Below are 60,948 nucleotides of genomic sequence, written 5' to 3' on the forward strand. Positions count from 1 at the left end.
ATACTGAGAAAAGTACTGCAAACCATTTTGGATACCACAGGGGGATAAAATGGAAAGAAATTACTTAAACTGCTGTGCGCACAAAATGCACTTTTCTAAATCAGGGTATGAAAAATATTATACATGAATATGATTTTCTACTTACTTTGAGTTTTTTTTTAACCAAGGTCAGTCACAATCATGAATATCAAATATATTTTCAGAATTTTAACCCCCTGCCAGATTAATATCTATGATAATTGTTTAATACTTTAGTTATGTTGAAACCGGAGTTTTTCTAACCTCTCTAAATTCCTCATAAAGACCTGGTGTCAGCTGGTGAGACAGCCGAGCTGAGTGTGTGGAAGACAGCTAACATATTCAGCTCATAGTGAGGGGAGGGCTGTGAGACTGCCTGTCTGCAGGTGTGCTGTGTGTGTAGCTGTGTGTCAATGAGGAGGACAGAAAGGCACTGTTTTTATCAATACTGTTGCAAATGAGTATCCTATTCAATACTTATTTGTATAAGTCCCTATAAGGGACTGTGCTTTATTTACACAGGGGTGGCTGAGGTGTAACTTCTTTAATGTTTAATCTTATCCAAACTTTCTTTATTGGATTTTGCATAGAACAAGCAGTAGTTTAGTACTTACAGTGAACAGTAGTTCTATAACAAGTTAATAGAGCCAGTTCTCTTTTAACCTATCCCAGCCCAGAACAACCCGTCAGCCCACCTACCCGCCCACCCTGAACTATGCGCATTCAATCCATTCACTCTCACAACAGACATAGGACAAGACACAAATTATAGACAGGGGAACAAAAAGTGATTAGACATAATACTAAGGCAAAATATAAATATGTATTAAGTGCATAGTGGTACGTAATTATCAAGTGGTAGTTATATTAAATATGTACATATATATACAACTATATTAATAGTAATGAAGAAGAAACAAAACAAAACAAAAAAAAATATATATAGAAAATAAAAAAAAAAAAAAATTTAAAAAAAAGGGGGGGGGGGGGGTGGCTCAGTTGATTTCTGCTGTTATAGACAGAGAGTCTATTTATGTGAGGAATGGTTGCCATATCTTATAGAAACTGCTTGAGGAGCCTTTCAGGGAGAACCTAATCTTCTCCAATGTAATACACCGCAGTATGTCCTGTATCCATTTATTATGAGTTGGGGGAGAGGCGTGAGACCACTTTAGAAGAATGAGTCTTCGAGCAAGTAATGTGGTGAACGCTATGATTTTTCGCGTGGACACACTGTGTGAGGAGTACGATCCAAAGAGGGCAGTAAGGAGTTCAAGGGGTATGGTTCGGCCTGTTGCTTTACTAAGTGTTTCGAATATTGCTGTCCAAAATTCAGATAATTTTGGGAAGATAAAAACATATGAACAAAGTCCGCAGGAGCCTGCCCACATCTGTTGCATGTGTCTGCTCTGTCAGGGTAGATTTTGGCCAGCCTGGCATTAGTGAGATAGGCTCTATGCAGGATTTTACACTGGAAAAGGCCATGCCTCGCACAAATAGAGGAGGAGTGAACATTATTTAATATCACCTCCCATTGCTCATCGGTTAAGGGAACTCCGAGGTCCTGACCCCAAGTAGCTCTTAGAGAAACCAGATGATTCGGGGACAATATATGAATTTGTTTGTATGTGATCCCTATGAGTCCTTTCTTTCTGGGATTGAGGGTTAAAAATTGGTCAATAAGAGAGTTTGGAGGACTGCTAGGAAACTGAGGGAAGCAAGATTTCACAAATTGTCTTATTTGGAAGAACTGAAAGAGGTGAGTGTTTGGTAGGTCAAACTTTGCAGCCAAGTCAGTAAATGTGGAAAAAACACCATTGATAAAAAGGTCGTTAAGCGTTGCCAGACCCTTCTCAGACCAGGTACGGAAGGCTGGATCAGAACATGAAGGCGCAAACAGATGATTGCGAGAAATTGGGGACTGACAAGACTGAGTGTGGAGGCCAAAAGCTTTTCTGAACTGATTCCAAATCATCAGTGTGTTTGTTACAATTGGGTTAGGGCTAACCTGTTTAATTTATATTGGTAGTTGAGAGCACACCACAGACCAGAGAGAGAGATGTGAGGAGGAAACTTCAAGCAAAGCCCACTGCGGGCGTTCGGATACAGCTTTACCAGTGTTCCAGAGGAGAAGCTTGTTGATATTACAGGCCCAATAATAGTAGCGAAAGTCTGGGAGGGCCAGTCCTCCTAAGGATTTAGGAAGTCGGAGAGCTGTTCGACCAATTCGTGCTCGCTTATTACCCCAAAGAAAGGAACTAATCAGCTGATCAAGATTTGAAAAGAAAGATTTCCTTATGAAGATGGGTATATGCTGAAAGAGGTAAAGGAATTGAGGAAGTAGCGACATTTTTATCAGGTTGACCTGCCCAGCCAAAGAGAGTGGGAGAGAGGACCATCTAGCCAAATCTGATTTACACCGTTCGAGTAATGGGTTGAAGTTTTTGGCAAATAATTGGGAAAATGATTCTGTCACCAGGATTCCCAGGTACTTAAGGCCGTCTGCAGCCTTCCTAAAGGGGGGGAGACCATGGGGGAGAAGGTCAGCGGCAGAGTTAATTGGGATGTAGTCACTTTTTCCCAAATTCAATTTGTAACCAGAGTACTTCCCAAAAATATCTCAATTTCTCAAAAATATCTAAAATTTTAGGGAGACTGGAGGTAGGGTTGGATATGTATAAAAGAAGATCATCAGCGTAAAAGTAAATTTTGTGAAGCTGTCCATGGCGTGTGACACCCTCAAACCCGCTCTCACTCCGCAACCAAATGGCCAGGGGCTCGACTGCCAGAGCAAATAGCAACGGGGAAAGGGGACAGCCCTGTCGGGTGCCTCTATGTAAAGAGAAAAGGCGTGATTTAATACCGTTTGTGTTGACAGAGGCTACGGGGGAGGCGTAGAGGAGTTTTATCCAATCCACAAAGTCAGGGCTGAGGCCAAATTTATTAAGAATGTAAAAAAGATATCTCCACTCTACGCGGTCAAAAGCTTTTTCAGCGTCTAGGGACAAAACAAGTTCAGGAGAATCAGTAGAGGGCGAATAGAGAATATTAAGTAACCTGCGTGTGTTTGAAGATGAATGTCTCCCTGAAATGAAACCAGTTTGATCAGGATTGACTAGGGATGGTATGACTCTCTGGAGGCGGCCAGCTAAAACTTTTGCTAGAATTTTAAAATCTACATTCAGGAGAGAAATCGGTCTATAGCTACTACAAAGAAGCGGATCCTTATCCTTTTTTAACAACAGTGTAATTGAAGCCTCTGACATTGTGGATGGCAACTGACCCTTTAACCAAGCATCATTGAAAACCTTAATTAATATCGGGGCAAGGGTTGTAGAATAGGTCTATATAAAATTCTGAGGTATAACCATAATGTTTAATCTTGACCCTCCCTGAAACTTTAAATCAATCTCCCTCCCACCACCATAAATAACATTTTTTTGTATTCACACCAAATGTATATAGTATTGGAGCCAATGCAACTAGCAAACAGCCAAGGCGTTAGTTATCACACAAAAAAAATCCTCCTTAAAAAGTATCTGTTAAAGGACAGTCAGAAACTTTGTTCTAATGTTTTTACATTTCATGGCTATGATAAATGCTGGGATTTTGCAGATTTGTACAGAAAACATGCCTTTGAAGTTCAGAGGTTATATAAAATAAATATAAAATACAACAATTTAAAGTTGTATTTCCCTCACCTAAGCCAAAATAAAACACAAGTCCCTCCCAAGTGTTTAATTTAATTTTTTGATTAAAAGCCTTGCCCATTTTGCAACATCCCTTTCTCCCTCATAATTATTGTATAGGCCCTAACCCAAACCACTGAGGGAGGCGTTTGCATTAACAAGTGGGAAACACTATTTAATGGGGAAACATGTGTCAACACGAAACTGGCTTGATAACATTTCAGATCTATGAATTTATATCCATTAAGCATCCCATGTAGGTTTTACTGCTACTGCAGGAAGAGAGTGACTTCCAGCACATCAGACTTGGCTTTCCACCTGAACAACCCCAACGTCTGCAGATGTCTGCGCAGTTTTTACATGCTAATATTTATGCCTTCCTCATTTCTAAGATACATTAATGTCTCCCAGTGTCTCATACTGAGAAGGAAGTCAAGGCAGATTAATTACGATAGGGGCATCATTCACTGTCTGATCTTGTGTTTAAAATGAATAAGAGATCCTTTTCTCATAATTACTGGTCTTTTCTTATTATTAGGATATCTGGATCTCATTATGAGAAAAAATGTTATAGTTATGGGATAAAGTTTCATTTTCTTTAATTCAGTGAATGCAATGTACTTCTGTAGTAGTCTGACTTGTTTAGAAGAAACAAAAGTAATGCACGATATTGGATTTTTTGCCAATATCCAAAATGCTGATATATAACAACTCATTTGGCTGATAGCTGATACAGATATTGATATATCCACTTTTTTGCCACTTAATTTTAGTTATCATCAAGTCTCTTCTGAAGGAGAAAAAGATCATATTCTGCGTATTTTTATCATGATGTAGACAGAAAACACAGTACTTTTCAGTATTTGTCATATTCAGTCATTGTGCAGAATAAGAAAAATACTTCAACTTAGGGTTTATGTTCTACACATGCTCACTTTGTTGATAAAAAAAACAGCTTGTTTAGTGATATCAGCAGAAATAAGTATGTTGGCCGATTCCAAGATTTTTGCATTCCCGAACATGTAAGTTAGTGTTTCATGCTGCTTCTTTGCAGGAAGTTCTTGTGTAATTGTGCAGTCCTGCAGTAATTATCACGTTTTCTGGTTCATGTCTTACACAAGAATGTTTTTGTGTATGTGTCCCTGCCACAGGTGAGGAGCCAGGCTTCTGTATGATGTGCACCATGGAAAAACACATCATTCAGGTTTTTGCAAACCCTGGGGATGTCATTCAACCAGTGGGTGTTCTCTGTGAGCTCCAAAGTAAGTAGTCGTGGTTCCAAAATCTTCACTTGAAATGAATGACGGGAGGCACTGTGTGGCTGTTTACCTTTTTCATTTTGTAGAGAAATGTTCTGGTGGGAGTTTGTGGTGTGTTGTTAAATCAATTTTAACTCTATATCTATGCGTATATACGATATCATCAATCAGTTTCTTACATATGTACTGTTTTTTGTTTTAACCCTGACAGATATTGCTGAGCACTTCAACCACGGAAGCCAGGAGGACGCCCATGAGTTCCTGCGCTACACAGTGGATGCTATGCAACAGTCCTGTCTACTTGGAAACATGTATGTTTTAAAACCATTCACAGCTTAGCATAATCAGTTATTTAACAACAATATAGTATTAGAAATATCACTGGATTCTATGTTTTCTGTATTGTGCTGATCCACTGAGCCTTCTGCAAAGCCTTCCAGTTTAAATCCTGCAGAAAATTGTTAATGCAATGAAGAATCATTTTTTTCTGCTGAAATATATGAAATCAGCACAGAGCCTTTGCAAAGGAGGTTATGTCCAACATGCATGTTTCAAAGATACACTGGACTGGTCATTGTGGCTCTCAAGTGGCTTTTAAAAACTGATTTAGACCTTCAAATTTAGGCCTAAAATCTAGAAATGTGTTGGCATTTCAGCACCTCTGGAGTCAGTGTTTTTTTTTTTTTATGTTTTTTTGGTGAAATGCCTGAAATTAGGTCTGTGGTTTGCACAAGCTGACGAGACTTTAACTATTTGTTCTACAATATAAAATACATCAGTTAATACCCCACTGTGAAATTTAGAGTTTTTTTGTTTCTTAAAAAAGGCAGTTGCCAACAAGAGGCTGAAAGAGACTACATACATGCAGAACATGCTCATAGAGCCTTTACAACCTCGAAGTCTTGGTGGTGCGACCGTTGTGTAGTTTGTTTTTAGTGGAACGCTAACGCTAATCTGGCAATTCCTTTTAAGCTCTTTGTGAAGATTATCTTGCTGAACAAAACATCTGAATTTCATTAGCCTTTGTTTATCAGAGTTTATTTTCTGCGATGTTGTACAATCTAATGGAAAAATCCCACTGTCTTTTTGACGAGTAAACCAGCGTGATGCTAACTTCCTGTCAGCTTACAGAAAAACTTCATCCCAGGGGGGCTCTGTTCAGTCGATTGTTATGCTGTAGTAACATCACCCGTCTACCCTTGCTCTGATAAAGAACCCGAATAATAAGTCCGAAAACTCAGTTAGCATTTCAGCACCTCCACTTTCGTCGTCTCAGGCTTTTTGAGGAGGGAACCAGAGCGAAGCTAACTTCCTGTTGGCCTACAGAAAAACGTCATCCCTGGGGCGCTCTGGTCCTCCCTCTCTCACTCCTGCTCTTTCGGCTGCAATATGTTGTGACTTGTCACTGCAAAATACTGTAAAGAAATATTTTTATTTGTTTCAGTTCAGCCAGAAAACATTAATTTGTTTGTTATATTAATAACTCAACAGTCAGTTATGTAATTACCATTATTGGTTGTTCTTCATCCTCATATTTATGTTTGTGACAGATTTGACAGGCAAACGCAGGCAACCACATTCATCCATCAAGTATTTGGAGGGCACCCAAGGTCCAGAAGTACGTCAGAAGTGTTGATTTTGTTTTCGTCTCTTTCTAGTTTTTATTCTTTTACATGAAGTCATGTTTTTTTGTAGTTGTTTTACATTTTGTACTAAACATTGAGTCTTCCTTTTCAGTTGAATGTTTAAACTGCAAAGAGGTTTCTGATACATTTGCCCCTTTTCTGGATATTACGCTGGAAATTAAGGTAATTAGAGAAGATTCTCTATCATGTGTCATGTGATATAAAAAAGAACACGGCAAGATGGCATCCGCTCTGTTTGTCCGCTGTTTATGTGCATATGTAGGTGTATGAATATGCATATGTTACATTAATGTTGCTCTTTTTATGTATTTTCGTCACCCTGGAAAGCACTTTGTGCCTTTGGCTTGAAAAGTGCTTTACAAATAAAATTGATATTAATATTGTTGTTGTTATTATTCTTGGTACTTGTGGGTTATGATATGTCAATGCGATTTTTGGAAGGATCTTAAGAACAGCACCAAAGTCCACTGTTCTCTCTTTGCAGACAACTTCCAGTGTCTCCAACGCTCTGAAACAGTTTGTCAGGCCGGAACAGCTGGACGGAGAAAACTCCTACAAATGTGCCAAGTAAGTTATTTACAAACGAAAAGAATTTAGAAAAGATGAGGAGCGAGAGAGAGAGAGAGTTTCGTTTGTTTAAATAGCCTCTTTCACACATTTCGCACTGTTGTGCTGTCTCACCAGTTCTGTATATAAGGTACAATCAGGGAAGGGGGACAGAGTTGTCTCACCTCTGAGACTGGAACAGCACTGAAACGATGTCTATAAAAATGGGACAGCCGGCAGGATGGGATCATGGGCAGCATGATTTTAATGGCGTGTTATATGTGTGACGCACCACAGAAGATTTAAAAAGTAGCTGATAGCAGCTAGCGGCTAACTCAGAGGAGAAGAGCAGTAAATTTTTGCAATTTGGGTAAAGAATGAGATTCAGGAGCTCCTTCCTCTCTGAGCAGAGGAGGAGGTCGGCTGCTATAACAGGGGTGGAAATGATTGTTATTGTTAGGCCACTGTTATTGTTAATAAAGAGCTGCCCATATCTATGTTATATGTCACACTAAGCTGATTCTGGTGTGTTACATTTAACGCCCATCACGCCTCTTTTGATTCTGCGATTGCTGGCAGTCTGTCTAAAACCACACTTTGGAGCGCCATGATGCCGCTGTCATTTGGCTCCATGTAAACATGCAAAGTCAGCAAGAAAAAGGAACTTTGCAGTGGCTCTATAGCGCCATCTCTGTGTAAAAGGGTCTCATGTGCCAGCTAGCTAACTAAACGTTTATGTCCCTCAGCTGCAACAAAATGGTCACAGCCTCAAAAAGACTAACTGTCCACCGCAGCTCCAACGTCCTCACCCTCTCACTCAAACGCTTCGACATCTTCAGTGGGGGAAAAATCACAAAGGTATGATGACATGTGCGGGCTATAATGTCCAGAACCATCACAGAGCTGCAGGACAGCACCTGACATTTACTGCTTTTCTTTGAGTGAACATTTGATATTAACCAGCTGTCGTTGTTCTTTGGTCATCAGGATGTGAAATATCCGGAGTACCTGGACCTGCGGCCTTTCATGTCTCAGTCCCAAGGGGAGCCCCAGATCTACGAGCTCTATGCTGTGCTGGTCCACTCTGGATCCAGCTGTCATGCTGGACACTACTTTTGCTACGTTAAGGTACTGACTCTGCTCTGGATCGCTGCTCTTATCTGATTGCTGTTGCAGAGTGCACATACACACACTTGTCTCTGCAGCAGTGTATCAACAACTCACTTTAACAGCTTAATGCAGAGTTTCACAACAGCTCCTGCTCTTAAATATAATAAAGGTTAAGAACTTCTGTCTGTTTAGTACAAATAAAAGATAATCATATTATCATACATATTTTAACAGAATAATAAAACTGCTCCTGCTCTTAAATATAATGAAGTTTAACAACTTTTGTCTGTTTAGTACAAATAAAAGATAATCATATTATTATACATATTTTAACAGAATAATAAAACAGGTCCTGCTCTTAAATATAATGAAGGTTGAGAACAGAATAATTTAACAGAATAATTTTGTCTTTATATACTTGTATGATAGACTTGAGGATGTGGAGAAACATTTTTCTCTGTTAACACTTGAAAGCCAATTTAAAAGTTGAAATTGAGGAGCGCCTGGTGGCTAAGTGGATAGAGCGGCGTCCCATATACAGAGGTTGTATCCTCACCGCAGCGGCCACGGGTTTGATTCCGGCCTCAACCCTTTGCTGCATGTCACCACCCCATTCTCTTCCCCTTTCACGCTTAAACTGTCCTGTCCATTAAAGGCAATAAAAGCCCCAAAAAATAATCTTAAAAAAAAAGTTGAAATTGAAAAGTGAAATATTAAAATGTGTAAAAGTGATGATTCTGTTGAGCAAACATGCTGAAAGCTGCCTTTTATTCGGTTGTGTTTCCCAGGCGAGCAGTGGTCAGTGGTATAAGATGAACGATTCCTCTGTGACTGTCAGTGACATCAAGTCTGTCCTCAGTCAGCACGCCTATGTCCTTTTCTACATCAAGTAAGTAAACCATCATTTTTAAAAACCAACATTAACCCTTCAATGGTCGGTCAGTGTTTACATGATCCTTTTTGAATATATTTAAAATAAGAACCATAATAGTTGGAGATTTCATTCTTTTGCTGTAGAAAGTTTCCATCTTCTGTTGCATCACGTTGTACACATGTAATGACATCATGACGCCACAGTATCTGCAGTGTAACAACACACAGTGGTGCCAGAGGAATGAATGATGAATTCATTACTCCTTTTTTTAATGACAACATTTCAATACTTTTATTGACTTACATTACCATTTAACTTAGGTCGTACAAATTTTAGGGATATGAAGCATTCGAAGATACACCACGAAATGACATCACAATAAGCAAAAACACCAATGTAGGCACTGGAGTGTTTCTGTTGCAGAGTTGAAAGGGTTAAAAAGTCTCAAAATCTTTGATTTGAGTCCTCTCACTAAATGAACACAAAATATTTAAAAGTTTCTTTTTTTTCTATATTCCCTTTGCTTTGTGTCACTAGGTCCACTGATGTAAAGGAAGCCAGCGACCACAGTCACATGAGCCAGTATCCACCACAGACCAGTGATCCTTCAGCGGGGGCTGAGAGACAACACCAGGTCAAGCCCAGTTCTAGAGTCAATGCAGGACAACCTTCCCGATACAGGAAGGGAGACAGACAGTACTCTGACTGGAGCAAAGACAAGGAGAGACACTACCGGGACAGGAGTCACGAGCGAGAAACTGACAGTGATCGTTACCGGTACAGAATGGACCACCATCGCTCCTACAGGGGTCACTTGCCTCCTCACGATCGCCCCTACAGAGACTGGGAGCCTGAGCGCCGCTGGGAGCACGTCCCACACCACCCCAGAGGGCTCGATCGTGAAAAGTGCTCTAACTATTACCACCATCAGCGCTCAAGAGAGGACTCTGGACATGAGCAGAGGAGATATGCTTATCCCCACTGCATGGAGTCTCCTAGTCGCGGGAGGTGGCAGCAGGAGAGCCGAGGATCTCTGCCCATGAAGGACAAGAGCAACGGCAGAGAGAAGGATTTTTATTTATCCAAAGTGAAGACTTCCTCGCCTGCTACAAAGCCAGACACCTGCACAAAGTCAAAGGCCTCGCCGCCTCGACCTCGTTCTTCCATGTTTGGATCTGCTCCAAACAGGATGGATCAAAATCGCAAGAGGTCTGCCGTTCATCTGAGCAAAGAGAGGGATGGCAGCTCTGAGGCCCACTGCTCAAAAAAACACAGAGTCATAGGATAATGACAGACGCCAGATGATTGAATTGGTAGAGCCTGACCATTTAGAGCTTTGTAAGTAAGGAGGAGGATTTTAAATGCAATCCTGGATTTCACAGGGACCCAGTGCAACAAAGCTAAAACAGGAGAAATTTGATCCCTTTTCTTGCTTCCCATTAGAACACGTGCAGCAGCATTCTGCACCAGTTGGAGAGACCTAAGAGATTTGTTGGGGAAACCAAATAATGAAGCAGGTTATCAACACGCTCAGTCAACTCTGGGTTTTCCTCTCCAGCCACAAGTAAGTTCACGTGAAAGAGGATCAGGTGGGTATTATGAGCAGCATCATCAGAACCATAAATGAAGTATGTATTCATGGAGGGGGGGCTGTGTGCAGGTGATGTGGCTCCACTTAAAGTAGTCATAGTGTTCATGTGGTTCTTTTAATGACAGCTTAATAATTATATTATTAATATTATTGATATATATCATTAATATATATTATATAATTATATTACTAATATAATGGTAGGGGAATGTTGTTCTTAAGGGACAGCAAAAAGTCCTTTTATTGCCTTCAGTAAGGAGCGCTCCAGAGGCCTAGAGGAATCCTTGAGCATCATGGACTATTGTGAGGAGGAGGCACACATCACCAAGCGGTTTCTTCTGACCCCTGCAAGAACCCCCTCATAAAGTCCACTCTGTCGTCCAAAAGAGTATTGGACAGCCCTCTATCAATTAAAACACTGCAAAAAGGAAGGAATAGAGCCATTTGCAGGTGACAGGGGATCTTGCCTCTCTTCCTCACACAGGCGATGGAACTCCAACCACTTAACCGTGTAACAGGCAGTGGACGACCCCACTCTCGCCGCCTGGATGGTCGACACAACCTGCACAGACAGTCCAGCCCTCCTCAGCCTGTCCCTCTGAGGAGCCAAGCCTGCAAAGGTTAATGCAGAGCTGGCAAAGCACCTATTGTTTGTACCTGCAGGACCCCAAGAATCAGAGGACGGTCCAAGGTCATACAGGATGATTTGTATTTTTTTATCAAAATGATAAAGCCAAGCATGGCGTTCATAAATGCCACAGGTTAAGACTGGTGACATTAGGGTGGGCTCTTCACCCACTTGAGACGTCATGGGAAACCAGTGAGGGCATGAAAAGAGGGAATAAACCCTTGATGAGCATAATTTGTTCATTGTAATATTAACACCAACGTTGACATTTCAACCAAAGCCTGCGTTCAACAGCACAATATGACAAAACAATACCCGGAGACAGCAACAAAACTTAGATTCCCATGCTCATGAAATATAATCATATCAGTGGTTCTGTGTTTTATATTAAAAATAAGCTTAAAATTAACACTGAAACACAGACAAAAAGTCACTTTTAAATGCTTCCTACAACAAAAGTATTTCCTGGTCCAATTTTAACACTGCACAAAAAAAACCAACTTGTTATTGTCATCTATCTCACTCATTACATTTATTTATGACATTTTGGTTTATTTTTAATGACAAAGTAGGTTAATAGATGTGTCACCCAGCAGAGCAAACAAGTGATACATAATGATATATAATGATAGATAAAGATAGATAATGACAGTAGTTACAGTACAGTTTATATTTTTAAAGTGTCATCAAAATTTTTATATTGTTGAAAAATATCTTTGATCCCATTTCATATTCAAAATTCTGCCTGCTACATTTCATAGTTCCATAAGTTTTTCTTCTTCATGCACATAAAATATACTGCAGAAACTGATCAGGTAACAAATCAAATCCTTTTCTGAATGTAACCACATTTCCAGTGTTTACATATGGCATGTTGCAGTTCAGAGAAACATTTATTTAACATATTTATACTTCGATAAATCAATGGATGGAATCACACATTAAAGAAGATGATAGTGTGTGATTGTTTCATATGTAATCTGGAACTGAAACAGCTCTGGTCTGTACTGGGAATAGAGTGTGAGCGGGACCACATTATCTTCATCAACACAATGTGACAAAACAAAAATAACAAGTTAAAGCAACTTAAAGGCTTTCATGCATATGAACAATAATCACGTCAAAATGATAACACTCACTTGTTACATTGAATGTAAGCTCATGTTAACAGTGAAACTCAGTTCTTACTGGTGATTGCAAATTGCCCTGATCCTCCAGCGGGCTTCTCTCAGTGGCAAAGTTGCACCACTAGATGGCAGCACGACCATGTTCACACCAAATCTGCTTTGACATCAAACTTACTGCATATCTTTGCAGGTGTATTGCTGGGGGCTCAAGGATGTGCAGTGTTTGTGTTCATGATACATTCAATATTAATTAACTGTGAATAACCCAAACAGAAGGAAAAAGCAAACAGGCTCTGTGATCCTGTTCAGAGGAGGAGCTTAACCTGACATTCTTCCATAACCATAACTAATCTCAGTCCTTTTGTCTAAACCTAATCAATCAGACCTCAGAAGGCATCAAGTACTAGCCAATCATAGGGAGAGTAGGGCAGAGTAAAGTGTGCCAATTCTTTACCATCCTAGGATTCACTGTGAACGCAGCCTGCATGTCTCACAGTGTGTATCTTACTGCGGTCCTGACTGCGAGTCATGGGGATCTTCGGTGTATTTCTTTACGATTTACTACTTTATAACCAGGGGTAAAAGGAGGCTGTTATGTGATTCAGTGCCAGTGTGCAGTGCTGGGAAGAGGCTAGCCTGGGTCATCACATTACGGGCATTAATGTATTAGTGAAAGTCTGGATACAGTCGTGGAGGCGGGGCCTCGTTCATTCTTAGGAGAGCTGCTTATTGGCGCATGAAGCAAATAAAATACACAAATCGAAGTAGAGTCTTCCTTTTCAGTTGAATGTTTAAACTGCAAAGAGGTTTCTGATACATTTGCCCCTTTTCTGGATATTACGCTGGAAATTAAGGTAATTAGAGAAGATTCTCTATCATGTGTCATGTGAGCTCGGCAAGATGGCATCCGCTCTGTTTGTCCACTGTTCATGTGTATATGTAGGTGTATGAATATGCATATGTTACATTAATGTTGCTCTTTTTATGTATTTTCGTCACCCTGGAAAGCACTTTGTGCCTTTGGCTTGAAAAGTGCTTTACAAATAAAATTGCTATTAATATTGTTGTTGTTATTATTCTTGTTACTTGTGGGTTATGATATGTCAATACGATTTTTGGAAGAATCTTAAGAACAGCACCAAAGTCCACTGTTCTCTCTTTTGCAGACAGCTTCCAGTGTCTCCAAGGAGAGCCCCAGATCTACGAGCTCTATGCTGTGCTGGTCCACTCTGGATCCAGCTGTCATGCTGGACACTACTTTTGCTACGTTAAGGTACTGACTCTGCTCTGGATCGCTGCTCTTATCTGATTGCTGTTGCAGAGTGCACATACACACACTTGTCTCTGCAGCAGCGTATCACAAACTCACTTTAACCGCTTAATGCAGAGTTTCACAACAGCTCCTGCTCTTAAATATAATGAAGGTTAAGAACTTCTGTCTGTTTAGTACAAATAAAAGATAATCATATTATCATACATATTTTAAAAAAATTAAAAAAACAGGCCCTGCTCTTAAATATAATGAAGGCTGAGAACTTAACTTACTGTTAAGTAAAAATAAAAGATAATCATGTTATCAAACATATTTTAACAGAATAATATTGTCTTTATATACTTGTATGATAGACTTGAGGATGTAGAGAAACATTTTTCTCTGTTAACACTTTAAAGCCAATTTAGAAGTTGAAATTGAAAAGTGAAATATTAAAATGGAAGATGCGTAAAAGCGATGATTCTGTTGAGCAAACATGCTGAAAGCTGCCATTTATTCTGTTGTGTTTCCCAGGCGAGCAGTGGTCAGTGGTATAAGATGAACGACTCCTCTGTGACTGTCAGTGACATCAAGTCTGTCCTCAGTCAGCACGCCTATGTCCTTTTCTACATCAAGTAAGTAAACCATCATTTTTAAAAACCAACATTAACCCTTCAATGGTCGGTCAGTGTTTACATGATCCTTTTTGAATATATTTTAAAAAAGAACCATAATAGTTGGAGATTTCATTATTTTGCTGTAGAAAGCTTAAGTTTCCATCTTCTGTTGCATCACGTTGTACACATGTAATGACATCATGACGCCACAGTATCTGCAGTGTAACAACACACAGTGGTGCCAGAGGAATGAATGATGAATTCATTACTCCTTTTTTTAATGACAACATTTCAATATTTCAATCAGTTATCTATCTGTCAATTATTTTGATTTATTGACTTGTATCACCTTTTAATTTAGGTCGTACAAATTTTAGGGATATGAAGCATTTGAAGATACACAAGATATGACATCACAGTAAGCAAAAACACCAATGTAGGCACTGGAGTGTTTCTCTTGCAGAGTTGAATGTGTTAAAAAGTCTCAAAATCTTTGATTTGAGTCCTCTCACTAAATGAACACTAGATATTTATAAGTTTCCTTTTTCTATATTCCCTTTGCTTTGGGCTGAGAGACGCACAGATGCTAAAGAGCAACACTAGGTCACTGGCACTACCCTGAGTTGCGGAATGGACCACCATCGCTCCTATAGGGGTCATATGACTCCTCGCGATCACCCTTACAGAGACTGGGAGCCTGAGCGCAGCTGGGCGCACATCCCATACCACCCCAGGGGGCTCGATCATGAAAAGTGCTCTAACTATTACCACCATTCGCGCTCAAGAGAGGACTCTGGACATGAGCAGAGGAGATATTCTTATCCCTACTGCATGGAGTCTCCGAGTCGCGGTAGGTGGCAGCAGGAGAGCCGAGGATCTCTGCCGATGAAGGACAAGAGCAACGGCAGAGAGAAGGATTTTTATTTATCCAAAGAGAAGACTTCCTCGTCTGCTACAAAGCCAGACACCTGCACAAAGTCAAAGGCCTCGCCCCCTCGACCTCGTTCCTCCTGTTTGGATCAACGGCTAACGCTACCCAGCAGCTTCCTCACGGCTGCGGATCATCAACCACAATCACTGCTAACCTGGAATGTATCATGGTGAGATGTAGACCATTCTACTTGCCCAGGGAATTTACAGCCACTATTATCACTGCAGCATATATACCAACGGACGCTAATGCTAAGCTAGCAATGAAAGAACTGCATGCTGCCATTAGCAAACAACAGAACCCTCACCAGGCAGCTGTTATAGTAGGTTGAGATTTCAACCACTCCAACTTAAAGACTGTGCTCCCGAAAATTCCAACAACATCTCTCCTGTCCCACACGAGGAGATAAGGTTTTGGACCATGTTTATACCAACATGGCTGGAGCATATAATGCTGTTTCCCTCCCCAATCTCGGACAATCAGATCATCTTTCTTTGTTCCTTCTACCCAAGTACACCACACTCATCAAACGTGCGAAACCATCAGTAGGGACAGTCAAAGTCTGGCCTGAGTCTGGGCAGACTCTGAGGTACAACACCCGTTCCAACACACAGACCGGAGCAGGTTTGCCTTCCACTCCACCCTGGATTCCCACACAGACATTGACCTACACCTCCTCTGTTCTGGACTACATCAAAATCAGCATTGACAGTGTCACCACCCTCAAACAGATCACAACATTCTCCAATCAGAAGCCACAGATGAACAGAGAGGTTTGTCTCCTGCTTAAGGCATGTGACACTGCTTTTAGATCAGGTGACACATGGGCCTACAGTTCAGCCAGGGCTGACCTGACAAGAGGATTCAAGCAGGCCAAGCTCAGTCACAAGCACAGGGTTTAGGAGCACTTCAACAACGCCGACCCCCTACGCATATGGTAGGGCATACAGGCCATTACGTATTACAAACCGACCAATAGCTCTCCCCCAGCCACTGACACCCCCCTCCCGGATGAGCTCAGAAACATCTATGCTCCCTTCGACAGAGACAACCGGGAGGAGTCTACCCGGGCTGCTCTCCCTGCTCACAACCACCCCCTCATCCTCTCCTCAACTGATGTGTTCACCGCACTGAGTAGGACTATCACACGTAAAGCTGCTGGCCCCGATGGCATCCCCAGTTGTGTACTCAGGACCTGAGCAGAGCAGCTGACTGGGGTGCTAACTGACATTTTCAACCTGTCATTAGTCCAGGCAGTTGTCCCTACATGCTTTTAAACCACCTCCATCGTGCCAGTGCCAAAACACTCCTCCGCTACAAGCCTCAATGACTTCCACCCTGTTGCACTCACTTCCTCCATTATGAAGTGCTTTGAGAGGCTGGTCCTGGCTCATCTCAAATCCAGCCTTTCACCCTCACTGGACCACCTAACACATGAATATGAGCATGGACAACTTCATCTCCATGGTGCTACTCTGTGCCCTTACCCACCTGGACGACAGCAACAGTCACGTGAGAAAGCTGTTATAGACTTCAGCTCAGCATTCAACACCATCATCCCCTCCAAACTCATCTCCAAACGTGAGGACCTTGTGGAAACCAAGGCCCTTGACATCAACCCTTCTGTATCCAACTGGATACTGGACTTTCCAACCAACAGACCTCAGTATGTTAGGTTGCACAGCCTCACCTCCTCCACCGTCACCCTGAACACTGGTGTCCCACAAGGCTGCGTACTGAGCCCTCTCCTCTACTCTCTCTTCACCCACGACTGCACTCCTGTGCATGGCTCCAATGCCATCATCAAGTTTGCAAATGACACAACTGTGGTGGGCCTCATCAAAAACAATGATAACCGGCCTACAGGGAGGAGATCCAGTACTTTTGACTGCCTGGTGCACCAACCACAACTTGATCCTCAACACCAAGAAAAACCAAGGAACTCATTGTGGACTTCAGAACACCAGTGATGGGACACACTCCCCCATCCTTATCAACGGGGCAGAGGTTGAGCGTGTCTCCAGCTTCAAACTCCTGGGTGTTCACATCTCCGAGGATCTCACTTGGTCCCTCAACACCTCGACGCTAATCAAGAAGGCTCATCAGCGTCTCTTCTTCCTAAGGAGACTGAGGAAAGCCCACCTGTCTCCTCAAATCCTGGGGAACTTCTACCGGTGTGCCATAGAAGGCATTCTCACCAACTCGGACCAGTAAGCACTGCAGAGGGTGGAGGAACGTTTGTTCCAACACAAGCAGGTACAGGAACAGCTTCTTCTCATTAGCTGTCATTTTACTGAACTCTGTACACCGGTGACAGCCTCCAACAGCCCCATATATATATATATATATATATATATATATATATATATATATATATATATATATATATATATATATATATATATATATTCATTTATATATTATTTCCTTTCTTGATGTAAGAGGAGCATCACACAAATTAAACAATGGGAAAACAGATTTCCTGTCCTCTTTGCTTCGAACTATCATGACATTATTGCCATACTGTGAACATTACCTTCAGTTATTGCTGAAACCCAGCACTATATGGACTAAACATTACCAGGTCATTCGCATACATGAGATTGATTGATGACAGGGTTTCCAACAAGGCAGCCTGTGTAAACACCAGGTCAGTTTGTAAGTCAGTGCAACTTCCACAAACTGTTAATTCAGTTTATGGAGTTGCGTCCACTGGCTGCGTAAAGCTAACATTGTCTATGGTTTGTCCTCCTCTAGAGGCTCCAAGGTGGATTCACATAGAGAAAAGAAAGACAATGAAGAGACAGTGGGACAGCAAGGCCAAGCAGCACAGCCTATGAACTGCTCTGAACCTCATAAACAGAGGAAGTGAGGAGAGGGAGAGCCGCAAGCGCCATTACCAGGACGCCAAACATGACAGTGGTTGTTCCCCCAAAAAACAGCAGCGTACGGACTTCAATGATGGAAGCAATGACCATCAACTCCCCTCCAGTCACACCTCACCCGCAAATGCTTCAACTCACCGCACCCTCAACGGATACTCAGGTATGACAGTTTTTTTGACTCATTCAAAGTCTGACACTGACTCAGTGAGTAGGCGCCCGTTTAGTGATTCTCACAGTTGACTCTACCGCAGGGATGGGCAACTTTGATGACAGCCCACAAAAAATGTATCCTCACTAGCAGAGGGCCAAACTGTGACAGTGCACTTCTACCACTAAGATACTGTAATCCCATCAATTAATTAGCCAATAATATAATGAAAAAAACAAAACATTATTCATTTATTATACCACAATTTATTTTTGTTGTATTCAGTTGCATTTAGTGATGCATCTATTCATTTACTGAATGTAGATAGACACAAAATGTCTTCATTTTTGAGTGATATACCCTTTTTTCAGTGCAAAGAGGTCTCAAAAATATTCAATAATGGTACAAAAGTTAACACTGACACATTGGCATCAGCTATTACATTTGTAGAAACAATTTTAATGAAAAAAAACCAACAAAATACAGCCTGGTATTTAAAGTGTATTATAGCATTATATAACATTAACATTATAGTTCTATTCCTTTTATTCAAAAGCATTAATACTTCTGTTCATTTTATGAATTTAGTCAGTGCAGGTCTGAAAAGCCATTCAATAATGGTAAAAACAACAAAATCAATACTGTGCAAACAACAAACATGAGCTGGAACAAAGTGTCATCTGTCAGCCTGTTTCTCTCTTTTGACTTGATGTGCTTCATTGTTGAGAAGCTGCTCTCTCAGATAGAAGAATTCCCAAACATGCTGACCATTGACAGTGAAATCTCTGATAGAAAAGCTGGAGTCTTGACCTTTCCCTGAAACTGACCAGAAGGCCATGTTGCAGAGAAAATCAGTATCCCTGAGTTTACTGCAATATGCACTTGCATCAGATCGAATGCTGTGAGATTTCATTCCACAGCGCAAAAATCCCTCCAAACATTTCTCAAGACTTATCCATCTGATGTCAGTGTGCATCTTTAAATTTCCATACACGGCATCCACTTCATCCAAAGAGACCACACATTTCCTGTGATTGAGAGCCCTGTTGCTGCCTGAAAAGAGTAACTTTAACTTAATCCATGACATGACTGAGCGTCAATGACTTGGCTCTGAGCACCCTCTGTAAAATCAAAATAAAAAAAAAACAACAACAACAACAACAAAAACTATTTAGGGGCCTATGATAAAAATCCTTCCTGTGTACCCGTTCCCACAACCATATTTTAACGAATAGTTAGGTAGCGATTAAGTTTCTCAACTTAAGTCAAATGCAGTGAGGTATCGGACAGTCAGTGCCGTCCAGAGCGTCTTGTGTGTCTTCCCTGAAATGGACACAGCACCATCAGTAGCAACTGCTTAAAGCTTGTCAAATCCCCCATGATCACGTATAACACCATCAGCGCCGCTGAAAACATCCGTGCCCTTAGTAGTGTCCTCATGTTTCAGTGTGTGTATGGAAAAGTTTCCAGCACATTTTCAGAAATATCACGATAATATTGGTAATCGTGACGTCTGCGTGACCTCAAGATAAAGAAAGTGTTTTGTTACAGCGCCCTCTATCAGTAGACTATAAAATTACAGATGAGATCTGGTTCAAGTGTTGTCCAATAGCCTGCTTTTTTCCTACACCTGTGAAAGATTGTTGATATTGGAAATTGCCTAACGGGATGTGTAGTGGAGATGAAGGCTGCATGTGACCCCCAGGCTGCCAGTTGCCCATGTTTGCCCTGCAGTCAACAGTAGGAACTCTTATCATAGTTGCATATATTTTCGCTCACAGCTCTGCAAACAGATTGTACAAATCTTTCTCATTTCAGGAACATCAGCACCATTTTAACAACAACAGAGGAATGACATCATCAACTTAATTAATGTGGTGCTTCTTTATTCATAACATACTGACAATAAACTTGGTTACTCCAACCACCCAAACACTGTTACAGACTAAGTCCTTCTATGGCAAAGATACCCTGATGGCAGAGGTCCCCTCAGCAGGAGAGTACCATGCCATACAGCAAAAACTGCTCAGGAATAACCAGAGGAACGTGACACACAACCAATCCAACAGATGCACCACATCTCTATCTGATGGAGCCTCTGTGGTACGTGCCGGTATCCTGGCTGCCCCCAATCTATGGTGGAGCCTCCTTGGATCTGACATACCGCACTTCACAACCCACTAGGCTCACTCACCCACAAGGATTTGCCACCCGCACTTCTTACCCCTTTCCTTTACCAGACACCACAGGACACCTCTCAGTGGTCCTGTGTCTGAACCTCAACCGATCAGCACCCCTGACCCATGGTGGTGCCTCCCATCCAGGAGGCATCCCGGACCCATGGTGGTGCTCTTTTTCTATCTCATTTTTTTTCTTTTAAAACATTAAATAAAAATTGGCATTATAGGTGAACCATTTGCATTTTCTTTTTGATGAAAAATACAGTTTGTGTCTGTGACTAAAAGGCCATCTGTGAGGCTATTGAGAAGGGTTGGGACTCTTAATGCAACAAATGAATACATTTTTTATTTAATGTAGTTAGAGTGCAGACACACGCCGCACAAAGCTGTGTAAATCACTTATGAATGTGAGTATCAATAATTTCAAAAATGTAAATTTTTAATTTTATTGAATTCAAGTATTTTGTAAATAATTACTTCCAGGACTACAAATGGACACAGACTTGCGGTGTGGAAGCTTCACACTGTTACCCAAATGGCTTTTAAGTTGGCATTAAATTTCATCAAAGTGGTATTAAAAGGTCTTAAAAAGTCTTGATTTACCTTTGAGAAAAACTGCACTGTAAAATGTAACTTGTTTCAACTAGAAATACCACTTAAAGGGCTGCCTTAAAATTATATGTTGAGTGAAATAATACAATTTGTTCTTCTAACTTAACCACATGTTGTCTTGATGAAATAGCCCTTGTTGTGTAAACCTCTGTCTTAGTTTGGTTGATTTTTGATTTCTGATTGTAAATAAAACTGTGGTCAGCTCTACACTATCATCTCAATATTAACATTTTGGCTTTCATCCAAATGAAAATGGAGAACTAGCTTATTTAGATGAAGCAATTTGTAAAATCTGCTCCAAAAAGATCCCGTGAAACAAGGAAATACCAAATCTGAGGTTTCACCAAGAAGCTAACATCCTGCCACCGAGGAGAAGCTGCCCTCTCCGGCACAGAGTCGAGGAGCAGCTCATGCCGGTGCCAGCCGACAGCTTGGAGTAGGTGAAGCCTTTGCCTGAGTTCCCAAATACAACACTGAAAGTGACAGGCATAAACGCCCCACAGCCGCTGTTACACAGTGTGTGGGTGAGGAGATTGTGCCATTAACCACAGTGGAGAAACCAGCATGCAATGCTAGATCAAGGCAATGCTTCAAAAATTTGACAAGCAATACACGATGCCTGGCAAAACCTGACAATGTATAACACAGTTACACAGTCAGGTCAAAGAGAGCTAAAAAATGTGGACTACTTCTCTGCCTCTACTATCACAGAGTTGAATTGAATTGAACGGAGAAAACCCCGGGCATGACGAGTTTATGGATCTGCTGTCTCATGCTATCTCCAGGACACCATCCGCTCCAAAACAGACCCACTCACGTGGTGGTGCAATAACCAGGACAAATTTCCTCTGTATTTGCCTCTCAGCAAATACATGTGTATTATTACAACAAGAGAGAGTTTTCATTGCCGTTGGCAATGCTGTTACCCTTCTGTGATAATCTCTGAAACCACACAATATGTCAATAGGTTGGATTTCCTTGAGCACAAAAAGGACATAACCCAGGTATAAATCTAACAAACCTTCCTTTCAGCTCAAATAGAATAATATTTCAATTTTATGTTTAATCATAGCCAGTGCCTTCGTTGGTTTTGCAGGTTTTTTTAAACATAATCTGGAAACCTCTTTCATTTCATTGTGATGTGTGTTATCATTGGCATTGGAGTTGGATTTACCCTAATTTGGCCTTATTTTTTTTTTTTTTGGGCAAATGACAGTTGATATGTAGCCTGGGCTTAATCCTCATTTTCACAGAGGGAATTAGTGTGTAGCGTGTTCTTATTGCAAACCACTGCTGCCCGTGTTCTACACGAGAATGGCACGCTACTGTCCTCGAACTACGCGCGACAGCCCTATGATGCACCTCCATGAGATAATCAATCAGAGTTCAGAGTTACATGGGTTTCCTCAAATCATGAGTGAGGAACAGTGTCCTTCGCCGATGTTCATGAGGATCTTCTGAGTGACAGTTCCTTTGGATAGTCTTATGTTGAGAGCGAAAAAAAAGACCCATCAATATGGCAACAGCACTTAGGAAGTCCTTCAGTTCAGCCAGGATCACTGCTTCCTGTGTGACCACTGACTTGTCAGTGATGTCTTCTCCATCTGTCACCATCACGATGCCAACTGTCATCCCTGCAATTCTGTACGTCCAATGGTCTATGGGACATGATATATGGAAAGCAAAAATAGAGTGTACTGTCTGAGTTCTAGCAGTTTGTGTGGAGGGCCGCAGAAAGATCGAGGACTGACATCCATACCTGACACCATATTTAATCAGACAGGGCCACTATTTCACCAACATACATGATAACCTATTGTGTCTCGACTGAAGTGCCATCAATAGGTCATGTAATGATAACTAAGTGTCCTTTGCTCATAAAGACCAAACCTGGTGTCGTATTAATCAACTTTATTAAGGCTGGATAGATCTTTTGAAAGTCATTATTTCTGTGAAGGAATGGAGAACATATTTTTGACTGGCATTTACAACTGGCATGGTTAGGTTTCACTTTTCAGGACCCAAAGGTCATTTTAGATTAATTGACTGATTGTTGGCAACTGCAATAAGAAAATTAAACAAGCAATGCTTACCTCCACGGTATTGCAAAGATACATCAACAAGAATAAGAGTCAAAGTCAAACAATGTGCTTTTAATCAGTACTGAAACGGGACATTTGAAAGTTTGTTTTTTTAAATATATATTATATCTACAAAAGTTCAAATCTCACAGCTGCCCTAGTTTTCTTCGAAAGCATTCCCTTACTCTTCTCCAACTCTGGCATTTTCAGAGAACATTTAATTCATTTTAGAATTCACATGTGAAAACTAAGCATATTCAATCAACAGCATAGCATAATTATTGAAAACAATCCGTTTCTGTGGGCATAATGCTTAAATGACAAGTGGCTAGCAGAATTGCTACAACGATGCAGTGGTGAAAAGTATGGAAGTAATATTTCTTCTGTCAAGTACAGTACTGAAGTATAAATTTGAGGTACTTGTGTATGAGGGGCCGATTGTAAAGTTGTGCAGTCTGGCAGTTACAGCAACTTTTCTCCACATTTACGTCATGGATGTATTATAAGGAAGATTTACGTTGCTCTGAAACATAATTAAAAAGAAGTGTGCATTTCTGCTTCTTTATGTTTCTACTTCCCTATATCTCAGAAGAAACTATTGTTCTCTTTACTAAATGTATGCCTATTTGACCTTTTATTACATGTTATATCGCAGATTCTGATCAATACAATACAATGAAAAGGTACATTTGGATGTATTAGTCTGTTTTGGATTGAGATCAGACTTGATTGCTCACTGGCATGATACAGTAATGAAATAACCCCACGTTCACCAGCTTCAATTTTGTCTTAATGAACATATTAATGCATCTAATAATTAGCAATTATTGCGTTAGCCCGATGCTAACGCAATATTAGCATCAGAATCGTTACATAACATCAACTATCCACTTTACTTCACCTGCTTAATATAAAATGACACGTGTGTACATTCTTACAGCTAGTTATATATTTTCTTTATGCTGTGGAAACAAACTAATAGAATGGTGAAGGGATGACATATTTTTGTAGGCCAACCAGGAAGTTGGCATCGCACTGATTCCCTCGTCAAAAACCTTATGGTATTTATTAATGGGATTTGCAATTATTGCCAAAAATAAGCTCTCTGTTTAACACAAGTTTATGAAATTTTACACATTTTGTTTAGCATGATAATACTCGCAGATGAACACAATTTTTGAGTTTTGTGTTTTGAAGCATAATTGAAATCGCCAGAAACAAAAAGCTATTGTTAGGCTATACACAAACTACATCGCGGTTGCTCGATTTACATGTCACAACTAAAGACACTGTAAAAACACATTAAATAACAATCGAAAAATATTATAAACAGATAAATCTACAAGTTCGAGTGCGACAAGTGGGTTTAATGAGTTTCTGTGTCCGCTGTGATGATGTCTAACGTCTCCAACAAATTCTGTAGTCCCATTTAGCCACTTGTTAGCAAACGGCTTTTTTAAGGCAAGTTAAATTTTTATTTTATGTTGCAGAACAAAACGTCTAAATATCTTTTGCCTGTGTTAACCACCAGACCTTACTTAGGGCATTTTACGGAAACCCATTCAAAAACAGTATAGACTTTAAGATAAGGGAACCGGAAATGCCAAAAGGCTAACAGACTTCGACGTTATAGGACTCATTACTTCACCACTGTCAGCGGTAGGCAACCTGTGGCTCTGGAGCAACATGCAGCTCTTTAGCCCTTCTCCAGTGGCTCCTGTGTCTCTGACTAACAATTATATGGAAATGAATAGCGATTTTCATTCAATTTTATCATTGTTTTAGGCCTAAAATTACTCTTGCATTTTTCAACTGCTAAAATATGTAGCCTGTAAACAGAATGTGAAAATGTATGAGAATTTTATTCACAAAAATATGCATTATTTTTCTGTGGCCTTGGTGCCTTTTCTGCTACATTTTGCCAAATTTCAAAAGTGGTGGGTGGTCCTGAATCAAAAAAACTTGACTGGGGGGGCGTGGCTATGGCACGGAGCTGAGCGGACGCACCTCTGTTCTCTCCTTTGAGATCGGCTATGTTAAATAACTTTCCTGATTCGTAAGGGAACGACTTTCCTTTTTTAAAGCTGTAAACGTTTACGTCAACATGTCATCCAGAAATCCTAAAACTGCCTCAATTCTTCAGAAAAAGCACCAGAACAAGTCCGACCGACTTGAAGAAACGGAGGAAGATGCTAACAAGCTAACCACCGATGCTCACACTGTTGGAGCAGCAGGCATCCTGGAAGCAATTACATCCCTGAAAGAAGACTTCGGCTCCAAATTTGACGTGTCCTGACTGCAATTAATGAGATAAAGTCGGACTTCAGAGATTTCTCGGGGAGACTGGGGCAGGCGGAGGATCGGATTGGTGTCATTGAAGACCACGTTTTCAGCCACAGATCCAAAATAGCAGCACTGGAGAAACAGGTGTCTGTGCTCACCTCCAAAGTGGATGACCTGGAAAACAGGAGCCGCCGCTCGAATCTCAGACTGGTAAATTTGCCGGAGAAGGCTGAAAAAGGTAATGCAGCTGCTTTTCTGGAAAAATGGCTACCAGAAGTGTTGGGTCCGGAGACTTTTCCTACGCCGCTGATAATCGAAAGGGCTCATCAGCTACCGGGTGCACCACAATCCTCCGCTCCACGAGTCATGATAATGAAGTTTTTAAACTTTTCGGACAAGATTCGTGTCATGCAGGCTGTGAGGAAAAGGGGCAAAATCATGTTCGAAGACAGGCATGTCATGTTTTTCCAAGACATGTCAACAGAGCTGCACAGGAAAAGAAAGCTCTTTGATGATGTAAAGCGACGTCTACGAGTCATGAAGATCGAGTATGGATTAATCTACCCCGCTAAACTCAGGCTGTTTCACGAGGGGAAATCCCGGGTGTTTGGTGATCCAGGGAGCGCGGAATCATTTATTCAGGATCTGTAAAGGCATCTGTCTGGTCGTCTTTCTGATGAACATTGCCGGTATCTGAACTTTTTCAGCGACAACAGTTGATGTGAACTCTTTGCCCAAAAAAGGTATACTCTTTACCGCAGTGAAGATAGTTTTATGTTGGATTTTCGACAGACATTCGCTCCTATGCTACATATAAAAAAATTCATAAAAATTATTTGGAGATTTAAAATGTAAAAAGAAGAGGTGTATCTCATGCAGCCAGTGGAGTACTATCATCCTACACTGATTTTGAGTCCATTGCTCACATGACCTGGGAGCTATTGAGCTAAAATGCTAATATTTACACATGAAAAATTAATAAAAATTATAAAAGGTGTAAAATGACACACATGATTTATTAATGTATTTACTTACTTATTCCTTTATTTATTTATTTGTATGTTTGTTTGTTTTTCTTTAATTATGTATTTATATATTTAACTTATTACTGTTTTTATTTATTAATTCATTTATTAACATATTTATTTACTCAGTCCTGTACTGGCATAATTAATTAAACATGGAGATATTTATAAATTTATTTTCAGTTCATGCATTCATTTTCTGATTCCTGTATTTATTTACACATTTATTCACATATTATTTTACTTGATTTTGTGTTTATCTATACATTTATTTGTACATACATATGCTTTTAGCTGTTTGTATTTGTCAATTCATTTTTTTTTTACATTTATTCATTCATTTATTAAAATATTTCTTTCCTAATACCTGTATTTATAAATATACCCACATTCATTTATATATGTATTTATAAAATTACATGTTTGAGAGGCTGCAATGTCCTCATAATAGCTACCAGGATGACTTTTAACCAAGCTAGCTAGTTGAAGGCCAGCAGGCTGTAATACACTGGAAGCTTCACTGTTTGATGAATAAAACATGAATATAAAACGTTGCTGTTCTTCTTCTTACGACACTTAAAGCAAAAATGAATTAATTGGTGACTCTAAATTGCCCTTAGGTGTGACTGTGAGTGTGTGTGGTTGTCTGTCTATATATATCTGCCCTGCGATGGTCTGGAAAACTGTCCAGGGTGTACCCCGCCTTCCGCCCGATGACATCTGGGATTGGCTCCAGCCCCCCACGACCCTTACGAGGACAAGCGGTTACAGAAAATGACTGACTGACTTGCTGAATAGCTCACTGCCTTCTCCCCATGTTTTTAATCAATTTTTGCTCAGGTGTCAAAGGGTTAAAGGTTAAGTAAGGTTAAGAAGAATAACCTTAACCTTAACATTACCTTAATAAAAAAAACTGCTAAAATGTTTTAGCTCTCTCAGCTCTGCTCTATCATGTTGCATACTGGGTTACTCTGCTCAGGTGTGCTGCTGCTCACAGGTGAAGGGGGCGTGGCCTTTGTGAACAGAGAGCAGGGAATTGTTTGGGAAGGGGTTCTGATTTTTTTTTGGCAGAGGAGGAAACAGGAGGAGGAGGTGGAAGCTGGGCAGCTTGCTGATGAAAAAAGCCTTCACTTGTGTCTTTTTTATTCTGTTTCCTCAACAGGCTGCAGGAGGAAGAGAAGCAGTGTGTGTGGTGGACCATGAACACAGAGCAGAGGTTCCTTCCTTCACTCCCAGGTGACTTAGATTCTTTTTTGTGGATGTTTTTCCTTTTTTTTTGCAATGCATCACATTTTCTGATTTTCTATTTTTGGATTTTGAAAGGGTGAACTATGAACATTTCTGTTCTCAGGTGTTTTAACCCTTTGAAACCTGGAGCGACATCACTTTTCTTGTGCTGCTTTTAGACACTTTTCACAAGTATTTAACCCTTTGAAGCCTGAGTAAAGTGGTGCAATTTCTTTTCAAAACATGAAGAAAAAGTCAATGAGCAACTTGGTAAGAAATCTTCCACAGATTGCAGGAAATAAGCAGATTTAGAGAATTAAAAAACAAAAAAATACGTTAAAGCAAGAAAAAATATCTTGGGAAAATAAAGAATAAAGTAAGGGAAAAAATTATATTTTTATATTCATGTGTTTAAATTATGTTACAGAATTTTAATATTTTTAAACCACCTTTCTCAGTCATTTTTTTTTTAAACTTTCAAATTCTTTTTGTATTATTTTAAACTAAATTCGAGGTAATTTTCTTCTTTTACTTATTTCTGGCAATATTTTGGGGCCTTTCATCATTTCTCATTGCCTTCTTCACATGATTTTAAAAGAAGTCAGAACAATTTTCTCAGGTTCCAAAGGGTTAATTTAGACTATAAGGATGATAATTTAAGTGGAAAATCCTCCACTTTAGTTTTTACTTGTATTTTTATTGGGACGAGGTTACTTTCTTGATAAATTGTGTCCAACCCCATTTGAATTTTGATGCAGCACTCTCTTTTGCTTGTGTCAGTAGAGAGTTAAAAGCAGCCCCATTATTTTTATAAACACTCATTTAACTAAGTTAAACTTTCCACAAGAGCTCTTGAATTCAAATTCTAACAGGGCTTTAAAATTAAGCAGATTGTTATGTACTACTACACATCACCATGTTAGTGACGTCAGACCAGAATTACTTTCATCGAGTTAACCAACATCAGTCCTAACCATAAATATCAAATATTTTTAATTTTCAGAATTTTAGCCCTTTAAATGCCAGGTTTTTGTTGTTATGTTTTTGGATAAAAAATGTCAAATATGGTAAAAATGACATCATCAGGTGGAAATTAGTCAAAACGACATATTCCAAGGCAAAGGCTCAGAATAACTCCTAGAAATAATACAATTCATGTTTTTATGCTTTGATGGCTGTGGGATCAAAAATTGCACAATTTTTCCACAGTGTATTTTTGACTTATAGGAGCTGAGCTGGAAATTCCAAGATTAAACAAAAATGCACAATCTTGCCAAAATGTATGAATTGTGCGCATGAACACAGCTAAACTTATCAAACAATGAAGAATGAAAAGCTTGTAAAATGCACCAAACAGTCCCTAAGGGTTAAAGGTCCAGTGTGTAAGATTTTGTGGCATGGCAGTGTACATTCATGTTTGAATATAGTTTTGCATTCCAAACCAGTTTTTCAAGTTCATATTAACAAGCTTTGATGTATGTGTCTTGATTGAAAACCAAATGAATGCAAATGCATTTACTTTATGATCTTAACTTTCACATTTATTTCTTTTAAATAAGTGTGGTCTTGAAACCACGGCTTTGAGATTGTGTTGTAAAAGTGGGGTTGGGGGTTTGTGGGGGGGTCATGGAGAGAGCAGTAGCATCTCTGCATGGGGAGGTGGAATAAGGCTCTCTGGTACAGATCTTGTAGATGGACTTGGACTTGCAGGTCTGAAACAGCTCCTTTTGGATCTGAAAGTCTGTGAAGTCCATCAGAGCCTGCAGAAAACCACAAAGAGTTTCCAACTTCAGTACTATTCTTAGATATTGTATTAGATATTATTCTGGTGGTTACTTAATGATTACAACAGACTTGATTGTTTCTAATATGCATTCAAAAAATCATATGAACTGAAAATACATGAGTACACACTGAGACACTCCCAAAATCTTATAGTGCTATACACTGGCCTGATCTACACCACCTTAAGTTGATCTATCATTGCAGGCATGCTATTATTGCACTGCTATTGTCTATTTTATCTTAAAGGTTATATTTACTCGTGTATCTCTGGTCTCTGCTGTTCTTCGAAGGTCTTCACATAGCAGGACAGAAATCAGCGGTGCAGGTTGCTGGAGGAAGCTCTGTGGTGGAGGTTTGGCTGCAGCTGTCTGCAAGAAATTTCAGGTGGCAAGCAGCAGCTGCAGATTGCTGTCATAGCTTATAGATGGGGGTTTGGCTGAGTCCTGCCAGAATCTACAGGTGGAGGTGACAGTGCAGGTTGCTGGCAGAGGCTGTTGGTGGAGGTTTGGCTGCAGCTCTCTGCTCTCTTTTGCGGGTTCAGATGGATACGGCAGGTTGCTGTTAGAGGCTTTTGATTGAGGTTTGGTGCAGACATCTGCCAGAATCTGCAGGTGGAGGCAGCGGCTACAGTTTGGTGACAGAGGCTGTTTGGTGGATGTGTGGTTGCAGCTGTCTACCACAAACTACAGGTTCAGGCAGCGGTGGAGGCTGTTGTGTTAGTTTTGGTCTCATACAGTAACGACTACTTTGAGTTTAAAGTTCGGAGCATTTACTCATGCAACTGGCAGGTAAATATTACATATATGAGTAAAAGTCATCTCATCGTTAACTACGCAGCCTGTGATCCCCAACCAAAACGGAGCCCACCCTGTGACATCATCAAATGATCTTTTTCATTTCCTGTACTGCTGTGTTTTTTTTTCTGGATCTGCCCTCATGTTGTCATCTGAAATGATGTAGCTGAGAAACTTTCCCAAACTTGCACTTTGAGATCTTTAGTTTGACACCTGCCTTTTCCACTCGCTCCAGAGCATCATTCACCCTTGCATCATGCTGCTCTTTTGCGGTCCCACAATTGAGGATGTCATACATGTGGGGCAAGCGGTTAAAGTGATAGCTCCCAGATGGTGTGATGAAGGTCGTGTGAAGAGCTGATTCTTCAGAGAGGAGTGTTTGCCAAAAGACCGCGTTTGCGTCCAGCTTGGTGAAATACGCTCCTGTGAGCATGCCCAGGGTTTGGTCTACAGAGGGGAGCATGAACTTTTCCTGACACACTGACTCATTTAGGGCTGTCATGCTGACTACTTCTTCATTTTTTAGGGTTAGGGTTAGGGTTAGGGTTAGGGCAACCATCATACCACAACACCAGTCTGCTGATCCCTCAGCGCAGCTGATGATCCCTAAATTCTCCATCCTCTCCGACTCTTTTTTCACTTTACTCATAAGAAGTTATAAGACCTGCTGTGGCACTTTAAAAGAAAATGGCTTGGCATCAGGTGTGCGATTCATGGTGTGAAGTGTCTGAACCAGCCTGAGTACATCACAGAGTTTCGGATATGACTGTCTGACTGTGGCTCAGCCTATGGTTTCAACTCTGTTCATTAGCTTGTGTCTCACTGAAGCGGTTCTGCTCAGTAGCGCCACCCGTAGATCTCTCACTACATAGATTTTCTCTGTGGAGCAGGTTTTTTTTTTTTTTTGCTTTTTCTGATTTTTCTTCTGTGTGCATGATTCCTCTAAACACCCGCTCAGGAATGGCTGTAACATTGGCTCCTGAGTCCAGTTTCAATGTTACCTTACTGCCTCTTGAGTTGATGTCAGCCATACATGGTTCCTCTTCTGAAGCCATCTCTCCACGACACAGTTCATCCATGTCCTCAGCAACCTCATTCACTGTGCTGTTGGACTTGCAGACTTTTTCATAATGTCCTTCTTTACCACAGCTGTGGCACAAATGCTGAGTGAGACGGTGATTTACCAAATTTGGGGGATGCACAGTGTTCATAGCTGCTTTATCAGCACTCATCTCTCATCTGAAATCAGTCTGTTGTTGCTTTATTTCCTCTGACTGTTGAGCCATTGTGATAGCTTTTGTGGATGTGAGGTCTTTGTCAAGTGGCACCCTTTGTGACAGTGATGAATCTTTAAGACTCACTACTATTCTGTCTCTCTAAAGTTCACCATGCAATTCTCCATCCTCAATTTTCTTCCAGTGCATAAAGTGCTGTGATGAATGAGTCCACTGTTTCAGTTGGCTGCACCACTCTCTTATTGAACTTAGCCCATTTGTATATCATGTTTTTCTTTGGGAAAAAATATGCGTCAGATTCTCTTTATATCGCATTATACCACTGACGCTGCTTGCTCGCTTGTTTGTGAAGGGCTGCAGCTTTCTGTCTGAAACTACAGGTGGAGAAGAGGCCTACAGGTTTCTAACAGAGGCTGTAGTTGGAGATTTAGTGGCAGCTGTCTGACACATGGTATATGTTTTTTTAGCACTTTGAGCTGGTGGAATAATGCTGGCTGTGGGTGTATTTTGTGTATCGGCCAAGTTGTCAGCCACAATCTGCAGGTGGAGCTATTATTGCAGATTGCAGAGAGGGCCTGGAGATGGAGGTTAAAAGAGGTTTCAGATGGCACCTGGTTCTTCAGCATCCTGAGGTAATGTAGCTGATGGAATCATAGTTAGACAATTCAGTCAAGCTTTTTGCCGTAGTCTGCAGGTCATGTTGCAGTTTGCTGACAGAGACTGAAGGCTTGAATTCGGTAGCAGCTGTCTGCGAAAATCTGCAGGTGGAGGGGATAGCTGCAGATTGCTGACATAGACTGTAGTTGGAGATTTGGCAGCAGTTTTCTACCAAGATGTGCATGTTGAGATGGCAGCTCTAGGTTACTGATAGAGGCTGAAGATGAATGTTGACAAAGATTTCAGATGTCATGTGATTCATTAGGACTTTGAGGTGATGGAGCTGAAGAAATGATTCAGTAGTTGGAGGTTTGGTGCCAGCTACTTGCCAGAACCTACAGGTGAAGGGAAGAAGCTGCAGGTTGCTGACAGATGCTGATAGTTGGAAGTTCACTGCAGATTTCTGCCAGAATGTGCATCTGGACGCTGCAGAATGCTGAATGAAGCTGTAGTTGTCAGTTTTAAGAGGTTTACGGAGAAACGTGGTTCCTTGGCTCTGTGCGGTGATGGCGCCTATGGAATGCAGCCTGCTGACAGAGACTGTTCCTTTTGTCATAATCTTAACATGGCAGTACAGGTAACTTAGCAAGTTGCTAATAAAGACTGTAGGTTGAGGTTGAAGGTTTTAGATGGCACATGTTTCTCCAGCACTTTGAGTGGATTGAGCCTATGTGAATATTGCTAATTGTTGTTGTATTTTCAGCATTTAGTCAAGCTGTCTGTTAGAATCTGCAGGTGGAGGTGACGGTAAAGATTGCTTACAGGAGCAGTTAATGGAGAGTTGGCGGCAGCTGTCTGCAAAATTCTGCAGGTGGAGGCAGCAGCTGCAGGTTGCTGACAGAGGCTGTAGTTTTAGGTCTGGCTGCAGTCTGGAGGTTCTTCAGCACTTTCAGTTGATGGAGCTAATATTGTATAGCTGATTGTAGTTACAGGTTACTGATATTGACCATTGATGGACAATTCTTTGACATAATCTTTGGCCAAGCTTTCTGCCAGATTGCACAGGTGGAGGCAGCAACCAAGGGTTTCTGAATGAGCCTGTAGGTGGAGTTTTGATAGGAGCGGTCTGCCAGAATCTGCAGGTGGATACACAAGCTGTAGGTTCCTGACAGAAGCTGTAGGTGGAGTTTTTCCTGTCTATTTTCCTTCTGAATTATCAGTTGGAGGAACTAACTGCAGGTTTCTGACAGAGGCTTTTGGTGGAGGTTTGGCCAAGCTGTGTGCCAGAATCTACAGGTGTGTGTGGCAGCTGCAGATTACCGACGGAGGCCGTAGATAGATGTTTGGAGGCAGTTGACTGCCAGAATATCCAGGTGGAGGCAGCAAATGCAGGTTGCTGACTGAGGCTTGAGGTGGAGGTTTGACCAGCCATCTGCCAAAATGTGCAGTTTGAGGCTGCAGCTGCAGCTTACTGACAAAGGCTTTAGGTGAAGGTTTGGTGACAACAGCTCACCAGAATCCAAAGGTCTAGGTCCCAGCTGCAGATTCTTGTCATGGGCAGTGGATGGAGGTTTGGCCGCAGGTGTTGGGGGAATCCTCACATGGAGGTCCCAGTGCAATTTGCTGGAATAGGATGTTAGCTGTAGTTTGAGGTTTTGCAGCCATTTTCTCAGAGGATGTGCACGTTGAGATTGCAGCTCTAGGTTGCTGACAGAGGCTGAAGGCTGAAATGAAAAGAGATTTCAGATGGCATGTTATTCTTAAGAACTTTGAGGAGATGGGGCCGAGGGAATGGTGCTGGTTGTGGTTGTAGTTTGAGCATTTGGCCAAGCCGTCTACCTACGTCTACAAGTGGAGTAGCAGTTTCCAGCCAGCGGCTGTAGTTGGCGGTTTTGCAGGAGCTGTATGCAAAAATCTTTGGGTGGAATTTGTAGCTGCAAGTTTCAGACCGAGGTTAAAGATTGAGATGTAAGAGATTTTTGATGTTAAATATTTCTTCAGCTCTTTGAGGTGTTGGAGCTGATGGAGTGCTGTAGTTATGACTGTAGTTTGATTATTTGGCCATGCTGTGTCTCAGAATATAAAATTGGAGGCAGTGGTGAAGGTTGCTGCCAGAGGCCATAGTTGCAGGTTTGGTAGCAGCTTACTGTCAAAATCTGCAGGTGGAGGCAGGAGCTGAAGATTGGCACATAGGTTTTTGGTGGAGATTTGGTGCCAGAATCAGCAAATGGAGGGAAATCTGCTGGTTGCTGATAGTGTACTAGTTGGCGGTTGAAGTAGGTTTCAGATGACACATGGTTCTTGCCATGCTGGAATATTGCTGGTAGTGGTTGTAGTTTAGAGCATTTTGCCAAGCAGTCTCCCAGAATCTGCAGGTGAAGGTGGAAGTTGAAAAATGCTGATTTAGGCTTTTGGTGGAAGTTTAGTGCAGCTCTGCCAGAGTCTGCAGGTGCAGTTGACACCCGTAAGTTCCTGACAGATGATGTAGTTTGAAGTTTGGGGACAGTTGTTGGCCAGAATGTGCAAACAGCAGCTGCAGAATGCAGATAAAGGCTGTAGTTGGAGGCTGAATGAGGTTTAAGATGACATATGGTTCCTTAGTACTTAGCAGCTGCAGGTTTCTGACAGAGGCTTTAGGTGGATGTTTTATTGCAGCAGTTATCTAGAATCTGCGAAAGGATGCGGGTGTCTGCGGGTGTCACATGTTCCTCCAACACTTTGAGGTGATGGCGCCAATTATATATGGCTGGTTGTGGTTGTAGTTCAAGCATTTGGCCAAGCTGTCTCCCAGAATCTGCAGGTGGAGGCGGGAATGCAGATTTTCTGAGAGAGGCTTAGGGTGGAGGTTTGGAATCAGTTGTTTGCCAGAATAAGTATGTGAAGGCGGCAGCTGCACGTTGCTGACATTCTTTGTAAGTGGAGATTTGGTGTAGCCCTGGTGTCCATCCTCTCCATATGTTTTTCATTTTTCCCAGGTAATGAGACCTGCTGTGGCATTTTAAAAGAAAATGGCTTGGCGTCAGGTTTGAGCTTCATGGTGTAAAGTGTGAAGCAGCCCGAGTCCATCACAGAGTTTCGGGTATGACTGTCTGACTGTGGCTCGGTCTATGGTGTCAACTCTGGTTATTAGATTTTCACTGAAGCTGTTCTGCTCAGTAGTGCCACTCGTATATCGCTCACTACATAGATTTTCTCTTTAGTGGTCTTTTTTTCTCAATAAGTTTCTTTCCACCAGGACCACAGAGCAGTTTTCGTGCCTTTTCTAAATTTTAATTTGTGTGCGTGATTCCTTTAAACACCTGCTCAGGAATGGCTGTAACATTGGCTCCTGAGTCCAGTTTGAATGTTACTGCCTCTTGAGTTGATGTCACCCATACATGGTTCATCATCTGAAGCCACCTCTCCAAGACAGAGTCCATCCATGACCTCAGCAACCTCATTCACTGTGCTGTTGGACCTGCTGACTTTTTCATAATGTTCTTTCTTGCCACAGTTGTGGCACAAATGCTGAGTGAAATGGTGATTTACCAAATTTGGGGCATGCTTTCTGTTCAGCTTTGTTTTGTTCTGTTTTCGTAGCTTTTTGTTGTTGTCTGTTTCTTGGATTCATATTTGTGCTGCTTTCCTGGCTTAAAATGCAGCGTTCATAGCGGGTTTACCAGCTGTCATCTCTCATCTTAAATCAGTCTGTTGTTGCTTTATTTCCACTGACTGTCGGGCCATTGTGATAGCTTTTGTGGGTGGCAGGTCTTTGTCAAGCTGCATCTTCTCTGACAGTGATGAATTATTAAGATTCACTAATATTCTGCCTCTCAAAAGTTCACCATGCAATTCTCCATCCTCCATCTGCTGCACTCTGCTGTTGAACTTAGCCCATTCATATATCATGTTTTTTTTTTTTTGGAAGAAAATATAAACTGCACTGTATCAGTGCTGGCTTGTTTGTGGAGGGTTGCAGCTTTCTGTCAGAAACTGCAGGTGAAGGAGAGGCCCACATGTTTCCAACAGAGGCTCACGTTGGAGGTGTGGCAGCAGCTATCCTCCAGAATTTGCTGGTGGAGGCGGAAGCTGCAGGTTGCTGACAGAGGCTGTAGTTGTCCTCTGTAGTGGAGCTTATGGCATGTTGCTGGTTGTACCTTGAACAGAGCTGTCGCCAGAATCTTCAGATGGAGGATGAAGCAGCAGGTTTCACGTGAAGGTCAAAAGGAGTTTCACATGGCGCTTTGTTTTTTAGCACTTAGATGATGTAGCACTTAAATCTTTAGCACTAAGATGATCTGCTGCTTTGTTTTTTAGCACTTAGATGGTGTCCTAAACTTATGGATCCTGGTTGTGGTTGTAGTTTGAGCATTTGATACATTCTGTCTGGTCATAAGCCACTGCTGTGGCCAAACCTCCATCCTCACGTGGAGGTCCCAGTGCAATTTGAATTACAATTAAAGCAGATGAAATGCTGCCGGTTGTGTTTGTAGTTTGACAGTATGGCCAAGATGTTTGTCAGAAACTGAAGGTTGCAGTGCAGCGCTTAGGCTTTTAATGAAAGTTAGGTGAAGCCATCTGCCTGAATCTGCACATGTAGGCAAAAGCTGCAGGCTCTGGAAAGAGGGTGAAGTTGGCAGTTTTCCCACAGTCACCTGCTAGAATGTTCAGGTTGAGTTGAGATGACTCCATGAGACACTTTCTGATGACACATGGTTCTTCAGCACTTTGAGGTGATGGAGCTGATGACATTTTCAGCTGATGAATATTTCTTCAGCACTTTGCAGTGTTCAAGCATATGGAATTCTGTAGTTATGACTGTAGTTTGATTATTTGGCCATGCTGTGTCTCAGAATATAAAAGTGGAGGCAGTGGTGAAGGTTTCTGCCAGAGGCCGTAGTTGGAGGTTTGGTAGCAGCTTACTGCCAAAATCTGCAGGTGGAAACAGCAGCTGAAGATCGGTACATAGGTTTTTGGTGGAGATTTGGTGCCAGAATCTGCAAATGGAGGGAAATCTGCTGGTTGCTGATCGAGGCACCAGTTGGAGGTCGAAATAGGTTTTCAGAATATACATGTTTCTTGCCATGCTGGAATATTGCCGATTGTGGTTATTTTTAGCATTTTGCCAATCAGTTTCCCAGAATCTGCAGGTTGAGGTGGATGTTGATAATTGCGGATTTAGGCTTTTGGTGGAAGTTTAGTGCAGCTCTCTGCCAGAGTCTGCAGGTGCAGGTGAAAGCTGTAAGTTCCTCACAGATGCTGCAGTTTGAAGTTTGGGGACAGTTGTTGGCCAGAATGTGCAGACAGCAGCAACAGAATGCAGATAAAGGCTGTAGTTGGAGGCTGAATGAGGTTTAAGATGAAACGTGGTTCCTTAGTACTTAGAGGTGATGGAGCTTATGTCTTTGGTTGTTGTTTTAGATTTAGCAGATGGTGGTAGCATTTTGCAAGAACGTGCAGGTAAAGGGTGGAAGCTGCAGGTTGCTGACAGAGGCTGTAGTTGGTTTCACAGCAGCTGAATCCTTTTTCCTCCACCTGCAAGAATCTGCAGGGGGAGGAAAGAGGTGCAGGTTCCTGACAGCCTGACAGAGGCTTCAGGTGGAGGCCAAAAAAGGTTTCATATTGCACGTTTCTTCAGCACCTTGAGGTGATGGAGTGGAGTTTTTTGGCAGCAGGCTGCCAGAATCTGCAGGTAGAGGCTGCAGCTAAAGTTTGATGACAGAGGCCGTAGGTGGAGTTTTATGGCGGCGGTCTGTCAGAATCTGCAGGTGGAGGCGGCAGCTGCAGTTTGATGACAGAGGCTGTACGCAGAGTTTTATGGCGGCGGTCTATCAGAATCTGTAGGTGGAGGCGGCATCTGCAGTTTGATGACAGAGGCTGTAGGTGGAGTTTTATGGCAGCGGTCTGCCAGAATCTGCAGGTGGAGGCGGCACCTGCAGGTTAATGACAGTCGCTTTAAATGGAGATTGGTTTTAAGCGGTCTGCCAGAATCTGCATGTGGAGGCAGCAGCTGCAGGTCACTGACAGAGGCTGTAGTTTGAGATGTTGAGGTAACAGACTGCCAGAACCTACAGTTGGAGGAATAAGCTGCAGGTTTCTGACAGAGTCTGTGGAGTTTTTTAGTAGCGGTCTGCCAGAATGTGCAGCTGGAGGCGGCAGCTGCACGTCACTGACAGAGGCTGAAGCTCGAGGTTTTGAGGGTTAGGGTTAGGTGAAGGTTTTGAGGCAGCAGTCTGCCAGAATCTGCAGCTGGAGTTGGAAGCTGGAGGCTACTGACGGAGGCTGTGGGTGAGGTTTTGTAGAAGAGATCAGCCACAATTCGCTTTAGATGGAGATTGTTTTAAAGCGGTCTGCCAGAAAATGCAGTTGGAGGCCGAAGCTGCAGGTTAATGACAGAAACTTTAGGTGGAGGTTTTTGGCAGCAGTCTGCCAGAATCTGCAGGTGGAGGCGGCACCTGCAGGTTAATGACAGAGGCTGTAGGTGAGGTTTTGTAAAAGCGGTCTGCCACAACCTGCAGTTGGAAGCGACAGCTGCAGGTAAATGACAGACGCTTTAGATGGAGGTTGCTTTTAAGTGGTCTGCCAGAATCTGCAGGTGGAGGCAGCACCTGCAGGTTAATGACAGAGGCTGTGGATGGAGTTTTTTTGCAGCAGTCTGCCAGAAACTGCAGCTGGTGTCGGAAGCTGGAGTTTACTGACAGAGGCTGTAGGTGAGGTTTTGTAAAAACGTTCTGCCACAATTTGCAGTTGGAGGCGACAGCTGCAGGTTAGTGACTGACACTTTAGATGGAGATTGTTTTCAAGCGGTCTGCCAGAACCTGCAGGTGGAGGCGGAAGCTGCAGGTCACTGACAGAGGCTATAGGTGGAGGTTTTTGGGAGCGGTTTGCCAGAATCTGCAGGTGGAGGCGGCAGCTGCAGGTTGCTGACAAACCCTTTAGAGGGATGTTGTTTTGAAGCTGTCTGCTGGAATCTGCAGGTGGAGGTGTTAGCTGCAGGGTAATGACAGAGGTTGTGCGTTGCAGAGTTCACATTTGAAGGCGGCTGTGAGAGGCTTTGGTGGAGGATGGATCTAGAAACTTAGAATTGTATCACTATAAAAACTATTACCACTACAAGTATTCTTTTGCCCAGTTGAAATAATTCTGTCATGAAAACTTGCAAGTCAAATAAATCCAACCCAAGAACTTTAAACATGCAATGCAAATAAAACTTACCTAAAAACATTTCATTCAAAGAAAACTTATCAAGAAACATGTAATTCAAAGGAAACTTAGCCAAAAACATGCAATTCAAAGAAACCTTACCTAAAAACATACTCTTAAAATGGAACATACTTAAAAACATACAGTTGAAATATACTTGATGTAAAATTGTTTCAGTTTAGCTCATTTTTATGAGAAAAACCTGAATTCAAAATCAGTTGCCAGGACAAAAGCGCTTACCTGCAGACTCACCTGCAGGTTCAGCAGCTCTCTTGCTCCACCTGCTGCCAACCTGGTTTCTCCTCTTGATCAGGAGCCTCAAGTTCCTTACCCACTTTGGCTTAGGGCCACTGCACAACGGCTGAGACTTACCGGGTGCCGCAGGTCCTTGAGGGGGGCTTGCTACCAAAGACTTACCTGGTGACGGAGGTGAGTCAGAGGAGCTCGGCTCAGGGTCACAGCCACGGGGGGAGTCTGGTGCAGGGACCAAACGGAGGATGAGCCGTGGAAGGCTGCACCCGTCTGGGTTTGGGATGAGCGCGCTGGTCCAAGTAGCACCCTGGTCCACCGGAGGGTTAAAACAAATACAACCGTCAGACCACTGCTCCGTATTTTGTTTACACAACATGGGTTGTTCTACCATAATCATTTTCTGGAAAAGTCATCACATCACAGATAGATTACATGTCAAATAAATGATGTGCAGACTCAGTGGAGTCCTTTCCCTTCTTACATGGTTTCCCAGTGGACTGGATGCACCAGAGTAGCTGGGTGAGGAACCAGGGGAGGAGCCAGACAACGAGCTACTCTGGGAGGCTGACGCTGGGACCCTCCGCAAGATGAGCCGTGGGCTGTCGGGTCTGCCGGGGACTGGCTCAAGGACGCACCTGAAGCGCTGTTTGATGCAAAGTTTTAAAGAAACACAACGGTGAGAATACTGCTCCACATCACGTTTTTATTGTATTTCTGGAAAAGTCATCACACATATGGAAAATGTGTCAAATGTGTGATGTAGACAGACTGTGGAGTCCTTGCATTACTTACAGTGTCCCCCAGAGGACTGGAGGCACGAGACGAGGCAGACGAGGAGCCAGACGAGGAGCTAGGCGAGGAGCCAGGGGAGCTGCACTGGGAGGCTGGCGCTGGAACCCTCCGGATGATGAGCCGTGGGCTGCCAGGTCGGCCGGGGACTGGCTCAAGGACGCACCTGAAGCGCTGTTCGGTCCAAAGTTGAACAAAAATACAGCGGTGAGAATAGTGCTCTACATCATGTTGTTATTTTATTTCTGGAAAAGTCATCACATCCTATATAGAAAATGATTCAAATGTGTGATGTACAGACTCTGTGAAGTCCTTGCATTACTTACAGTGTCCCCCAGAGGACTGGAGGCGCAAGAGGAGCCAGTCGAAGAGCTAGACGAGGAGCCAGGGGAGCTGCAGTGGAAGGCTGGCGCTGTGTCACTCGGAAGTGGCGACAGGATGCACCCATAGCGCTTGTCCAACTAAAGGTAAAAACAAGCACAACCCTGAGAGCACCGCTCCACATCATGTTTTCAAAGCATGGCTTGTATTTCTGGAAGTAACTTCATATCACACAGTCCTGCACTGAAAATGTTATTTAAGTGAAATGAAGTATAATCAGGAACAGGTATTAAGAGTGAAAGTACCCAATGCAGAAAAAATTGTTTTAGACAGAAAAAAACACAGCCTAAAATACTTACATAAAAAAACAAAACAACACTCCAAACTCCTCAAAATGATTAAAAGGGTAAAAAAACACCTCCAAAACAAAAAAAGTATTTTTCAAAACAGTTGAAAGAATAACATCCAAAAAACCTCAAAATTATAAACAAGAAAAAAAGACAACGCCAAAACTCAAACAAAACTTTTTTTTTTTTTTAAAACGGGGAAAAAACTCACAATTACAGAGAACTTGAAAAATAAAAACCCACTCCCAAAACAAAAAAAATTACTCAAATGTTTCGTGTTGCTATTGTACTTGTACACTGTTTTGTAATTGAATTTGTGATACAACATCATATTTTATAAACTGCTATTGTGGTTTTCTGCAAAACATCTGAAGATGTAACGAAAGCTGTCAGTTAAATGTAGTCAAGTAAAAAGTACAATATTTCCTTCTTAAATTCAAAAAATGAAATTACTCAAGTAAAGCACAGGTACCTCAGTGTCACACTTAAACACAGTACTTGAGTAAATGTACTTGGTTAGATTCCACCAGTGTTGGAAAATATTTCAGTGCGTCATGTTCAGACTCAGGGAGTCCTTGCATTTCTTACAATGTCTCTGTCAAGACTGGATGCACCAGAGTAGAACGGGGAGGAGGAGCTACTCTGGGAGGTTGGTGATGGGACCCTCCGGAGGACGAGCAGCGGACTGCTGGGCCGGCCAGGGACAGGAACAAGGGTGTAACTGCAGCGCTGAGCCATCTGAAGGTAAAGACAAATCCTACAATGAAACCACTGCTCTGCGTCGTGTTGAGATACCATGGACTGTTATACCATACTGACTTTCTCCTAAATTCATCACATCATCTGTTTAATGTGAAAGAGTAACACAATGCAATAATACTTCATTAAAAGTACATTTTAAGCATTAAATTATTGACAGGCAAAAATATAAAAGTTTTTGTAATCTCGAAAATACCACAGTGCCAAATGTCAGCATTTCTTTCACGGTGTTACCTTACATATGTCAGTGTGCACGTACAACCTGACGGCACACATGGAAGCTGTTACACTCTTATTCTCTTTTGACACATCAAACCCATTAGCACACAGTCAGCACTGATACAGCTTAAGTGTGCAGAATACAGTTAAATGTAACATTTCAGACTGCATGTTGATGGCAAACTCAGAAAATTAGGTCACAATCTACTTTTGGAAACTAACTCACATTTGTGCATGTTTGTTTGTATGTTTGTTTTAAGTCATAATAGCTATGTTATTCATGAAACCAGTTTGTTCTGTTAAGAGTCTGGAAGCTTTATCACAGCAGACAGGTATGGATGGATTAGGAATTGGCCTACCAGACACAGGCCCAGGGGCCCAGAGTGTCAGGGGCCCTCTTGCCTCCACCCCCAAAATGTCTCTGACATTAACATGAAAAAGACAAACAACGACTCCAACAACAGAAATTCATGTGACAAATACAAAAAAATACAAAAAATTAACTCAGAGAGAAAACATTTCCTCAAAGAGACAAAACACGACAAAAAAAGTTACACAATTAGTTCAATGAAACACAAATTGACCAACAGAAAAAGACACAAAATAACCTAAATTACACTAAAGGTACACAAGATTACCAAAAATTTTACCGTAAAGAGACAAGGAACTACCAAAAAGATCAGTAATTTGCCACAAACATTTACAAATCTACCAAATAAGATGCAAAATTACCCAAAGAGACATACGATTACTCAAAGAGATGCAAGGTTACTAACCCTCAAAAGGTTACTGCAAACAATCACAAATTAACTTAAAAAGATACATAATTACCTCAAAAAGATGCAAAACTGCCTCAAAGATACACACAATTACTAAAGTCTGTAATTTACCTCAAAAAACAAAACACACAAAACATTGACCAAAAAACACAAAAATTAACTTCAAAAAGACACAAAATTACAATTAAGAATCAAAACTACCAAAAAAAAGTCAGTAATTTACCACAAACAATTACAAATCTACCTGAAATGGCATGAACTTACCTCAGAAACACAAGAGACAAAAAAACCCACCAAAACGTCACAAAATTATCTCAAAGAAACACCAATCAACCAAAAAAGACACATCTGACAGACGCAGTTACCTCAGAGACACAAAACGACCTATAAAGTAAGTTATTTACACAAATCGGCCTATAAGGACACAAACTTACCTCAAAGAGAAACAAATCAACCAAAAAAAGACACAAAATTATGCCAAAGACACAAAGTGACCTCAAAGACACATTACCTGAGAGAGACAAAATGACCCCAAAGACACAAAACGAGTACAAAAAGACACAAAACCTAAAACTGTGTGTGTCCTGCCCTATATGAAGCAGAGGTGGTGGGGCCTTTTGTGAATCGTGCCTAGGGGCCCATTGTCTCATAATCCACCCCTGCGCACAGAGGAGCTACAGAAAGATAGCTGTCTTTGAAATTTAGCCCCAAATCATTCAACAATATGTCAATTCTAACTTCTCTTGCTGACTGAGAAAAAGTCAGTCGCATATCAACGTGTTTTTCTCAAAAAATCTCTTCACCCAGCTGTTTTACAGCCTCTGTTTCACACTGTGTGTGTTGCTCAGGATATGATAACATCATAACATTACTACTTTTTGCTTCAATTACTTATACATTTTAAAGATCTGACTTATGATGAGCATGTTCAAATGACAAGTTTGTTGCTGCTTTCATCTCTGATGGCCTGAATCCCCAAGAAGTGAACAAACAAACATTATTGTTATTGGCAATGCTTATGTTACTTGTTGAGGATGAAACGGACAGGTGGTGAACCAAAGAAAGCAGCTTTAGATTTATTGATTCAAACTTGGTCACAACAGTCAAAAGTCAGCTGGATTTGATTAATTTACACTGAAAATAGAAAATATTGTCCATATTAGCAATTAGTCGTTCAGTTTTCAGGTCGATTGGGAAGGTCTCAACGGTGAAACAGACAGGAAACAACATGTGGTTAAACAGAATAAAAACCTCACGTCTACCATGAATTATACCGTTTGTCAGTGACAGTAGGTCATAAGAAGATGTCCAGATGTGAAAAGTCTCAGTTTGAAGTTTCTTTCTCCGAAAAATCGTCGAGTGAAAGTAGATTTCGTGGTGATTCTGCTGCTGGAAGGTTTGTTTTAGTTTGAAAAATCAAACGATGCGTAACGACGCATTGGAACCATCAGGTCTGTTCTGAGAACACGTCATAGCTCAAAGTTCTCCTTCAGCCTCATCAGCCAGTCCAGTGATGCCAAATGATGTTTGCTTCAGTCATTTCATTTCTGTGTCTTCTCTCTTCTGTTATGATACTTTGTTTTCATATTCACGTGGACAGTTTTTCTCCAATACACCATATATCCTATGCCAGATTTCCAGAGAAAATATCCCTATATAAATACCCAGACTCCATATATCATACCTTCACATGAAAAATCATTATAACGATTATTACTTACACACCAGAGAAGAGATGTTGTACTCCATCTGCCTGTACAATCATTATAGACAAATTACATTTCATATTTCATTTTCGCTGGGCGCTCCGTCCCTTTTTTATCGCTTGTCAACAGAGCCGCACTGCGCTTTTACGCACGAATGGTGGCACTGTGAAGGACAGCAGAGCGCCATGAAGGCCGTCAGCGTGTGAGCGTTTTTCTGCCTCCACACCAAGAAGGTGATTCTGCTGCCTGCTCTGCTGTTGTTTCTCTGGGGAAGAAGTGGAATTGAAGCTTCACTTTGGATGGAGACTTCCGTCGCTTCACCGGGGCCGCCAACAGCGTTTAAATCGCTCCAGAAAACAGCTGTAGCAGTTGAGCCACGACCCCACTCTGGTCCAGAGTCTGAACCAGAGAGGAACATTGAGGGCAGAAAGTATCTGTTGCATCTGTCTCTAACTGGAGTGATGTTGGGCACTGTGGAACCAAATTACGCACGGCAGATCCGCTCATTACATTTTGTGCAACGAGCCTCAGATGCAAGAAAAACTGTAAACGGAGAAAAAGCCGTTAATGTCACAGTTTCTTCTGTTTTGTTTTTTTTTTCCTGATTTCCACCCCGTGTCCAAGTACGCCACAGGTGCGCCAAGAGAGCCCGATCACGCACTTACCCAAAGTATTTTTGGCAAGCTGCCGACGCACTTGGTAGAGCTCACCTGCGCGTGATCTGGCTGAGATGCTTGGTCCGCGATAGTAGATCCCGTGATGTGCTCTTGTGCGCACAGAAAGTTGGGGGACATAAAGTCTCCTTGTCCTCACTGTTTAGGCTGGAGTGCGTCAAACGAACTTTGCGCTGTTTTAACGGGTTTCTGCGATGGACGCAACATTGAGCGTCAACATATTGTTGGCGTTTGTTGAGAATGAAACTCTGATCAGCTGCGGTGTCATCCAGGGCCCTAAGCATTTATTTAAAATCGGGGGGGAGGGGACCCTTTTAAATCAGCACCTTTTAGAATTCCACCCAGGCCAAATGTTTGGAAACTCAACAGCTTAACTGATAAATTTACAGCAACTTGAAATAAATAAATCTTTGAACAGGAGTTCTCAAAGTTTACATGGCTGAGTAGGGAGCCAGCATATAGTCAAGAAGCCCACAGGAAAAGTGCACAGAATGACGGTTTTTATGTCATTTTTATGACATCCTAAACTGTGACTTTTCTATGACATGGGGCCACCACAATGACACAAACTGAACTCAAAGACACATAAAATTAATTCAAATTTACCTCAACAAGACAGAAATTTAAGTTAAAAACACATAAAATGAGCTCAAAGAGAAACAAATGTACCTCTAAATTGACCACAGTGAAACAAATTCGACTCAAGGAGACAGAAACTGACACGTCAAAGACACAAACTGACCTCTCAGAGAAACAATGTTGCTGCAAAGATACACAAAGTGACCACGGCAGCACAAATAGACCTTTCAGAGACACAAAATTCCGACAAAATAACTGCAATGACACAAATTAACCTCAAATACACAAGCTGACCTCAAAAAGACACAAAATCGATCTCAGAGACACAGAATGACTTAAGATATACACAACATGACCTCAGAGAAAATCTCTGGACATCTTCGAGACAGATGTTTATACATTTATTTTTATATTTATGCATTCATTCACTGATTACTGTATTTATTTACACAATTATTCACATATTTATTTACTTTATACATTTTTGTCATTTATTAATGTATTTACTTACTTATTCCTTTATTTATTATTAAAATACTTTATTTGTATGTTTGTTTGTTTTTCTTTAAGTATTTATTTACATATTTACATATATATTAACTTATTACTGTTTTTATTAATTCATTTATTAACATATTTATTTACTTAGTCCTGTACTGGCATAATTAATGAAACATAGAGATATTTATAAATTTATTTTCAGTTCATGCATTCATTTTCTGATTCCTGTATTTATTTACACATTTATTCACATATTATTTTACTTGATTTTGTGTTTATCTATACATTTATTTGTACATACATATGCTTTTAGCTGTTTGTATTTGTCAATTCATTTTTTTTTTACATTTATTCATTCATTTATTAAAATATTTCTTTCCTAATACCTGTATTTATAAATATATCCACATTCATTTATATATGTATTTATAAAATTACATGTTTGAGAGGCTGCAATGTCCTCATAATAGCTACCAGGATGACTTTTAACCAAGCTAGCTAGTTGAAGGCCAGCAGGCTGTAATACACTGGAAGCTTCACTGTTTGATGAATAAAACATGAATATAAAACTTTGCTGTTCTTCTTCTTACGACACTTAAAGCAAAAATGTAGCCCAACATTTGGCCTGAGTGAGCAAAGCCGTATTGTTGTTGTGACATGGCCAGAAAGGTGAGGGGAGAGACGTATGCATAGTTTTGATAACCTTTTGAAACCTGAGTAAATCGGCTTTCCTTCTGACAAATTCAGAAATTGTGAAAAATGAGTAAAAATTGATGAATAAAATGACCTGAAAATAGAATTACATGTTAAACCCATAAAGAAAAAATATATACTTTTTAAAGAAAACATTTAAGCATTTAAAAAAAACAGTTTACTTTCTTGTATTGCTTATTTTCAGGGTATTATTTGTGTAATTTTTGAATGAATTTCTTGCTAATGTTTTGGTCATGTCTTGTTGAATAGCTCACTGCCTTCTCCCCATGTTTTTAATCAATTTTTGCTCAGGTGTCAAAGGGTTAAAGGTTAAGTAAGGTTAAGTAGAATAACCTTAACCTTAACATTACCTTAATGAAAAAAACTGCTAAAATGTTTTAGCTCTCTCAGCTCTGCTCTATCATGTTGCATCCTGGGTCACTCTACTCAGGTGTGCTGCTGCTCACAGGTGAAGGGGGCGTGGCCTTTGTGAACAGAGAGCAGGGAATTGTTTGGGAAGGGGTTTTTGAAGGAGGAAACAGGAGGAGGAGGTGGAAGCTGGGCAGCTTGCTGATGAAAAAAGCCTTCACTTGTGTCTTTTTTATTCTGTTTCCTCAACAGGCTGCAGGAGGAAGAGAAGCAGTGTGTGTGGTGGACCATGAACACAGAGCAGAGGTTCCTTCCTTCACTCCCAGGTGACTTAGATTCTTTTTTGTGGATGTTTTTCCTTTTTTTTGCAATGCATCACATTTTCTGGTTTTCTATTTTTGGATTTTGAAAGGGTGGACTATGAACATTTCTGTTCTCAGGTGTTTTAACCCTTTGAAACCTGGAGCGACATCACTTTTCTTGTGCTGCTTTTAGACACTTTTCACAAGTATTTAACCCTTTGAAGCCTGAGTAAAGTGGTGCAATTTCTCTTCAAAACATGAAGAAAAAGTCAATGAGCAACTTGGTAAGAAATCTTCCGCAGATTGCAGGAAATAAGCAGACTTAGAGAATTAAAAAACAAACAAACAAAAAAAATATGTTAAAGCAAGGAAAATGTTTAGGGAAAATAAAGAATAAAGTAAGGGAAAAAATTATATTGTTCATATTCATGTGTTTAAATTATGTTACAGAATTTTAATATTTTTAAACCACCTTTCTCAGTCATTTTCTTTTTTTAACTTTCAATTTTTTTTCTATTATTTTAAATTAAATTCTAGGCAATTTTCTTCTTTTACTTATTTCTGGCAATATTTTGGGGCCTTTCATCATTTCTCATTGCCTTCTTCACATGATTTTAAAAGAAGTCAAAACAATTTTCTCAGGTTCCAAAGGGTTAATTTGGACTGTAAGGATGATAATTTAAGTAGAAAATCCTCCACTTTAGTTTTTACTCGTATCTTTATTGGGGACGAGGTTACTTTCTTGATAAACTGTGTCCAACCCCATTTCAATTTTGATGCAGCACTCTCTTTTGCTTGTGTCAGTAGAGAGTTAAAAGCAGCCCCATTATATTAATAAACACTCCTTTAACCAAGTTAAACTTTCCACCAGAATTACTTTCATCGAGTTAACCAACATCAGTCCTCATCATGAATATCAAATGTTTTTAATTTTCAGAAATTTAGCCCTTAAATACCAGGTTTTTGTCAGGATGCCGCTATCTTTTAAATGAAAAATGCCAAATGTGGTAAAAATGCCTGTTTTTATGCTTTGATGGCTGTGGGATCAAAAATTGCACAATTTTTCCACAGTGTATTTTAGACTTATTTTAAGAGCTGAGCTGGAAATTCCAAGATTAAACAAAAATGCACAATCTTGCCAAAATGTATGAATTGTGCGCATGAACACAGCTAAACTCATCAAACAATGAAGAATGAAAAGCCTGTAAAATGTACCAAACAGTCCCTAAGGGTTAAAGGTCCAGTGTGTAAGATCTTGTGGCATGGAAGTGTACATTCATGTTTGAAATATAGTTTTGAATTCCAAACCAGTTTTTCAAGTTCATATTAACAAGGTAAAGCAGTTTTTACGTGTGTGTCTTGATTGAAAACCAAATGTATGCAAATACATTTACTTTATGATCTTAACTTTCACATTTATTTCTTTTAAATAAGTGTGGTCTTGAAACCACGGCTTTGAGTTTGTGTTGTAAAAGTGGGGTTGGGGGTTTGTGGAGGGGCCATGGAGAGAGCAGTAGCATCTCTGCATGGGGAGGTGGAATAAGGATCTCTGGTACAGATCTTGTAGATGGACTTGTCCTTGCAGGCCTGAATCAGCTCCTTTTGGATCTGAAAGTCTGTGAAGTCCATCAGGGCCTGCAGAAAACCACAAAGAGTTTCCAACTTCAGTACTATTCTTAGATATTGTATTAGATATTATTCTGGTGTTTATGATTACTGTGATTACTACAGACTTGATTGTTTCTAATACAATACATGAGTACACACTGAGACACTCCCAAATATCTTATAGTGCTATACACTGGCCTGATCTACACCACCTTAAATTAGATTTATCATTGCAGGCATGCTATTATTGCACTGCTATTGTCCATTTTATCTTAAAGGTTATATTTACTAGTGTATCTCTGGTCTCTGCTGTTCCTCGAAGGTCTTCACATAGCAGGACAGAAATCAGCGGTGCAGGTTGCTGGAGGAAGCTCTGTGGTGGAGGTTTGGCTGCAGCTGTCTGCAAGAAATTTCAGGTGGCAAGCAGCAGCTGCAGATTGCTGTCATAGCCTATAGATGGGGGTTTGGCTGAGTCCTGCCAGAATCTGCAGGTGGAGGTGACAGTGCAGGTTGCTGGCAGAGGCTGTTGGTGGAGGTTTGGCTGCAGCTGTTTGCCAGAATCTTTAGGTGGAGGCAATGGCTTTAGGTTGCTGACAGAGGCTGGAGGTGGAGGTCTAGTGGCAGCTCTCTGCTCTCTCTTGCAGGTTGAGTTGGAGGTTGCTGCAGGTTGCTGTTAGAGACTTTTGATTGAGGTTTGGTTGACATCTTTAATTTGACACCTACCTTTTCCACTCGCTCCAGAGCATCATCCACCCTTGTGTCATGCTGCTCTTTTGCGGTCCAACAATTGAAGATGTCATAAATGTGGGGCAAGCGGTTAAAGTGATAGCGCCCAGATGGCATGATGAAGGTCGTGTGAAGAGCTGATTCTTCAGAGAGGAGTGTTTGCCAAAAGACCGTGTTTGCGTCCAGCTTGGTGAAATACGTTCCTGTGAGCATGCCCAAGGTTTGGTCTTCAGAGGGTAGCATGAACTTTTCCTGACACACCGACTCATTTAGGGCTGTCATGCTGACTACTTCTTCATTTTTTAGGGGCAACCATCATACCACAACACCAGTCTGCTGATCCCTCAACGCAGCTGATGATCCCTAAATTCTCCATCCTCTCTGACTCTTTTTTCACTTTACTCATACGAAGTTATAAGCCGTGCTGTGGCACTTTAAAAGAAAATGTCTTGGCATCAGGTGTGCGATTCATGGTGTAAGTATCTAAAGTATCTAAACCAGCGTGAGTACATCACAGAGTTTCAGATATGACTGTCTGACTGTGGCTCGGCCTATGTTTTCAACTCTGTTCATTTAGCTTGTGTCTCACTGAAGCGGTTCTGCTCAGTAGCGCCACCCGCAGATCTCTCACTACATAGATTTTCTCTGTGGAGCAGGGTTTTTTTTTTTTTTTTTTTTTTTTCTGATTTTTCTTCTGTGTGCATGATTCCTTTAAACACCCGCTCAGGAATGGCTGTAACATTGGCTCCTGAGTCCAGTTTCAATGTTACCTTACTGCCTCTTGAGTTGATGTCAGCCATACATGGTTCCTCTTCTGAAGCCATCTCTCCACGACACAGTTCATCCATGTCCTCAGCAACCTCATTCACTGTGCTGTTGGACTTGCAGACTTTTTCATAATGTCCTTCTTTACCACAGTTGTGGCACAAATGCTGAGTGAGATGGTGGCTTACCAAATTTGGGGGATGCAGTGTTCATAGCTGCTTAATCAGCACTCATCTCTCATCTGAAATCAGTCTGTTGTTGCTTTATTTCCTCTGACTGTTGAGCCATTGTGATAGCTTTTGTGGATGTGAGGTCTTTGTCAAGTGGCATACTCTGTGACAGTGATGAATCTTTAAGACTCACTACTATTCTGTCTCTCTAAAGTTCACCATGCAATTCTCCATCCTCAATTTTCTTCCAGTGCATAAAGTGCTGTGATGAATGAGTCCACTGTTTCAGTTGCCTGCACCACTCTCTTATTGAGCTTAGCCCATTTGTATATCATTTGTTTGTGGAGGGCTGCAGCTTTCTGCCCGAACCTGCAGGTGGAGAAGAGGCTTACAGGTTTCTAACAGAGGCTGTAGTTGGAGATTTAGTGGCAGCTGTCTGACACATGGTATATGTTTTTTTAGCACTTTGAGCTGGTGGAATATTGCTGGCTGTGGCTGTAGTTTGAGTATTGGCCAAGTTGTCAGCCACAATCTGCAGGTGGAGCTATTATTGCAGATTGCAGAGAGGGCCTGGAGATGGATGTTGAACGAGGTTTCAGATGGCACCTGGTTCTTCAGCATCCTGAGGTAATGTAGCTGATGGAATCATATTTAGACAATTTTGTCAAGCTTTTTGCCGTAGTCTGCAGGTCATGTTGCAGTTTGCTGACAGAGACTGAAGGCTTGAATTCGGTAGCAGCTGTCTGTGAAAATCTGCAGGTGGAGGGGATAGCTGCAGATTGCTGACATAGACTGTAGTTGGAGATTTGGCAGCAGTTTTCTACCAAGATGTGCATGTTGAGATGGCAGCTCTAGGTTACTGATAGAGGCTGAAGGTGGATATTGACAAAGATTTCAGATGTCATGTGATTCATTAGGACTTTGAGGTGATGGAGCTGAAGAAATGATTCAGTAGTTGGAGGTTTGGTGCCAGCTACTTGCCAGAACCTACAGGTGAAGGGAAGAAGCTGCAGGTTGCTGACAGATGCTGATAGTTGGAAGTTCACTGCAGATTTCTGCCAGAATGTGCATCTGGACGCTGCAGAATGCTGAATGAAGCTGTAGTTGTCAGTTTTAAGAGGTTTACGAAGAAACGTGGTTTCTTGGCTCTGTGAGGTGATGGCACCTATGGAATGCAGCCTGCTGACAGAGACTTTTCCTTTTGTCATAATCTTAACATGGCAGTACAGGTTATTTAGCAAGTTGCTAATAAAGACTGTAGGTTGAGGTTGAAGGTTTTAGATGGCACATGTTTCTCCAGCACTTTGAGTGGATTGAGCCTATGTGAATATTGCTAATTGCTGTTGTATTTTCAGCATTTAGTCAAGCTGTCTGTTAGAATCTGCAGGTGGAGGTGGCGGTAAAGATTGCTTACAGGAGCAGTAAATGGAGGGTTGGCGGCAGCTGTCTGCAAAATTCTGCAGGTGGAGGCAGCAGCTGCAGGTTGCTGATAGAGGCTGTAGTTTTAGGTGTGGAGGTTCTTCAGCACTTTCAGGTGATGGAGCTAATATTGTATAGCTGATTGTAGTTATAGTTTTAGCATTTGGCTGCAGCTTTTTGCAACAATCTTCAGGTGAAGGGGGGCGGCTGCAGGTTACTCATATCGGCTACTGATGGACAATTCTCTGACATAATCTTTGGCCAAGCTTTCTGCCAGATTGCGCAGGTGGAGGCAGCAACTAAGGGTTTCTGAATGAGCCTGTAGGTGGAGTTTTGATAGGAGCAGTCTGCCAGAATCTGCAGGTGGATACACAAGCTGTAGGTTCCTGACAGAAGCTGTAGGTGGAGTTTTTTCTGTCTGTTTTCCTCCAGAATTGTCAGTTGCAGGAACTAACTGCAGGTTTCTGACAGAGGCTTTTGGTGGAGGTTTGCCCAGGCTGTGTGCCAGAATCTGCAGGTGTATGTGGCAGCTGCAGATTACCGACGGAGGCCGTAGATAGATGTTTGGAGGCAGTTGACTGCCAGAATATCCAGGTGGAGGCTGCAAATGTGGGTTGCTGACTGAAGCTGTAGGTGGAGGTTTGACCAGCCATCTGCCAAAATGTGCAGTTTGAGGCTGCAGCTGCAGGTTACTGGCAAAGGCTTTAGATGAAGGTTTGGTGACAACAGCTCACCAGAATCCAAAGGTCTAGGTCCCAGCTGCAGATTCTTGTCATGGGCAGTGGATGGAGGATTGGCCGCCGGTGTTGGGGGAATCCTCACATGGAGGTCCCAGTGCAATTTGCTGGAATAGGATGTTAGCTGTAGTTTGAGGTTTTGCAGCCATTTTCTCCGAGGATGTGCACGTTAAGATTGCAGCTCTAGGTTGCTGACAGAGGCTGAAGGCTGAAATTAAGAGATTTCAGATGGCATGTTATTCTTAAGAAGAAAGAAAGAAGGAGATGGGGCCGAGGGAATGGTGCTGGTTGTGGTTGTAGTTTGAGCATTTGGCCAAGCCGTCTACCTACGTCTACAAGTGGAGTAGCAGTTTCCAGCCAGAGGCTATAGTTGGCGGTTTTGCAGGAGCTGTTTGTGAAAATCTGTGGGTGGAATTTGTAGCTGCAAGTTTCAGACCGAGGTTAAAGACTGAGATGTGAGAGATTTTTGATGTTGAATATTTCTTCAGCTCTTTGAGGTGTTGGAGCCATTTGCTGATTCTGTGCCAGAATCAGCAAATGGAGGGAAATCTGCAGGTTGCTGATAGTGTACTAGTTGGCGGTTGAAGTAGGTTTCAGATGACACATGGTTCTTGCCATGCTGGAATATTGCTGGTAGTGGTTGTAGTTTAGAGCATTTTGCCAAGCAGTTTCCCAGAATCTGCAGGTGAAGGTGGAAGTTGAAAAATGCAGATTTAGGCTTTTGGTGGAAGTTTAGTGCAGCTCTCTGCCAGAGTCTGCAGGTGCAGTTGACACCTGTGTGAGTTCCTCACAGATGGTGTAGTTTGATGTTTGGGGGCAACTGTTGGCTAGAATGTGCAGACAGCAGCTGCAGAATGCAGATAAAGGCTGTAGTTGGAGGCCGAGCGAGGTTTAAGATGACACGTGGTTCCTCAGCACTTAGAGGTGATGGAGATTATGGAATGTTGCTGGTCGTGGTTATAGATTTAGCAGTTGGCAGCAGCTATTTGCAAAAACGTGCAGGTAAAGGGTGAAAGCTGCAGATTGCTGACAGAGGCTGTAGTTTGAGCTTTCACAGCAGCAGTCTGCCAGAATCTGCAGTTGAAGGAAGCAAAGCAGGTACTGACAATGATGCTGCTGCAGCTGTCTGCAAGTAGTTGGAGGTCTGGCAGCAGTTGTCTGCTAAAATGTGCAGATGGATGCTACAGGTTGCTGGTACAGGCTATGAAGGTTGAAGGTTATGCTGGAGGCTGCAGCTGCAGGTTTCTGACAGAGGCTTTAGGTGGATGTTTTGTGGCAGCAATTTTGCTAGAATCTGCGGGTGTCACATGTTCCCCCAACACTTGGAGGTGATGGAGCCAATTATATATGGCTGGTTGTGGTTGTCGTTCAAGCATTTGGCCAAGCTGTCTCCCAGAATCTGCAGGTGGAGGCGGCAGTGCAGATTGTCTGAGAGAGGCTTAGGGTGGAGGTTTGGAATCAGTTGTTTGCCAGAATAAGCATGTGAAGGCGGCAGCTGCACGTTGCTGACATACGTTGTGAGTGGAGATTTGGTGTAGCCCTGGTGTCCATCCTCTCCAACTGTTTTTTCACTTTACCCATGAGAGGTAATGAGACCTGCTGTGGCATTTTCAAAGAAAATGGCTTGGCGTCAGGTTTGAGCTTCATGGTGTGAAGTGTGAAGCAGCCCGAGTCCATCACAGAGTTTCGGATATGACTGTCTGACTGTGGCTCGATCTATGGTGTCAACTCTGGTTATTAGTCTCACTGAAGCTTTTCTGCTCAGTAGCGCCACTCATAGATCTCTCACTCCATAGATTTTCTCTGTAGTGGTCCTCTCTCCATATGAGAGTGTCTCTGAAGCTGATCCCCAAACAATACGTTTCTTTCCACCAGGACCACAGAGCAGTTTTTGTGCCTTTTCTAAATTTTAATTTGGGTGCGTGATTCCTTTAAACACCTGCTCAGGAATGGCTGTAACATTGGCTCCTGAGTCCAGTTTGAATGTTACTTACTGCCTCTTGAGTTGATGTCAACCATACATGGTTCATCATCTGAAGCCACCTCTCCAAGACAGAGTCCATCCATGACCTCAGCAACCTCATTCACTGTGCTGTTGGACCTGCTGACTTTTTCATAATGTTCTTTCTTGCCACAGTTGTGGCACAAATGCTGAGTGAAATGGTGATTTACCAAATTTGGGGCATGCTTTCTGTTCAGCTTTGTTTTGTTCTGTTTTCATAGCTTTTTGTTGTTGTCTGTTTCTTAAATTCATACTTGTGCTGCTTTCCTGGCTTAAAATGCAGCGTTCATAGCGGGGTTACCAGCAGTCATCTCTCATCTTAAATCAGTCTGTTGTTGCTTTATTTCCACTGACTGTCGGGCCATTGTGATAGCTTTTGTGGGTGGCAGGTCTTTGTCAAGCTGCATCTTCTCTGACAGTGATGAATTATTAAGATTCACTAATATTCTGTCTCTCAAAAGTTCACCATGCAATTCTCCATCCTCATAATTTTCTTCCAGTGCATAAAGTGCTGTGATGAATGAGTCCACTGTTTCAGTTGGCTGCTGCACTCTCCTGTTGAACTTAGCCCATTCATATATCATGTTTTTTTTTGGAAGAAAATATAAACTGTACTGTATCAGTGCTGCATGCTGGCTTGTTTGTGGAGTGCTGCAGCTTTCTGTCAGAAACTGCAGGTGAAGGAGAGGCCCACATGTTTCCAACAGAGGCTCACGTTGGAGGTGTGGCAGCAGCTATCCTCCAGAATTTTCTGGTGGAGGCGGAAGCTGCAGGTTGCTGACAGAGGCCGTAGTTGTCCTCTGTAAGCTTATGGCATGTTGCTGGTTGTACCTTGAACAGAGCTGTCGCCAGAATCTTCAGATGGAGGATGAAGCAGCAGGTTGTTGGCAGAGGCTTCACGTGAAGGTCAAAAGGAGTTTCACATGGCGCTTTGTTTTTTAGCACTTAGATGATGTAGTACTTAGATCTTTAGCACTAAGATGATCTGCTGCTTTTTTAGCACTTAGGTGGTGTCCTAAACTTATGGATCTTGGTTGTGGTTGTAGTTTGAGCATTTGATACATTGTGTCTGGCCATAAGCCACTGCTGTGGCCAAACCTCCATCCTCACGTGGAGGTCCCAGTGCAATTTGAATTACAATTAAAGCAGATGAAATGCTGCTGGCTGTGTTTGTAGTTTGACAGTATGGCCAAGATGTTTGTCAGAAACTGAAGGTTGCAGTGCAGCGCTTAGGCTTTTAATGAAAGTTTGGTGAAGCCATCTGCCTGAATCTGCACATGGAGGCAAAAGCTGCAGGCTGTGGAAAGAGGGTGAAGTTGGCAGTTTTCCCACAGTCACCTGCTAGAATGTTCAGGTTGAGTTGAGATGACTCCATGAGACACTTTCTGATGACACATGGTTCTTCAGCACTTTGAGGTGATGGAGCTGATGACATTTTCAGGTTTGGCCATGCTTTCCCCCAGAGGATATGGACGGATATGGAGGATGTGCACGTTGAGATTGCAGGTCTAGGTTGCTGACAGAGGCTGAAGGTGGAAATAGCAAGAGTTGTCTGATTGCATGTGATTCTTAAGAACTTTGAGAGAGTGAGCCGAGGGAATGGTGGTGGTTGCGGTCGTAGTTTGAGCATTTGGCCAAGCCATCTACCCAAATCTGCAGGTGGAGTTGCAGTTTCCAGGCAGAGGCTGTAGTTGAATGTTTTGCAGGAGCTGTTTGCCAAAACTTGTGGATGAAATTTGTAGCTGCAGGATTCAGACCAAGGTTGAAGATAGAGATGAAAGAACGTTTTGATGGCAAATATTTCTTCAGCACTTTGCAGTGTTCAAGCATATGGAATGCTGTAGTTATGACTGTAGTTTGATTATTTGGCCATGCTGTGTCTCAGAATATAAAAGTGGAGGCAGTGGTGAAGGTTCCTGCCAGAGGCCGTAGTTGGAGGTTTGGTAGCAGCTTACTGCCAAAATCTGCAGGTGGAAACAGCAGCTGAAGATCGGTACATAGGTTTTTGGTGGAGATTTGGTGCCAGAATCTGCAAATGGAGGGAAATCTGCTGGTTGCTGATCGAGGCACCAGTTGGAGGTCGAAATAGGTTTCAGAATATACATGTATCTTGCCATGCTGGAATATTGCCGGTTGTGGTTATTTTTAGCATTTTGCCAAGCAGTTTCCCAGAATCTGCAGGTTGAGGTGGATGTTGATAATTGCGGATTTAGGCTTTTGGTGGGGGTTTAGTGCAGCTCTCTGCCAGAGTCTGCAGGTGCAGGTGAAAGCTGTAAGTTCCTCACAGATGCTGCAGTTTGAAGTTTGGGGACAGTTGTTGGCCAGAATGTGCAGACAGCAGCAACAGAATGCAGATAAAGGCTGTAGTTGGAGGCTGAATGAGGTTTAAGATGACACGTGGTTCCTTAGTACTTAGAGGTGATGGAGCTTATGTCTTTGGCTGTTGTTTTAGATTTAGCAGATGGTGGTAGCATTTTGCAAGAACGTGCAGGTAAAGGGTGGAAGCTGCAGGTTGCTGACAGAGGCTGTAGTTGGTTTCACAGCAGCTGAATCCTTTTTCCTCCACCTGCAAGAATCTGCAGGGGGAGGAAAGAGGTGCAGGTTCCTGACAGCCTGACAGAGGCTTCAGGTGGAGGCCAAAAAAGGTTTCATATTGCACGTTTCTTCAGCACCTTGAGGTGATGGAGTGGAGGATTCTGGCAGCCTGCTGCCAGAATCTGCAGGTAGAGGCTGCAGCTAAAGTTTGATGACAGAGACCGTAGGTGGAGTTTTATGGCGGCGGTCTATCAGAATCTGTAGGTGGAGGCGGCATCTGCAGTTTGATGACAGAGGCTGTAGGTGGAGTTTTATGGCAGCGGTCTGCCAGAATCTGCAGGTGGAGGCGGCACCCGCAGGTTAATGACAGTCGCTTTAAATGGAGATTGGTTTTAAGCGGTCTGCCAGAATCTGCATGTGGAGGCAGCAGCTGCAGGTCACTGACAGAGGCTGTAGATTGAGATGTTGAGGTAACAGACTGCCAGAACCTACAGTTGGAGGAATAAGCTGCAGGTTTCTGACAGAGTCTGTGGAGTTTTTTAGTAGCGGTCTGCCAGAATGTGCAGCTGGAGGCGGCAGCTGCACGTCACTGACAGAGGCAGAAGCTCGAGGTTTTGAGGGTTAGGGTTAGGTGAAGGTTTTGAGGCCAGAATCTGCAGGTGGAGGCAGCACCTGCAGGTTAATGACAGAGGCTGTGGATGGAGTTTTTTGGCAGCAGTCTGCCAGAATCTGCAGCTGGAGTTGGAAGCTGGAGGCTACTGACGGAGGCTGTGGGTGAGGTTTTGTAGAAGAGATCAGCCACAATTCGCTTTAGATGGAGATTGTTTTAAAGCGGTCTGCCAGAAAATGCAGTTGGAGGCGGAAGCTGCAGGTTACAGAGGCTGTGGATGGAGTTTTTTTGCAGCAGTCTGCCAGAAACTGCAGCTGGAGTTGGAAGCTGAAGAATAGACTCCCAGAAAATGACAGACGCTTCAGATGGAGGTTGCTTTTAAGTGGTCTGCCAGGATCTGCAGGTGGAGGCAGCACCTGCAGGTTAATGACAGAGGCTGTGGATGGGGTTTTTTGGCAGCAGTCTGCCAGAAACTGCAGCTGGTGTCGGAAGCTGGAGTTTACTGACAGAGGCTGTAGGTGAGGTTTTGTAAAAGCGTTCTGCCACAATCTGCAGTTGGAGGCGACAGCTGCAGGTTAGTGACTGACACTTTAGATGGAGATTGTTTTCAAGCGGTCTGCCAGAACCTGCAGGTGGAGGCGGAAGCTGCAGGTCACTGACAGAGGCTATAGGTGGAGGTTTTTGGGAGCGGTTTGCCAGAATCTGCAGGTGGAGGCGGCAGCTGCAGGTTGCTGACAAACCCTTTAGAGGGATGTTGTTTTGAAGCTGTCTGCTGGAATCTGCAGGTGGAGGCGTTAGCTGCAGGGTAATGACAGAGGTTGTGCGTTGCAGAGTTCACATTTGAAGGCGGCTGTGAGAGGCTTTGGTGGAGGATGGATCTAGAAACTTACAATTGTATCACTATAAAAACTATTACCACTACAAGTACTCTTTTGCCCAGTTGAAATAATTCTGTCATGAAAACTTGCAAGTCAAATAAATCCAACCCAAGAACTTTAAACATGCAATGCAAATAAAACTTACCTAAAAACATTTCATTCAAAGAAAACTTATCAAGAAACATGCAATTCAAAGAAACCTTACCTAAAAACATACTATTAAAATGGAACATATTTAAAAACATACAGTTGAAATATACTTGATGTAAAATTGTTTCAGTTTAGCTCATTTTTATGAGAAAAACCTGAATTCAAAATCAGTTGCCAGGACAAAAGCGCTTACCTGCAGACTCACCTGCAGGTTCAGCAGCTCTCTTGCTCCACCTGCTGCCAACCTGGTTTCTCCTCTTGATCAGGAGCCTCAAGTTCCTGACCCACTTTGGCTGAGGGCCACTGCACAACGGCTGAGACTTACCGGGTGCCGCAGGTCCCTGAGGGGGGCTTGCTACCAAAGACTTACCTGGTGACGGAGGTGAGTCAGAGGAGCTCGGCTCAGGGTCACAGCTACGGGGGGAGTCTGGTGCAGGGACCAAACGGAGGATGAGCCGTGGAAGGCTGCATCCGTCTGGGTTTGGGATGAGCGCGCTGGTCCAAGTAGCACCCTGGTCCACCGGAGGGTTAAAACAAATACAACCGTCAGACCACTGCTCCGTATTTTGTTTACACAACATGGGTTGTTCTACCATAATCATTTTCTGGAAAAGTCATCACATCACAGATAGATTACATGTCAAATAAATGATGTGCAGACTCAGTGGAGTCCTTTCCCTTCTTACATGGTTTCCCAGTGGGCTGGATGCACCAGAGTAGCTGGGTGAGGAACCAGGGGAGGAGCCAGACAACGAGCTACTCTGGGAGGCTGACGCTGGGACCCTCCGCAAGATGAGCCGTGGGCTGTCGGGTCTGCCCGGGGACTGGCTCAAGGACGCACCTGAAGCGCTGTTTGATGCAAAGTTTTAAAGAAACACAACGGTGAGAATACTGCTCCACATCACGTTTTATTGTATTTCTGGAAAAGTCATCACATATATGGAAAATGTGTCAAATGTGTGATGTAGACAGACTGTGGAGTCCTTGCATTACTTACAGTGTCCCCCAGAGGACTGGAGGCACGAGACGAGGCAGACGAGGAGCCAGACGAGGAGCTAGGCGAGGAGCCAGGGGAGCTGCACTGGGAGGCTGGCGCTGGAACCCTCCGGATGATGAGCCGTGGGCTGCCAGGTCGGCCGGGGACTGGCTCAAGGACGCACCTGAAGCGCTGTTCGGTCCAAAGTTGAACAAAAATACAGCGGTGAGAATAGTGCTCTACATCATGTTGTTATTTTATTTCTGGAAAAGTCATCACATCCTACATAGAAAATGATTCAAATGTGTGATGTACAGACTCTGTGAAGTCCTTGCATTACTTACAGTGTCCCCCAGAGGACTGGAGGCGCGAGAGGAGCCAGTCCAAGAGCCAGACGAGGAGCCAGGGGAGCTGCAGTGGAAGGCTGGCGCTGTGTCACTCGGAAGTGGCGACAGGATGCACCCATAGCGCTTGTCCAACTAAAGGTAAAAACAAGCACAACCCTGAGAGCACTGCTCCACATCATGTTATCAAAGCATGGCTTGTATTTCTGGAAATAACTTCATATCACACAGTCCTGCACTGAAAATGTTATTTAAGTGAAATGAAGTATAATCAGGAACAGGTATTAAGAGTGAAAGTACCCAATGCAGAAAAAATTGTTTTAGACAGAAACAAACACAGCCTAAAATACTTACATAAAAAAACAAAACAACACTCCAAACTCCTCAAAATGATTAAAAGGGTAAAAAAACACCTC

The 60,948-nt window shown here is 42.1% G+C and overlaps 1 protein-coding gene and 2 long non-coding RNA genes across 4 annotated transcripts in view; all 3 read left to right on the forward strand.

The window, feature by feature from the left end:
* The window catches only part of LOC148186573 (uncharacterized), a 10,798-nt gene extending 368 nt beyond the window's left edge, over positions 1-10,430 (forward strand). Inside the window, exons 2-10 of the mRNA XM_088090748.1 lie at positions 4,859-4,969; positions 5,178-5,277; positions 6,517-6,584; positions 6,704-6,774; positions 7,097-7,179; positions 7,905-8,016; positions 8,146-8,286; positions 9,057-9,157; positions 9,680-10,430. Coding sequence (XP_087946874.1) covers positions 4,859-4,969; positions 5,178-5,277; positions 6,517-6,584; positions 6,704-6,774; positions 7,097-7,179; positions 7,905-8,016; positions 8,146-8,286; positions 9,057-9,157; positions 9,680-10,430 — 1,538 coding nt within the window. The remainder of the gene's footprint in view (positions 1-4,858; positions 4,970-5,177; positions 5,278-6,516; positions 6,585-6,703; positions 6,775-7,096; positions 7,180-7,904; positions 8,017-8,145; positions 8,287-9,056; positions 9,158-9,679) is intronic.
* Positions 10,431-27,632: 17,202 nt separating this feature from the next.
* LOC148186574 (uncharacterized) lies at positions 27,633-40,690 on the forward strand. Of its 2 annotated transcripts, none has more exons than XR_015779482.1 (3): positions 27,633-27,738; positions 40,068-40,250; positions 40,369-40,690. It is a non-coding gene; the product is annotated as an uncharacterized LOC148186574 (long non-coding RNA). The 2 variants fall into 2 exon arrangements; XR_015779483.1 differs by lacking the exon at positions 27,633-27,738 and adding an exon at positions 39,634-39,751.
* Positions 40,691-40,708: 18 nt separating this feature from the next.
* LOC148186575 (uncharacterized) lies at positions 40,709-60,667 on the forward strand. Its single transcript, XR_015779484.1, has 7 exons — positions 40,709-40,830; positions 41,635-41,775; positions 47,563-47,636; positions 59,479-59,594; positions 59,911-60,094; positions 60,212-60,413; positions 60,535-60,667. It is a non-coding gene; the product is annotated as an uncharacterized LOC148186575 (long non-coding RNA).
* The last annotated feature ends 281 nt before the right edge of the window (positions 60,668-60,948 follow it).

This window comes from Plectropomus leopardus, chromosome 17 (assembly GCF_026936395.1).
Source record: "Plectropomus leopardus strain MGB_pleo_1.0 chromosome 17, ASM2693639v1, whole genome shotgun sequence".
NCBI classification, from domain to species: Eukaryota; Metazoa; Chordata; class Actinopteri; order Perciformes; family Serranidae; genus Plectropomus; species Plectropomus leopardus.